The sequence below is a fragment of the Bemisia tabaci genome, chromosome 1 (assembly GCF_918797505.1).
Source record: "Bemisia tabaci chromosome 1, PGI_BMITA_v3".
Taxonomy (NCBI): Eukaryota; Metazoa; Arthropoda; class Insecta; order Hemiptera; family Aleyrodidae; genus Bemisia; species Bemisia tabaci.
In genome coordinates, this window is record NC_092793.1 from 91,401,139 (window position 1) to 91,473,227 (window position 72,089).

At 40.2% G+C, this 72,089-nt stretch overlaps 4 protein-coding genes across 4 annotated transcripts in view; 2 read left to right on the forward strand and 2 right to left on the reverse strand.

Annotated features, from left to right (window-relative positions):
* Positions 1-18,938, reverse strand: part of ca (RCC1 and BTB domain containing protein claret) — a 73,867-nt gene extending 54,929 nt beyond the window's left edge. The window contains 2 exon segments of the mRNA XM_019056386.2: positions 14,723-14,865; positions 18,583-18,938. Of these exon segments, the coding sequence (XP_018911931.2) occupies positions 14,723-14,865; positions 18,583-18,698 (259 nt within the window). The 5' untranslated portion in view covers positions 18,699-18,938.
* Positions 18,939-21,252: 2,314 nt separating this feature from the next.
* Positions 21,253-22,952, forward strand: Taf8 (TBP-associated factor 8). The gene has a single exon (XM_019056406.2). The coding sequence runs from the start codon at positions 21,654-21,656 to the stop codon at positions 22,497-22,499; it is 846 nt and encodes a 281-aa protein (XP_018911951.1). The 5' UTR covers positions 21,253-21,653; the 3' UTR covers positions 22,500-22,952.
* Positions 22,953-25,618: 2,666 nt separating this feature from the next.
* LOC109040449 (ubiquitin-like protein 4A) lies at positions 25,619-56,256 on the reverse strand. Its single transcript, XM_019056403.2, has 4 exons — positions 56,004-56,256; positions 52,475-52,580; positions 49,363-49,550; positions 25,619-26,011 (listed from the first exon to the last, which is right to left on the reverse strand). The coding sequence occupies exons 1-4, from the start codon at positions 56,049-56,051 to the stop codon at positions 25,922-25,924; spliced, it is 432 nt and encodes a 143-aa protein (XP_018911948.1). The 5' UTR covers positions 56,052-56,256; the 3' UTR covers positions 25,619-25,921.
* A 10,104-nt stretch (positions 56,257-66,360) lies between these two features.
* Positions 66,361-72,089, forward strand: part of LOC109040448 (docking protein homolog) — a 43,008-nt gene continuing 37,279 nt past the window's right edge. Inside the window, exon 1 of the mRNA XM_019056402.2 lies at positions 66,361-66,602. Within this exon, the coding sequence (XP_018911947.1) occupies positions 66,525-66,602 (78 nt within the window). The 5' untranslated portion in view covers positions 66,361-66,524. The remainder of the gene's footprint in view (positions 66,603-72,089) is intronic.

Genomic DNA, 72,089 nt, shown 5'->3' on the forward strand with positions numbered 1-72,089 from the left:
TCACGATGAGCGCATCGGCAAACTCTGAAATGCACTCATGACTTCACAATCTGCCTAAGAAATTTGCGGTTTTTGAGCTTCCCGCTTCAAAAACGATACTACGGCATAGGTGAACCTTTTGTTAGAGGAGTCGTTCCATCGTCGGCAATATTCATCATGGCCGACGCCAATGGAGATGTTGCATGTGTGAGGGATTTGCGATTTGACTGCTGTTTCATAAGTAAAAGTTCGCAAGAAACACGATGGTGCCACTGGTTTTCTCTGAAATCATCTCCCAAGCTCAAAAAAAGCTCTCAAAGTGAGGCCAAAATGGAGGGGATATCCCGCCCTACCCTGAGAGTCCACATCTATATCAAAACAAACTCTCCATGCAAAGATAGGGAGCAAATACATTAGCAGGGTTGCCATGTTTTCAGTTTTGAGGTCCCCAAATAGTGTGGCAGCCCTGTCAAGGTATTTGCTCCCTATCTTTGCATGGAGAGTTTGTTTTGATGTAGGGTGGACTCTCAGGGTAGGGCAGGATATCCCCTCCATTTTGGCCTCACTTTGAGAGCTTTTTTTGAGCTTGGGAGACGATTTCAGAGAAAACCAGTGGCACCATCGTGTTTCTCGCAAACTTTTATGTAAGAATCAATGGTCAAATCGCAAATTCCTCACACATGCAACATCTCCATTCGCCAAAACACGTGTGATGGGACGAGATAACACCTGAACAGGATTAGACTGGATAACAATCGGCGTGTTTAGGCCTTGTCTCGACGGCGCAACTGTTGAGGGAATTAGGTGCAACTGCAGCGAGTTTGTTGCACCAACCGAAATTCCCTGTCTCGACGCGCACGCATGTGTTCCTGGAACTTTTAGGCGGGAATATTCAACGAACTACACCTCTAGAATGGCTGACCAGTGTTAGAGACCCGGAACGTTTTGAAGTTGATATAGGTTAGGTTTACTTGGGCTCACACAGCAGGCTGCCATCTAAACCCATGTCAGACGCTGCCCACATTTTGCCGAATATTGTTGAATAAAGTGATAGCAATGAAAAGATTGCTGAACAATCGCACCTCAAAAGGTTTTCTTTACTCAAAAAATAGGAACTCTGAAAGAAAACCTCAAAAAAATGAAAGTTTACGAAGTTTGAAATTTTCACATGTAATCCTTATGGGCAAGACGCAGCAGAAATGGAGATTGAGGTTAGCTATACTTGGGCTCCCACCCCCCTCCTGCCTTCAAAAACCGGCCCATGCGCGTTACGCAGGTTTGCTATCTCGCGGCCATTCTAGAGGTGTAGTTCGTTGGGAATATTTGAACAATATTAATTTTTCTAGGTTAAACGATGTCAATTGAGATAACTGAACTGACAATTATGAACGGGAAGTGAATATTTTGCGTTATGTCGACCAGGTATAAAACAAAAAACAATAACATAACTCAGATATGAATAAAAAGAAAATATATTCGATAAAATTTTATTTTCCTGCTGTAGTGATATGCTACAAACGAAAATATAAAATTGAAACTGAAATGTGTACAAATATTTCTAAATAATAATCGTTCCGAATGAAATAAAACGCCCATAATAAACTCCCGCTTCACGTGCAACCAGCGTTTATCAATTCAAAACACGAAGGTAAACAACTGTTGAGGTTCCAGGTTTCTGACCTTGAAAGTTTCACTTATAAGTGAAACATTTTTGAGACACTTCCTTCCTTCAACAGTTGCGCCAATTTCCCTCAACAGTTGCGCCGTCGAAACAAGGCCTAACGTTCATATTTTCCTCGCCCGCCTTGATTGACCTTGAACTCTCCTTGAATTACGCGCGGAACTACGGAAGCGTCGGCCATGATGAATATTGCCGACGATGGAACGACTCCACTGACAAAATATTTACCTGTGCCGTAGTATCGTTTTTGAAGCGGGAAGCTCAAAAAACCGCAAATTTCTTACGCAGATTGTGAAGTTATGAGTGCATTTTAGACTTTGTCGATGCGCTCATTGTGATTTTTGAGGCATTATCTATAAGAAACAACTCTTAGTTTTGCTCTAGCAAAAGTTTGCAACAGGCCCATTTTGAAGCCGACCAAAGGATTTTTAATTTATTTCCTTATTTTTTTTTATAAATGATTATAGGTTACGCCCTCCGGTTTCGTGATAATAAGTACTTGAGTATTTAAATCATAGGTTTTTTTCCAAATCCATTGTACTAATTGAGAACAACAGAAATCGACCAGAGACCTAATTTTTTGCGCTATAATTCACATTATATACTACTTTAAGGTATGATAATTAGTTCCCCATGCCCCTAGATGTGCTGAAACCGCAATTGGATAGGGCTGTTCTATCGGTTGTCGGTAAGCTACCGAAACAGTTCCGTTAAGAAAAAGTTACGATAAGAGCGCTCATGCCGATAGCGATCAGAGTTTTCGGAGCTGACGAAAATGAGCTGTTGCCATTTGTACATCTATTTTACGCGCCGCCGCGCCAGGCAATCTGATAAACCGACACACGGGGCAACAATGCATTGAATGCGAGCTCTCAAAAATCCGATAAGGCCGGCTGTTGTCGATATCATCGCCACTGTCGGTACTGCGCCAGTTTCAATAAGAGACGATATCGAAAGTGTTCCGGCAAGAATTCGTTTGAACACACCTACAATTGGACGTATTTCTACCTAACGGGACCAGAGACAGGTGGAAAAAAAGAGGTGTGCTTCTTAGTCGAGGGCCGTGCGAGTGAGTGGGAATTATAAAGCGCCAGTGACGTCAGCAGCGACGAAGCCGCCGCTCTAGTTGTCCTTGGGCGTCTTCAACTGCTTTCTCAGAGCTGTGTAGAACGGTATTTTTTTTAGCGGTGGATAACTCCATTAGGAAGGGTTTTACGAAAAAAAGAAAGAACCGTCTTTTAAAGACTTGACGAGTACTTTACGAAACCGCAATTGTTTTTGGGTTCGGACAAGTAGGATAGCCACTGTGGCGACATAACAGAACTTGTGCGGTATTTTTTTTTTTTCAAAAATTGAGCTCCCTGTGAGTAACTCGAGAACCACGCATCTTAGAGGATATTGGAAAGGACTTTTCTGTTTGTTTTAAGAACAACCCCTTAAAGTTTGTCGCCACTTAGTTGATACACCCTGTACAGTCAAGCTGAAAGTCATCATGTAGACAACTCAAAGTATTTAAGTTTTTTTAAAGAATAATGTACATTTCTGTAAAAAGAACACATAATTTCACAAAATCAGTCAGGAGTGTTATTCAACGCAATTTACTTTTTTCGTCATTTACATTTAATTCATTTCTAATTTATTAACTGCTCATATTGTGCTGTAGTCTTGTATTCATCTTTTACAAGTAGTTTTATTTGAATTATAAACCAGCAGTCTAGCCTGTGCGCGGACAGTGTCATCTACATCTTCTCTAAGTGTTTATCTAATAAAATTTCTACACTCACTTAGAAATATTCAGTGAAGAAATTTTTCAGGGCCATAGATATATTATGAGGATCCAATTCAAAATAAATCAATGAAGGAAAAAAAAAATTAATTATGATAACAATAATTCATAAAGAACAGTCCTGGATGGAACAGTCCATCATCGATATTAGCATCCCTAATGATCATAACTTGGGGCTGAAGTATCAAGAAAAGATGGCAAAGTATCTGCCCTTAGCTACGGAAATGAAGCGATTATGGAACTTGAACATTTTTCGCATCAAGCCCCATGTCAGTAACGGGGATAGTTCCAAGAAGTTTAGTTAAGCATCTTCAAAACCTTGGAATAGAAAGTTACCTGCTTCATTCAATGCAGAAGTCCGTTGTCATAAGCACGTCAAGTATTGTCAGGTCGTTTCTTAATATCGATAATTTTGTTGATTTTTCTTTTAGTTTTTCTTTTTTAATTTTTCTTTTTCTTATTCAAGCAAATTAGTGCATATTACTGACTTTGGCCTGCGGCCTGTCAGTAATACTTATACCGAAAGTGTTCTTTCTTCCGAGGGGGGGGGGGGGGGACCCACAATAATTTTTCTAAATTTTATTTTTGATATTGCAGAATATTACATAACAAAGTAGATAGGTAATAAATATGCAAAATTTGCAAAATCATGTAACTAATTCTATTTATTACTGTATACACCTAAGTTGAAAAATTTACTGAGAGAAGCCTCCCATCTTTGCTCAATTGCCAAAAAGCATTCGAAACACTCATACATGATTAAAACTCGACCGATGTTGGGTAGAATTCATTTTCAACTTACGTTATTTTTAGGCAAGGCAGCCGAAAGTGCTGTCTTCTGCATGCTTTCGTGGTTGAGTTTTCGACTCTCAACAAACATATTTTCAGGTTAAAAATCGGCAGAAGAGGGCCGCATTTCACATGAAAGCACTGTTTTTATTGGCTCTATTTAGGGCCTTGTCTCCACGGGACGTTTTCATGGGATTTGTCCCAAGTTCGAATCGCAGGAATGAAACTCCTGGGATTTTACCGGGTTATCGTCTCCATGGGACGGGGCTCATACAGTCCTGCAACTAGTTTGCACGGGAAGATAAATTAGTTAAAGTCGAGTATCTAACTGGGATTAAAATAATAATTCCACTCAATTGACAATTAGACACATTATTTTAATTAAACAAACATGAACGATGGAGTAATCAACAAAATATCGCACAATTCGTTTACACTTCTTCTTCCTCTCTCAGTGGGTCCTTGGGGTAAAAGGACCATACTTGGTACTAGGAAAAATATTGATTAACTCAAAATTTTTCCCAACTTCGTAAGTGGGATTTTTCCCTGGGACAAATCTCGTGAAACGGCCCGTGGAGACAAGGCCTCAGAATAATGTCATTTATTGCAGTTTTGAAGGCGCTAAAGGAGAAACAGTTTAGTAATGTAGTTTTCTTGGATGTCGCCCAGGCATTTGACAAAGTCTGGCATTCTAAAGTGGCTTTTACACTTTCAAAAACCTTGCCTGGGAACCACGTGCAATTAATAATGTCTCATTTAGCAGATAGATCTTTTAGGGTTCGATTTAAAGACTCTTACTCTGAATTTAGGAAAATAAGAGCAGGGGTACCTCAAGGTTCGGTACTCTCCCCCCTAATCTTTAGTCTCTTTACCGCTGACGTACCTAAACCTAAAAAAGGAAAAATCGGGATCATTGCTGACGACACGGCCGTTGCGTCCTCTGCGCCCACCGTTGCCTGGACGACCGTTAACCTGACCTGGAGAGGCCGTAACTACGATTCTGTGACGTCACACTAGTAGATGAAACTCGGCCGCGGTTTAACACGCGTTCTTATGGGAGAACGCTTGCCGCGCGATGATTTCTCGCCGATATCTCTTTCAGGGTTGATCTGACGCAAAATTTCATAGGAACCGTTTAGAAAGAGGATGAAATTTCACTTTAGAAAACTAACTAGTTCATTTGTGACATTGTCTAAATATCGAGGAAATGAATGCGTAATACCGAAAATCGTTACTCCACTCAGATTCAAACGGGCCACTCGCGCAACTTCGGCCGATCGAGAGCCACTCTGATTGGTCCACGCAGCGACTGCCTCACTCATCGATGCACTGATGACCCGGAGATGCTTGTTGTTTTCGGTAAATATCTACTAGCTTGACGTCACAGAACTGACTAGTTACGGCCTCTCCATTCTCGTAGGCCTGGACGACATCCAGGATTGGACTGAGCGCGATCGCACGGCGCTTAACGCCACCAAATCAGTTGACGTGGTCTTTACCTTAAGACCATATGTTTATGTCCCTGTGATCCTAAATAAAATTGCTATTCCCCATGCACAAAAGGCTCCTTACCTCGGCCTTACTATGAACTGTAAGTTAAAATGGAAGGAGCATATTCTAAATAAGAAAAAGCAAATTGACTTAAAGCACAGACAGATGCTATGGCTTCTATGGGAAGCGATCTAAATTAAAGCTAAAAAATAAAGTTTTACTTTATAAATCAATGTTAAGGCCAATCTGGGTATACGGCTGCCAGATTTGGGCAAGTGCCGCCAGTTCTAATCTCAAAATGATTGAGACAATTCAAAATAAAATACTCAGACAAATGGCAGGGGCCAGGTGGTACGAGCGTAACATCGATATTAGAGATGAGCTCGGGATCGAAGAAATGGACATGTACATCTCACATATGTACAATAGCTATGAAGAGAGACTGGGCGGTCACCCCAATCCCGAAGCAATAGCGCTTTTGGATTGGGGCTCCGAGACCCGGAGGTTAAAAAGACGCAAACCACATGAGTTGAGCACGGCTCATTTCCGTCGGTGTTAGGCTCGTGCCTCTGGCCCCTACCAGTCTTACAAGGGGAGGCTACCGATTGTACACCTCAGATCGGGTTCAAATTTGGCAGAGAGGTAGAATAGGTTAATATAAGAAACCGTATTTTTTTTTAGGTGCCAATGCCCAGCCGTTTTTGAGTTATGAATTTTTGAAGTTGCCGTTTTTTCGTGTCAGGGACGCGCTCAAGTTGAGCCTACTGTGCGCGCATCTTTTAATGCGATCCGAGTGTCCCGACGTTCAAGTGAGACAGTTGCCCAAGCGGTAGCGCGCTCGCCTACGGTGCTGCAGGTTCAGGGTTCGATACTACTTCCGTGAATTACACTTTTGCAATTGATTATTTTGTTTTTTAATCGCTTCATCACAACAAATTGTAAGTCACCTTGTAGAAGTTGTGGTGCTGATTATATTTTTTTCCTTTTTTGTTACACACTCATTAAAAAAATAAAAAATACATAAAATTTAATTAGAATCATAACGTCAACAAGGTGACTTACAATTCGTTGTGATGAAGCGATTAAAAAACAAAATAATCAATTGCAAAAATGTAATTCACGGAAGTAGTATCGAACCCTGAACCTGCAGCACCGTAGGCGAGCGCGCTACCGCTTGGGCAACTGTCTCAATTGAACGTCGGGACACTCGGATCGCATTAAAAGATGCGCGCACAGTAGGCTCAACTTGAGCGCGTCGCTGACACGAAAAAACGGCAACTTCAAAAATTCATAACTCAAAAACGGCTGGGCATTGGCACCTAAAAAAAATACGGTTTCTTATATTAACCTATTCTACCTCTCTGCCAAATTTGAACCCGATCTGAGGTGGACAATCGGTAGCCTCCCCTTGTTAGTCGACTGACAGGGCGAAAGCATAGTTAGTAGGAAAATTCTCTAGAATCTAGTTCTAGGAATAATTATAGTTAATATTAGTTAGTTTTTCTCCCGCTTTTTACAGGATTTTACTTCTATCTCATTTGTTCATCCTTCATTATCATTCTCGTTAATTTAATCCATAAAGCGGTGTTTATTTCTATTTTATTATATTAGGCTTAAAAGAAAATTTGTAAAGACTCGTAAGGTCTAGTAATATAAGTTGTAATTCAATATGTGTAATTACAAAAATAATTAAATAAAAAAAATTTATTGCAGTTTTGCCTGAAATTACTTCTTCTTTTTCTTGCGCTTTTGTCTTTCTCATTAGTCTCAAAGATGGGGAGCAAATACATTGACAAGGCTGCCACTTTAACCAGGGACTCCAAAACTGTAAACATGGCAACTCTGCTAATGTATTTGCTCCCTATCTTTGCATGGAGAGTTTGCCTTGATGTAGACGTGGACTCTCAGGAATCAGGATAGCGTGGGATATCCCCTTCATTTTGGCCTCAACTTGAGAGCTTCTTTTGAGCTTGGGAGTTGATTTCAGAGAAAACCAGTAGTACCATTGTGTTTTTCGCGAACTTTTACAAAAGAATCAATGGTCAAATCGCAAATTCCTCACACATGCAACATCTCCATTTAGATTTATTCATCTTCGAGGTGCATCTACTGCAGTTCCTTATACCCCTAAAACAAGTTACTCTGAAACTATCTCATAAGTTGTGCGTAGAATTCAGGTGAGAGGAGGGAATAACGTAGTATACAACGATGTCTATACTGTAGCCTGCTGGCTTCATCTATTGCACGCAGGCTGTCACTCAACGCTGACATTAGATTACATAAGAACTTGAGGGCATGACCACCATACTCGATGATGTTTGTTGATGATATATTCCAGAAAATCTCAGTAAATAGTAACAATCAGATCATCAATGACAGTACTTATATACGTATCAATCCAGTAAAGTGCATTAACTTCAGGATGAGTGAAAGCCTGGTTTCCGATGAACGCGAAGGTAGGGCTGTTCAATCGGTTGTCGGTAAGCCACCGAAACAGTTCCGTTAAGAAAAAGTTACGATAAGAGCGCTCTTACCGATAGCGATCAGAGTTTTCGGAGCTGGCGAAAATAAGCTGTTGCCAATTGTACATCTATTTTACGCGCCGCCGCGCCAGGCAATCTGATAAACCGACACACGGGGCGACAATGTATTGAGTGCGAGCTCTCAAAACTCCGATAAGGCCGGCTGTTGTCGTAATCATGGCCACTGTCGGTACTGCCGCCAGTTTCAATAAGAGACGATGTCGATAGTGTTCCGGCAAGAATTCGTTTGAACACCCCTACGCGAAGGCTCGCGTCAGCTGCAACGCAGAGTCCTGCGTCAAGCTGCCGCATGCCGCGTCGAGCATTTCGACCCGCAACGCGTTGCTCCGTCCGCCGTTCCCAGTGACCGCGGCGAACGCAAAGCTCGACCAATCAGCGTTCAGTATCATTCCAAGATGGCAGTTTCAACATAACCTAAAAATCTGTGTGCCACGCGATAACCTCCAGCTCCGCATCGTGGCTCCCACCCAAAGACATAAAGACGGAGCGCTCGTATCTAAAAGCACGGGGAAAAAGTGAAGCTAGGTTCGGCGCTGCGCGCTTGTGTGAGTGTGTAGATGAGCGCGGGAATCCATGGCGGCAAACGGAAATTTGATTTGAACTTGTCCTCTTGATTTTTGCACATTTCTTCTTTGAAACGTATTTTAAATTCCTAAAACGAATTTACTAAGAAAGTTCGGTCTGCGTCCTAATATAATACACCTACTTTTGCTCGGTAACAGGCAATAATCTCACATAAAGTTAGTTTTTCTTCTGCTCATGGTGGTTCTGCAGGTTCAAACAGGCCGTTACAGTTCTAGATCAACGTTACTCCCAAATGAAATTAATCGGTCGACGACGGACTGAAACTAACCTAAAGTTAAAAAAATATGAGTGTGTACCTGAATTTGGGCAAAAATCAACCTAAAATACTTTGTTTCCGCAATTTTATTTATTAGTTCCCGCCCTACATTTGAATTCAAACTTGTCCCGATTTCGCCGCCAATCCTCTAGCCAATAGTAGAGGTGATTGAAAAGAAGCTCTAGAAGCTTCATTTTTTGCTTTTAGTGCTCCGTCTTCATGTCTTTGCTCCCACCGGAGCTCGTTGCCCGTGAATCCTAATACAGGGTGATCCAAAAGTCCCTTCCACCCCCTCTAACTTTTTACCTAATTGAGATAAAGATTTGAAACTTGGGGGATAGTCCTAGGTCAACGGGAGCTACTTTTTGGCCCCCCTAAAATTTTCAGGGGGGCCCCCCTTGGGGGGGGCAACGGCCCCCAACTTTTAATTTTCAAATGGGAAGACCCCCTTTGTGATAGCTCGTTCGAAAGAGCATAAAAAAGAAAACTTTTCGCGCAAACCCGAAGTCAATATCTCAAACCGTTTCAAAATGGCGGCCGGTTAAAGTTCAAAATGGCCGAAAATTCACACCGGTTATTTGTCGATGGATTTGCGCGAAAATCGGAATGTAGGGGTATTTTGACACGAGAAAAACGAATTTGACGTTAGATTTTCAAAAAAACCGAAATTTCCAAAATGGCCGCCGGTTAAAGTTCAAAATGACCAAAAATTGATTTTTTTAGAAATCTAAGTTCAAATTTGTTTATCTTATGCCAAAATACTCTCAAATTCCATTTTTTAGGCAAATCCATCAGGAAAAAAACGAGGTGACAATTTTCGGCCATTTTAAACTTCAACCGGCGGCCATTTTGGAAATTTTGATTTTTTTTGAAAATCTAACGTCAAATTCGTTTTTCTCGTGTCAAAATACCCCTACATACCGATTTTCGCGCAAATCCATCGACAAATAACCGTGTGAATTTTCGGCCATTTTGAACTTTAACCGGCCGCCATTTTGAAACGGTTTGAGATATTGACTTCGGGTTTGCGCGAAAAGTTTTCTTTTTTTATGCTCTTTCGAACGAGCTATCACAAAGGGGGTCTTCCCATTTGAAAATTAAAAGTTGGGGGCCGTTGCCCCCCCAAGGGGGGCCCCCCTGAAAATTTTAGGGGGGCCAAAAAGTAGTTCCCTTTGACCTAGGAATATTCCCCAAGTTTCAAATCTTTATCTTAATTAGGTAAAAAGTTAGAGGGGGTGGAAGGGACTTTTGGATCACCCTGTATATAATTCCGTAAGCCCGATTTCTGTTTCGAAATTGCGCCGCGACCGTCGTGCCGATCCGGGCGTCGGAGGTGCCGGCGGGACCGTCCCGGTCCCGCGGGGTCGGGAAAAATACGGGGATCGCGCGTCGGGCCCCGCGCCCCTCGCGCCCTCCGAAAGATCGCTTATCCCGTTTGTCCCGCTGGGAGATGCGCGGTTTTTCGTTTTCCCCGTGCTGTTCGTTCTCGGTCAGCTGATGACTCGGCTGCCCGAGGCGTTCGTCGTCATGGATATTCGTCGTTTATGAAGAATTCCGATTTTTTCGTACAGTGCGCGTCGTCTTTTGAATTTTGTTAATATTTGTCGTGTATGAAGAATCCCGAATTTTTAGTAAGGTGCGCGTATTCGTTTTCATATTGGGAATGGTTCGGAGTCGAAAACGTGGGCGTCCGGCGAGGCGTGGCAATGTTTCTCGCAATTTATCCGCGCGACGCAAAATGAAGAATTCCGATCTTTTCGTACAGTGCGCGTCGTCTTTTGAATTTTGTTAATATTTGTCGTGTATGAAGAATCCCGAATTTTTAGTAAAGTGCGCGTATTCGTTTTAATATTGGGAATGGATCGGAGTCGAAAACGTGGGCGTCTGGCGAAGCGTGGCAATGTTTCTCGCAATTTATCCGCGCGACGCAAAGTGCGGCATGATGGCTGTCTCAAAGGAGATGGATAATGTACGACGTACGGCTGAACAGGGAAATAACCTCAATCCATTTCGGCAGAGCACTGATAATTTTATCGGAAATGATTATCCGGAAAATAATTTCGGACTTTTAAATGTGAAGTGCCAGTATTGTGATGCCTTGATTATCCGGAAAATAATTTCGGACTTTTAAATGTGAAGTGCCAGTATTGTGATGCCTTGCATTTCAAAAAAGAGGAGATGAACGGCCATTTTAACAGATGTTGTCATAATGGTCTTCTCAGACTTGCCGAGCCTGGAATCAATGACCAACTTCGCGACCTGTTCTCCAAACCCATCTTCATGACTAACATTTTGAGGTACAACAGTTGTATGGCTTTTGCATCTCTGTCTGCTTCCAAAGCTCAAATAATTTTGAACCAAATCTTCTGCCAACCAAATATCTGTATTAAGTCCTCATTGTGATCCAATGATTTATCCTTTGCTCTATGCTCATGGCGAGCCAGGCTGGGATCCTAAAATGGAGCATAATGGACCACGCAAGCAGCCAAATCGCAAACATGTAACCATGCTACAATTCGCGTGTTACAGGCTTGCCATTAGAACAGCATTTTCCCATATTCACCAATCAAAGAAATTATTTCAACAATAAATTGTAGATTTATATGTTCGTGTCGAACGTGAGAGGCTTCATTATATTAGAGAGCATCAGTCCGAACTCAGAGTTGAACATTATGCTGGGTTGCAAGATTTTGTTCTGAATAAAGCAAGAGTCGATGATATGAATGTTGGAAGAATTGTAGTTTTACCATCTTCTTTTGAAGGCAGCCCCCGTAATCTTATTCAAAGATATCGAGATGCCATGGCAATTGTCCGCGTGTATGGCAAACCAGACATTTTTTTGACAATGACGTGTAACCCGAAATGGTCGGAAATAACCGCTGCTTTAGCGCCAAAAGAAACTGCTGCAGATCGTCCAGAATTAGTTTCACGAGTTTTTCATTGCAAATTGGATCAATTACTAAGAGATGTATTAAAAGAAAATGTTCTGGGTAGAGTTGTTGCACATGTTTATGTAATTGAATTGCTAAAGCATGGTCTCCCACATTGTCATTTGCTCTTAATTTATTAGCAGAAAATTTGGTTCAAAATTTAAAGTCGTAAATATGGATTGTTTCTCATGGAAGAGATGAATTAAGGACGGAAATTTTGAAACACCACAATGGAGATACGTGGTTTCGCTCTTCAGTCGGTGCGATACGGACATCCATCAAGTTGAAAAAAATGCATCAAGTCCCTGTCACCGCCGACCAACGCGTTTGTCGATCGAATCAACTACAGGTAGTATGAGCAGGGGGTCAAAACGCCTTCAATTTTCTGAACGCAATACGGACATCCGTCGAGGTTGTATAGTTGTATCAACGCGCCGTAGCAAACGCGTCCCATTGTTTATCGTAACATACGAATATAAGTTGAGAGGGGCCAGTAATAATGCCTTCAATTTTATCCATACATATTGTTGGGCAAAATGAGAGACGACGTTTCTCCATTTGCGACGTTGCAGACTTCCTTTGAAATTTTATTTTTCTTTCGAGAAGCTGGTCAACATAAAACTTAAATTCTCCATGATTTTTCGTATTCAATAGCGGAAGATTTGGTTCAAAATTATATGGGCTTTGGAAGCAGACAGAGATGCAAAAGCCATACAACTGATGTACCTCAAAATGTTGGTCATGAAAATGGGTTTGGAGAAGAGGTCGCGAAATTGGTCTTTGATTCCAGGCATGGCAAGTCTGAGAAGACCATTATGACAACATCTGTTAAAATGGCCGTTCATCTCCTCTTTTTTGAAATGCAAGGCATCACAATACTAGCACTTCACATTTAAAAGTCCGAAATTATTTTTCGGAATAATTTAATTTTTCCAGATTATATATTTAAATTGTTATTAAATAATGATAAATTCAAAATTCCAATTTCATTTTCCAAAATTTCAGAGCATGTTATATCTTCTTTCAAAATTTATTGTAAATTCAAGTTGCTATTCAATTATAATAAATAACTTGAACGTGGTTGTTCTATGATTTCTTACGAGCAGTTCCCTTCCAGTGTTTAGCAGCCGCGTAGTGGCCTCAGGCCCTAGTATTTTTTATAAGCCCGTATTAGCGGTCACGGAAATTATTTTTGGATACGTCTGTAATTGGCTCATAGGAAATTTTACGGTTTTTAATACAAATCCAGCGAAATTTCACTCCTAAATGAATAGATTAATAAAAAATAGGAGAAAAGGTCCGCTGTTCCAAAAATGTTTAGCCGTGGCACCTTTTACAACTAGTTTTTAATGGGTCTCAGAATTGTTTTAAAGTTATTTTTTGGACTTTTCTAGAAGGAAATTATACGTGCTTTAAAAAAGGATGATACATTCCACTAAAATGAAACGTTCAAGAGATAAATGAGAAGAAAGGCCGCTGATCCCGCGAAGTTTTTGCCGCGGCAATTTTTGAAACCCGTATTCTTGGCCTTAAAAATTGTTTTTAATCCATTTTATGTAATCAGCCGATAGGAAATGTTACGCTCTCTATAAAATGTCGAGACATTTGCATCGAAAATGAACCGTTTGATAGAAAAACGAGAAAAAAGGTCACTGGGCTATTGATTCTAGGCTGCGGTCGTTTTTTCTAAGCCTTTAATGTGTGCTGCGAATTTATTCTTGACAAAATATTTGTAATAAACAGGTAGGAAACTTTACATGCTACAAAAATGGAAACAAACATAAAAAGACCATTCTACACGCTCTTTAGAGGAAATTGTATTAGATTGCTGGTAATAGGGCTCCTTAGGAGGGCTTACTCACAATTTCTCATGAGAGAACTTCATGAAGATGGAAACAGGGTTTTGGTCGATTTACGGTCTAAATCAGTGGAAAGAGGAATGATGGACTCAGTTTGTCCCATCATCAAACAAGCAGGTTGTGGGATTGAAATAAAACTTCAAATCGAGGGCTAAGGAACAATACTGCCTAACTGACAATTTTGGCAAAAATGAGTTAGTGATTTTGCTGCATTCATCAGTATTACAAACTCAAGATGATGTTTTCAGTTATTTCCAATTCTGCACAGGAGCGCTATGAACATGCTGTGATGTATTGGAAAAAAAAAAAAAAAAAAATTAAAAATCTAACTACAATATTACAAAAATGAAGAAGTTTCTTCTTTGTCCTGCAAAAACTTTAGTTTGCAAATTGGCGGTATCGTCCCTCAACCATCGAAGTGTGTTTATACAGGATATCTCATGATATCCCGTAAAAACACCCTTCTACAGGAGAACTCTTCAACTGGCGCCACTGGAAGCCTCCGATGACATCATCAACTACTTTTACTTGGTTCAATCTTTGTAGTTACATGCAGTGTTTGCCTTGGTCTCTACTCTTTAGCCATTTAAAGCTTCAAGCCCTTCAAGTAGTTTTCATAAAGCACTTAAAATCAGCATTACTCATAGCTCCATTTCAATAGATGGTAAAGGAAAAAGTAGTAGAGAGGAAACATGAAGTCTCCGAGAATTTGCTGACCAATTAACTTTCATTCTTTCAATTACAGCCGTAGTCCAGAAAACACATTGAAAACAATCTTTACCCCATATGAATCAGAGTAAAAAATTACTTTTGTGGTACTTACAAACAACAGCCATCCATGCTCCAAATGATTGCTGAAAACAGATTGATTGAATTGTTTTATCTCTGTCTTCAAACCATGGTATCCAGCGAAGGAGTGGTTTTGGGTGAGCTTCTAAATTAGCATAGATAATTATGCCTCCAGTCCTGCAAGATAAGAAAAAATGACACATTTTAATTCGAATTTTGGTCATTTAATTTTCAATTGTGCACACTCAATCATCTTTCTCATTTGTATTTTTAGTCCAAAAGTGGATGAAATATTTTATCATACCTAGGTCCTTTTCTTAGTCAAAATAAGAGAACCTAATCAAAAAGGAAAATCAACCTAAAGTCCTCTAGTGTGTTACTTACTTACTTACTTACTTACTTACTGCACTAGATGCACTTTGGTCAAAATAGAGATAAATATACAAAAATGCAGGTATATCTCCTCAATAGTCTTCAAAAATCACGGGCGCCATTGCATTAAATGCCCCTAAGAAATCAGGCATTAGGGTGGCCCAAATTTGGCAATGTCGGAATTTTTTTGGTCTTACCCCCTAGAACTGTTCCATTTGATCAAAAAACACTCTCTGCCAAGTTTCAGCCAAATCGGATAATATTAACCCGTGCCGACAGAGCCATCTTTTTTAAATGGGATTTTACATTGAAAAAAACTTTTTTCCAGAAAAATCCATTTTTCAAAAAATGTGTAATTCCTAGAAAAAATCTGAGGTCAGATTCGGCTTCAGCAGGAAAAATTAAGTGGGAAAACATGTATTGGACACTTCAAAAAAATTGTTTTACCCCTCGTTATAGCGGCGAAACAACTGAAACATCTAGAATACGCTAAAAAAGGGTAAAATGACGGTGATAAATCCCAAATAATTACGTACGTCTGCATTCGAAAATGAAGCTCAACATATGGCAGGGGTTACCTATGTACTTTTTTACGCTGAGTCCGAAAATGCTATCCATTTTTCTCTATTCCATCAGGGTTTTCCGGAAAATCGATTTTCTTGTTTAAAAAGAGGATTTTCCGGGGAAAACTCAATTTTCAGGATATAAACCTCAACATGTGACGGATATTTTTTATGTGTTTTTCAACGCTGAGTCCGAAAATGATGTCAAAGTTGCTCCATTACATCGAGCTTTTCCGGAAAATCGATTTTCTTGTATAAAAAGAGGGTTTTCCGGGGAAAACTCCATTTTCAGGAAATAAACCTCAACACGTGACGGATGTTTTTTATGTGTTTTTCAACGCTGAGTCCGAAAATGATGTCAAAGTTGCTCCTCTATATCAGGCTTTACTGGGAAATCGATTTTCTCGTAGAAACACGGTTTTCGGGGAAAACTTAACTTTTAGGAAATGAACGATCGACTTGTAAAATATTTTTCTGGTGTGTTGTTTAACGGTGAATTCGAAAATCATAACCGTCTCACTCTATTCCACTAAGAAGTTCTGAAGAGCTAAATTCCCGTAAAAAAGGTAATTTTCCAGGGAAAACTCGGTACAATCGATTTTCCGGAAAAGCTCGATGTAATGGAGCAACTTTGACATCATTTTCGGACTCAGCGTTGAAAAACACATAAAAAATATCCGTCACATGTTGAGGTTTATATCCTGAAAATTGAGTTTTCCCCGGAAAATCCTCTTTTTAAACAAGAAAATCGATTTTCCGGAAAACCCTGATGGAATAGAGAAAAATGGATAGCATTTTCGGACTCAGCGTAAAAAAGTACATAGGTAACCCCTGCCATATGTTGAGCTTCATTTTCGAATGCAGACGTACGTAATTATTTGGGATTTATCACCGTCATTTTACCCTTTTTTAGCGTATTCTAGATGTTTCAGTTGTTTCGCCGCTATAACGAGGGGTAAAACAATTTTTTTGAAGTGTCCAATACATGTTTTCCCACTTAATTTTTCCTGCTGAAGCCGAATCTGACCTCAGATTTTTTCTAGGAATTACACATTTTTTGAAAAATGGATTTTTCTGGAAAAAAGTTTTTTTCAATGTAAAATCCCATTTAAAAAAGATGGCTCTGTCGGCACGGGTTAATATTATCCGATTTGGCTGAAACTTGGCAGAGAGTGTTTTTTGATCAAATGGAACAGTTCTAGGGGGTAAGATCAAAAAAATTCGCAAAATAAATTTTCCTGTGTATAATTGGGCCACCCTAATCAGGCATAGCCCCTGAAACATTGCTGCTATTCTAATTTTTCTCATTGGTGATGTTTTGTCAATCATATCAGCATAGAGCTGAATTTATAGAGCAAGCAGCTGCATTTGAAGCACAACAAATCTTACTACTGATCGGTGTAGAATGATTGATTGGTGATGATCAAATCGGTGTAAAATAAGGTGGCGCCAATTGGCCCTTAAAAATTGAATTTACTCTGCCAGTTGGCTCCTAAACCTCTTGCGAGCAACTTTTCAGTTGTGATATAGAGGGGGGTGAGGGGGAGGTTTTTCTCTGTTTTCTTTTTTGTTCAGAAAATTTTAAATAGATTATGAATTTCACTCCAAGTCCCCCCTTGGATGTATGGATGTTAGCCCCCCCCCCCCCCCCGGGGCTTTGGAATTGGCCCCATGATCTCTCATTAAGGTGATTCGATGGACGCCATATTTTGTGTCAGAACGGCATGCGATATATCGCATCAATTGGTTCCATATTTTCAGCTACTCGTCATTTTTCTCCTATTTTGAGATCGCAATTCTGTTGTCAGGAGTCTAAAGCACTCACTTACCAATTTTAGCAGAGAAATTCAACGTAATAAAGGCGTGGTTTTTTCAGAGAGAAAACATCGCATTCGATACTGATATCAAAACTGCACTCGAATGCGATATTTTCTCTCTGAAAAAACCACGCCTTTATTACGTTGAATTTCTCTGCTAAAATTGGTAAGTGAGTGCTTTAGACTCCTGACAACAGAATTGCGATCTCAAAATAGGAGAAAAATGACGAGTAGCTGAAAATATGGAACCAATTGATGCGATATATCGCATGCCGTTCTGACACAAAATATGGCGTCCATCGAATCACCTTAAGCAAGGCGAATTGAAAATGGTGGTTGCATTTCGGTTTTGGCTGCCATCTTGAAGTGTTGTGATGTCAGGAGGGAGGGTTTTGCCGTGCAATCCGAGATTGAACCAGTCCCTCTGGCCTTGGTCGGCCCATGTACCCGATCCCGTGTGATGTCCAGAGGGTACAAAATGCGACCACCATTCTTTATCCACCTTGCTCATTAAGACAAGACACTGATACTGGGTAAGTGCTTGTACAAACATAAATCCTGAGAGTAAATCTTTCAACTAGATTAGCTATTTGCCATCATCATCATATTGATGGCTATCTTGCAAGGCTGCAATGGCTATCATGCAAAGCTGCAATGACTGTCTCCATTGCAAGGTATCAAAATCTCTGCTCTTTAGTGTATTTTAATGAGGAAGAACAAGTCAACGTCATAGCTTGAAATTCATATAAAATATTCTACAAACAGAGCAGAAAAATCAAAGAAGTTCTCAAGAAATTACATGGACTGGTTTTCAAAAAAATTGAAGTAGTTTTTAGTTGAAAAAAAAATACTTAAAGTATGACTAGAAGTCTACAACATCCCAAACGAAGATACCTGTGTGGTCTTGCACTCTGGCCTTAGGTATCATACTGGGAAAATAGTTTTCCAAACAGGGACAGTGCTCGTAACTGAGAGAGTTACTTGCAGGTGACAGCTACGAATGCATACAAATCCTGCTGGTCAAGGGTAATGTAAGCAGTTATTACTGTTTCAGATTTCGTAGCTTGAAGAGGTAGCTACCGCTCCTCATAAAACTCTGACCTTATAGACACGCAAAAAATGTAAAAGTTACGGAGACTTACCCTGAAACGAGAGCTAGAACATGTCGTTTGGCATTGAAATAATAAGCGCTTGTTTTGATTTGGTTGACACTGAGTAGTCTCTGAAGTGCATATAAGTCACCATCTTCCGCCTGCATTTTCGTCAAGGTGCTGAGAGATGAAGGCAGAAGTTCAGTTCAGACTACAAAAAGTAAGATAAGTGCCATGATAAAATTGAAGCATCAGCAGGAAAAGTAATTTAATGAAATAAAATGAAATAAAAATAATACAGAGAGTATAAAGGGTTAGTATAAAGGTTTAGATGCCCGACTGTGTAATAATTTGTAGGGACTCTAATTTGTAGTAGTGCCTCTGATTATCGACTAACTCGCCCTATAACCTCCAATTTCTCATCGCTAGAACTGCTAGAAGTTGGTGTTGCTTGCAAAGACATAAAGACGGAGCGCTCGTATCTAAAAGCACGGGGAAAAAGTGAAGCTAGGTTCGGCGCTGCGCGCTTGTGTGAGTGTGTAAATGAGCGCGGGAATCCATGGCGGCAAACGGAAATTTGATTTGAACTTGTCCTCTTGATTTTTGCACATTTCTTCTTTGAAACCTATTTTAAATTCCTAAAACGAATATACTAAGAAAGTTCGGTCTGCGTCCTAATATAATACACCTACTTTTGCTCGGTAACAGGCAGTAATCTCAGATAAAGTTAGTTTTTCTTCTGCTCATGGTTAGAGTCCCTTTATACCCAGAGTTAAGACAACTCACTTTTGGTTGGGCTGAAAGTGGCCTAGAAAAAAATCCAATTCTGATTGGTTCTCGCTCATGGAGGCCGAAACGAGTGCACCAAGATGGCGGTACCTCGAATATGAACAAGAATGATGAAAATATTACCTAATTGTGGTTTATCAAGAGTAAATTGTTATTTCCATCGGTCCAAAATGAAAATAGATTAAGGTTAATCTTCAGCTGTAGTTCCGAAAAAATCCACCACGTCGCGCTGCTAAAATCCGACTCCGAAATCAGTGATTATTTAAATATCACAATAGGTATCTTAAATTCTAAGACTCATAAGTTCTAGCAGCATACGTCTGGAATCCTTAGAAACAAACGCGAGCTTTGAAAGTCTAATAATAAAAGCTGTAAATTGATCCCAGTTTCTCTTACGGGATATCTGTAAGTGCGAGAGAGACAGCTCACGGTGGGAGAGAGATATCTGCCAACTGCTGAGAGCGATCAAGCGCGATTGGTTGCATCAAGGTCATCATGCTTAACCCTACTTTTTTCTGGGATCAAATTGCAGAGCTTCAGAAATGACTTTTCACGTTGTTTTTAGGGTCAATAGGAAGAAGAATGTTATAGCTAGAACTTATTTATCTTCGATTTAAACAGAAATTCCTTCAACTTTTATAAAAGCTCAAGGACTCACGTGGTGCTGTACGGACTCTAAAACACAGCGGTGGCGCCCCCTGCGCGGAGAAATTTCTTACTTCACGCAGCTGTAGATACACCTTAAGAAATTATTCACAAACCAATCTCATTTTCTTTTTAATTGATCAATTTGTTGATGTTGTTGTTTTTGTGTGACAGACATCGCAGGATTCCTGATCCTTATCCCTCAATATCGTTCGTTTGGGTGCACTCGTTTCGACCTCCATGGCCAGCCAAGGCCGGCTGCCAGTCAGCTGATAATCGAGTTGTCTTAACTCTGGGTATAAAGGGACTCTACTCATGGTGGTTCTGCAGGTTCAAACTAGAGTCCCTTTATACCCAGAGTTAAGACAACTCGATTATCAGCTGACTGGCAGCCGGCCTTGGCTGGCCATGGAGGCCGAAACGAGTGCACCCGAACGAACGATATTGAGGGAAAAGGATCAGGAATCCTGCGATGTCTGTCACACTAAAACAACAACATCAGCAAATTGATCAATCAAAAAGAAAATGAGATTGGTTTGTGAATAATTTCTTAATCTATTTTCATTTTGGACCAATGGAAATAACAATTTACTCTTGATAAACCACAATTAGGTAATATTTTCATTATTCTTGTTCACATGCGAGGTACCGCCATCTTGGTGCACTCGTTTCGGCCTCCATGAGCGAGAACCAATCAGAATTGGATTTTTTTTTAGGCCACTTTCAGCCCAACCAAAAGTGAGTTGTCTTAACTCTGGGTATAAAGGGACTCTAGTTCAAACAGGCCGTTACAGTTCTAGATCAACGTTACTCTCAAATGAAATTAATCGGTCGACGATGGACTGAAACTAACCTAAAGTTAAAAAAATATGAGTGTGTACCTGAATTTGGGCAAAAATCAACCTAAAATACTTTGTTTCCGCAATTTTATTTATTAGTTCCCGCCCTACATTTGAATTCAAACTTGTCCCGATTTCGCCGCCAATCCTCTAGCCAATAGTAGAGGTGATTGAAAAGAAGCTCTAGAAGCTTCATTTTTTGCTTTTAGTGCTCCGTCTTTATGTCTTTGGTTGCTTGTTTGTAAAATGTAAAAGGAAAGTAGTGTCTACTTGCTTGCAAAAGGAAACTGCCAACACGTTCTTAAACATCAACCATAAAGTTAAGTCAACAGTCAATTGTTGAAGTCCCGAATTCCCAAAAGTCTTCCACAATTAATAGCTGAGATAGAGTGGAGGGTCTCTCTCTCTCGTGTTAGTTAGTCTTTGGATGAGATGTTTGTTTCTGATTTTTATCTTGATTTTTTGAGGTTATGTTAATATGTTTACACTTTGTCTGTTTGGTTTACACTACACAACTTTCTTTTCCGTTCTTTATCCGCCTTGTTGCGGTCCGACCGTGCGTACTGCGTACCAGGTGCGCACAGGGCCCTGTGCAATTCCTGATCCTGATCCTGTGGCCTCTGCTCGAAGTTTTCTGTCGCCAGTGTAAACAATGTGAATTTCATGATGTGAAATAAGCATCTTCAGTACATTCAACTTCTCTTATTTTTCGAAGATGTGTAGAAGTGATGTGCCTACCGGATAGTCTGACTCTAGTTTCTACTTTGAGTATGGTGATTTGAACTTGAAACTTTTTACTCCAATAGTCTAGTGTGTTAGCCTTGCGCATTTGGACACATTTCCTTAAACATGTCACAGTACACCTCCACTCAACGGTCAGTTTTGAAAACATGTATCTCCGCACTCCTGATGGAAGCTGGTTTTGAAGCATCGGATCCTTCAGCTTTGGAATCGTTGGTGGTAATTTTGCAAAGTTTTCTCCACGAACTAGGACAAAGTGCACGCTCTTACCACGAATTAGCAAGCAGGGCAAGACCTCTACTAGCTGATGTAATTATGGCATTAGTCAGCATGGGGATAAGCCTGAAAGGCATTGAAACTCATGCTAAAAGACTCAACAGGACTATCCTTGCCCCCCTTGCACCTTCTGTGCAACCAAAACAACTGAGTATTTTACAAGCTGGCATGAAGCAAGCACTGCCTTCATATATTCCATCACATTTTCCTCAATTTCCAGACCCGCATGCCTATATCAGAACACCAACTCATAAGCAACCTGTCACAGAATATGAGGCCATCCGGGAGAAAGCAGCTAGTCAAAAACGAAGCCTTGAAAAAGCCCTAACAAAGTTTGTTTCCAAAACTGGTGAAACAGACAGTTTATTTCCAAAGCAAGAAAATGATCCATTTCTTTTGATAGCATGTAAGCTGTCATTTCCACCATATCTTAGCGCATTACTGCCCAAAGATCAAGTGTTTGACTTTGATGAAGAAGAAAATGCCAAACCTCTAGCACCAAGAAAGAAAAAAGAAATGAAAGGCACAGAACAATCGGAAGAAGAAGCAGAGCAAGAGGAAGAGGAAAGAGCAAAAGCTGAAGCAGATATGATAGATAATCCATATCTGAGGCCTGTGAAGCCTCCTCCCACAAAACTGAAAATCAAAGGGAATACAGTGACCAGTATTAGTTCATAGAATTTTGCGGAGGTAATCATTTTCTTCAGGAAGCAAGTGTTACTGTCACTTTGTGTTGCATATCTTTTAAATTTGGGTATCAAAGTCCCTAACTCAAGGAAAGTTTTTTGTTTGTTGGCCAGTTTTTTTTTAATGAAAGATGAAGAAGATCCAATTTCGAAGGGATCATTATCAACATTAAAACGCCCTCAAAAGTAGGTAAAAGCTAGCTAATTCATGTAAGAATGACTTTGACCCCGCTATTAAACGCTTCTTTCAGAAAACTACAGGATAGTGTATTCAAATCAATGCATTATTACTTGCAAATAAAACGTCAACTGCTGTTTATGATTGAATGAATGGAACAATGAACCCATATAACAAATGCCAAAGCACCAATCTTAACAGTGTTATTGTTTTTGTTGTTTGTTTCTTCAATATACCAGTAAATAAAGTCTCAACTTCAAACAAAAATATATTGTTGGCACAGCAAATGGTTCTTTATTTCTCAAAGATAGATTCATGCCCAAATTACTGGTCTGCATTTGTGTGATGGACATTCATTGTAAGATTTTATTGGTAGCGTTAATGAAGACCAAAACCAATCTACACAGGTCAGTCATTGTGCATAGAGATGGTACCGTGATTGCAATCACGAAAAGTCATTGTAATTTGAGGATCACCAGTCATAGTTACTGTGACTTTCAAATGACGCCTATTTTTGCATTTTTTGTTGTTTTTCCTCCAAAAATGAAACTTGATGATTTCGTGAAATGCTGAGGGCGATTTCATGATAAAAAGGATAATCGTAATAGACTTAAGGCAAAACGATTGAAAATCAAGTCGATAAATTAATATGAATGATATCCCTGAACTTATCCATGCTAAAAAGTATGGTAAATTATGATTGACTTTAATAATATAAGACTTGAGGGCCGAAAATGGCCGGTCGGTTACACGTTACCAACCCCAATTTTGAGGCAAAAGAGCAATTTGCGTTAGTAAATAACAATAATAATATATTTTTATTTGTAAATGCACATTTTTCAACAGCTAGAACAAATATCGACGGTGTAAGTCGGCAATCACATAACTCGTTCGCGGTGTCTGAAAATCTCCGCCTCTACGTCATTTTTTTAAAGGAAAGCTAATTGACATTATTTCTTGAAGTTTTTGCAGAATTTTCTTTGCATTGCGAAGAAAAATCATGACAGTTTTAAAGAATTGCCGTTGAGTAGTTTTCCATTTAAAAAATAAAGTATGACAGGAAGTCTGTGACGTCGCAAACCGAGTTATGTGATTGCCGACTTACACCGTCGATATGTCTGGGTTAGTGAGGATAGAAGAAAGAAAAGAGAAGAAAGGAAAAGAGAATACAGATTTTTTAAAAAAGGGCTTATGCTAAATACTCTGCTTCACTATAAAAACATTTGGCAATAAACAATTTTTTTAAAAGATTAAGAAAATTCGAGTCCCTGTATTTACTTTTTAGTTCTGAGGGTAGCTTTTCTAAAAGGATTTGGCCACGCCTTAGAGAGTGACTGTTCTTGGTGGCATTTGTAAAGGCGTGGAATTTAGTGTTGATTTTACTGAGAGCCACTGGAGCTAAAGAGGTTTCAACTATAAAATTCGAAATGGACCTGTAAATTACGAGGGAGGGAACGGCAACAGAATTTTAAGATCAATGAAATGATTTTTGCAGGACTCTCTTGGCGCTAGCTTTAACATGGTTCTTAAAGCCTTCTTTTGGATGATGAAGACTTTCTTAAGGAGAGCGTTTTTACAGTTAGACCAAATAGTTACGCAATAGTTAATGTGGGACAGGAATAGGGAGTGTATGTGGTAAACCAACATAAGTATACTAATATCACAATATTTAGAGAGGACTTTAACTACAAATATGGCAGAGTGTAACTCGCTGCAGATGCTGTTTATATGCGTTATCATTTTGCTTATTGTCCAAAAGAATACCTAAGTATTTTAATATGGAGACCAGCTCAATTTCTTGGTTGTCAATCAAGATGTTGAAGGAACCTACAATATTTTTGGTACTCAAAAGCATGTATTTGGTTTTGTCTACATTAAACTGGAAGAAATTCAAATTAGCCCATTGTCAGAAAACGTTCAGAATAAAAAATCCATCCCTAATCTTGATAGATCCTTATTGCTAACTACAAAAAGCATATCATCGGCAAAAAGAAACATTATAAATAACACAGCACAATAAATTTCGGGTTTTGGTTTGTCCTTCGAACCAAACCAATGTTTTTCGATTCCTATGTGCTAAAGACGTCCAAAAATGGCCATATTAACTTCAGAAAAATTGGCTGGTCTCCGCAGGGCGCCGCCATTTTGAATTTTTCAAAATTGAGAAAACCCACGATTAGATTTTTGCAAATATCTCCTCAACAGTTCATCTCACGAAAAAAACAAAAAACCAGCGAAAAGAGCATACAATTCCCTACCGAAATCATCCTTCTTTGTTTTTTCTAACTTAATTTTTTGGTCGTAAAAGTAACGTTTTCTTCAAAAATTAGTTTAAAGGCGCATTTTTGCTGATTTTAGGAAAATCATTGCTTCATACCTCCAGCCACGATTGTCTGAGAAAAAACTGTTATAAATGCTCATTGAGAAGAGCGTAAAATTTACTTCTAGAAAACACTCACAACAGTCGACATGTCAATAGTTCCTAAACTTGATTTAATCCAATGAAACAGCAGTTTATTAGCTCCGCCCTTAAAATGTGATTTTTTCGACCATTTTCCTAAGAGTCACGAAAAAAAGAGAAAAAACCCTTTAAAACGTGACCCGAACTGTGTAAAAAGGTGGCAAAATAGTGCTGGGTCCACACTATTTAGAAAACAAACCAGAAAAATCCAAAATTTTCAATTGGAGTCAAAAATTTCGAGCACTAATGGAAAACCTAGAGTACCTACCTATATTGAGAGAGTATGGCCACTGGGGTTACCACCTCTGATTGGCTCAGCCATTTTAGGCTGAATGGAGCCCTTAGGACCCAAAAATGGCGGACGCCATAAATTAATCCAAATAAACCAAATGAGTAGTCAAATGGTCAAGATTAAATAATTTTTTGGACGTCATTTTCTGGTTGTCAGGAAAGAGCAAATTAAACAAAGAAGTAAAAATTGGGAAAAGTTTACGTTTATTTAGTAACTAAAACAAACAAATAAAACAAAGATGAGTAGCTGTCAGGCTAATCAGCCACAACCACTTCAGTACCGAAGATTTACGAACACATGAGCAAATCATATGAGCATAGAGATAGAAAGAGAAATAAAAAAAATAAGTCTATAGTGTACATGGAATATCAGATATTCTAAAATTATATATGAATAACTATTTTACAACTGTACATGATGATAATTGATAAAAAATTGTTAACATTAAGCTTATGCTTTAGGCTGTCAAAAAGTATCCTTGGATCAAGTGGTCAGCTTTTCTTCACTGCCGTAAGTTACAGCAAATCGTTCGAGGTCGTCAAGACTTAAACTAGACATGGATGTATCCATTTCCTGAAAGATTAGGAATAAAATATAAGAAACCCATCATCTCCGCAATTACCTTTGGCAAATTATATAAAATACTAGCCGTGATCAGCTCGCTGTGGCGAGCTATCACGCCTAGCCGGGGAGTGCCCCTGGACCCCAGGTTCCTCGCTTCGCGATGAACTTTCGGCTAGCTCCGCGAGCCGCCCCTCATAGCTATTATCTTTTAAATAATAATAATAATAATGAGAATAAAACATCTCCGCCACCTTGGTCACGGCCGCCATCTTGGATTTTAGAATTTTAAAAATTCTGACCAAAAATTCGAGTTTCCCATCAGAAAATACCACTTGTTACAGAGTTTCACGAAAATCGATCGAACAGGAGCCGATACAGCATTTTAGACCACGGCCGCCATGTTGGATTTTGACACTTTCAGAATCTGACCAAAAGTTCGAATTTCTTGCTGAAATGTACATCGTGATACCAATTTACACAAAAATCCGTCGAAAAATACCCCCTGATACCTGAAATTTTGTCTAAAATGCTGTGACGTCACGCGACACGATTGAGCCTGTTCGGTGTGGTGCGTGTAAATAACCGCGTATCCCCAATGCATTACTATAGGGAGGAACAACTATTCCCTCTTGCGGGCTTCCTGGGCAACGTCTTCTAATCGGAATAATTTTGATCAACTCCTCACGACAATAGCTAAGCGTGTACTAAGTTCAAAGGAAATTGCTTCGGCCAATTTTTCTCTGGGAGGTGGGGGGTGGGGGCAGAGTGAGTGGCAACAGCAGCTTTATATGGAGTAATGTGTATGTTTACGGGTCATTCGCCTCACTGGTCGTAAGTTTTCTTTGACTTCCTCTCTTTTTTCTTTCTCCTTTATTTTTGATCCGGTGCTCGTGAAACTCGGTACCGGGGGGTATTTTTTTTATGGGAAACTCGAATTTTCGGTCAGATTTTCAAACTTCCAAAATCAAAGATGGCTGCCGTGGCCAAAGTGGCGAAGATGTTATCTTATTATTATTATTATTATTATTTTTTTTTTTTTTTTTTTTTTTTTTTTTTTTTTTTTTTTTTTTTTTTTTTGTAACTCAGAAGAGGGAACACTTCCGGCACAAGTATTACTGACGGGCCACAGGCCAAAGTCAGTAACACATACTATCTTGCTTGAAAAAAAGGGTAAACGTTATTTTAAAGTAAAATTTAAAAAAAAAAAAAAAAAAAAAAATTTAAAAAAATTAAATTTTAAGCGAAATCAAAAAAATTATTCGATATTAAGAAACGACCTGACAATACTTATTATTATTATTATTATTATTATTATTATTATTATTATTATTATTATTATTTTTCATATTCACTGCTGTCACCAGCTTTGCTGGGTTGCTTTAAGCCCTCACACAGGGGCAAACAATGCTCCTAGGTATGAGGGCTGTTTGTGGTTTGGGTGGCCGGGTGGTGGTTATTTCACTCCCCCTTGGGGGGGTGGCTCGTCACGGACTAGGATACCTGTTTTAGGAACCGAGGCAGGGTAGGTGTCTGGAGGACGCCTGCCTAAAGGTTTCTTTCCTGAGGTGGTAGGCGGTAGGGGTGTTTTTGGTGTGTGGGAACGTTCTAGGTGTATTCGCGCTGCTCCACCTAGCTTAAGACCTTCCGGAGGATTCTGGCAGTGCCTAACACAGCAGACTTCTGGGCCAATACTAGCGAATGTTTCCCAGGGATTTCGTTCTTCAGTTTAGTCCAGTCTTTAGAGACTGCTCCGGTAGCTCCAATCACAAAGGGTATGACTCGGGTTTTGGTCTTCCACATCCTGTTGATTTCGATCTCTAGGTCTTTATACTTTAGTTTCTTCTCAGCTTCCTTTTTTGTGATGTTCCTGTCTGCTGGGATAGAGACGTCAATCAGCAGACACGTTTGGCCTTTCCTACGCAGGATGATGTCCGGTCTGTTTGCCTCAACAGTTCTATCGGTTCTGATAGGGAAGTTCCACAGGATCGTTGTCTCTCCATCTCTGGTTGTTGCAGTGTTTTTCGGTTTGTGTTCATACCATTTATCTGCGTCGACTTCGATTCCATATTCTTTGCAGAGGCTGTAGTGAAGTTGGGTGCATACTCTGTCGTGTCTCTCGATATAGTCCTTTTGGGCTAGAATTGGGCAACCTGATGTTATGTGCTCAATGGTTTCTTCGAACTGGTGGCAGATTCTGCATTTGCTATTCACATGTTTCTTGTGGATTTTCCTCTCTCGGTACCTTGTGTTTAAGGCTTGATCCTGTGCCGCTACAATTAGGCTCTCTGTTTCTGCTTTTAGTACACCTTTACTGAGCCAGATGGTAGAGAGATTACTCTCGATGGAGTCATTTTCTAGCATCAGTGGATACTGCCCGTGCATGATCTTTCCTTTCCATTTGGTTCTGATGTTTTCTGAGATTTTCTTTTTGATTTTTTGCTTCCTGCTGTTTATGGGGGCCACTTCAAAGTTTTCTCCGAGCTCGGCTTCAAACTTGTTTGCTTCTTTCGCAATGTGGTCTTTGTCTAGAGCAAGGTTGACGGCATATACGGCTTTGAGAAAAGGGTCTTCGTTTTTTTTTTTCCTGGAGGTAGTACTTCACATTGATGATGGAAGATTTGTATGTTGATTCAATTTGCCTAAGTCCTCGTCCTCCTAGTTTTCTGCTCACGTATAGCCTGTCAACGTCTGCGGATGGGTGGTGCATTTTATGCATTGTCAGACATTTTCTTGTTTTAATGTCTAGCGCTTTTATTTCTTTTATTTTCCAATTCAGAATTGCAAATCCGTACTGTAGAACGGGTACGGCTAGCGCTCCGATTGCAGTTATCTTGTTTTTTGCCGTTAGCTCTGTCTTTAGTACTGCTCTTACTCGACGTATGTATTCTCTCTTTACCTTTTCTTTTATTGTCTTATGTTGGATACCTATACTTTCTTCCATTCCGAGGTATTTGTATGTTTCACCTGGGTCTAACTGTCGGATGCTGGTGTCGACGTCTATATCCATGTTTTCTCCGTGGATGTATTTACCTTTCTTGAAGGTTACCTTGGCACACTTATCTAGGCCAAATTTCATACCTATGTCGTCACTGAATTCTTTCACCGTCTCGAGTTGATTTTGCAGTTTCTCGTCGCTGCTGCTGAACAGTTTCAGATCATCCATATACAGGAGGTGCGTCAGTTGTTTATGGCCTGCCTTGATGTTATATCCATTGTTCATGTTGTTTAGTCGTGTAGAGAGGGGTATTAATCCAACGCAGAACAGAAGGGGGGAGAACGCGTCCCCTTGGTAGATTCCTCGTCTTATTTTAATTTCAGAGGTGATAATTGTATCTGTTTTTCCTCTTAGTTGGATGCATGTTGACCAGTGCTCCATCATGTTCTTACAGGCGTTTACTATATTCGGGTGCACTCCCATGAGTTCCAGTGCACGGATGATCCAGCTGTGAGGCATGCTGTCGAAGGCTTTTTGGTAGTCCAGCCATGCGATCGATAGGTTCTTCTTGTTCTTCCTGCAGTCCTCAATGATGGTTTTGGATATTAAGAGTTGGTCAAGGCACCCTTTAGCTCCTTTGCGGCACCCTTTCTGCTCTATAGGGAGTAGTTTGGCACTTTCTAGGTATTTGTACGTTTTTCCGGCCAAGAGTGCCGTGAAGATCTTATACGCTATGTTGAGGCAGGTTATGGGCCTATAGTTTTTGGGATTTGCCGTTTCTCTATTCTTTGCTATCAGATATGTAGTCCCTTTGGCCAGCCATGTTGGGAATTCTTTCCCGTTCAGTAATTTATTGTACTCGGCTGTTAGGTACTTATGGATGCTAGGGATTTTTTTGAACCAGAAGCTTTGTATCTTATCTGGGCCGGGTGCTTTCCAGTTTGCAAGGTTTTTTATGGTAGTTATCAGTTCATCATCACCGAGATCTGTCCATTCCATTTTGTTGTTCGTGACCTCTGAGTCTTTGATCCACCCAGCCTCCGAGTTGTGCTGAGTAGGGACTTCGTAGATTCCTTTCCAGAACTCTTCCACCTTTTCTTTCTCTGGGGTTTGACCGATGTCGGAGGAGTCACCTTTGATGTTCCTGTAGAAGCTTTTGCAGTTGGTTTCGAAGCTTCTGTTGTGAGAGAATTGATTTGATCTTTTCTGGTATCTTCTTATTCTTTGGCTAAAGACGGCAATACGTTGCCTCAGTTGCTCCATTACATTGTCTATACTGCTTTCTTCTCCTTCCGCGGTGTATTTATCCAGGATTGACTGGACTTTGTGGGTTGTCTGTTGTCCTTTTTCCTTGCTCGTTATTTTGAAGTTAGCTAGTACTGAAAGGTTCCTCCTCAGATCTTGGATTCTGAACTCAATTCTTTTTTGCCATAGGGGCTTGCTTTCTTTCTTGTTCATTTTAGTTCCTTTTGGGCCGTTCGACTCGTCACTGATTGTGAGGGCTGCAGCGTAGAGCAAGCAGTTGATTTTCCACAGGTCGAGATTTTCTTCGCTCTCAAGCATATTTTGTACTTCATTGTTAGTTCGCATGATGATTTCTTGGTCTTTTTTCGCCCCCTTTATTTTCCTTATCGGCTCTCTTTCTTCCAGATTCATCTCGAGAACTTCTTGATACACGCTTCTTAGCTTTGATGTAGAGGTCGTTGTTTCTAGTGTGCTCGCCGTGTTCTGCTCTTGGGGAGTTGTTTCGTGTTCTGGTTCTGGAGATGGTATTCTTAGCTGCTTACTTCTTCTGGGAGTTTCGTTGGTTTGAGGTATGTTTGGCGTTGACTCTGATTCCCTGGTGTCAGTTGGATCATTCCGTCTCGACGGGCGGTTCTCGTCGTTTGTGGCATCACCTGGTGAGCTTTCAGTTGTAGGTTGGTCAGTGGATGCTTCTATGGTGGAGTGAACATCGTCTTTAATTTCTTGAAGCTGTTGTTCGGTTAGTTTTTTCTTGTTCTCGATGTATCTTCGTTGCGTGGCTAGCTTATTAGCGTTGAGATGCAGGCGGGCATTAGGGTTTCGTTGCCTCCATAGCTCGTAGGTGGCCTTTATGTTGTGGATGCCCGTGTTTTCCTTAACAAACCAATGGCACCATATGACTTCTTTGTATTCCTCTTTGCTCCATTGTACTCTCTGGGTGTGGTTGGCTGCATTATTCATTGTGGTAGGGGAGTTTTGGTTGTTATTGGTATTTTGGGTTTTTCTGGTGACACCCAGTTCATATTGTGTTGCTAGCTTTGCGGCTACATCAGCTTTGATTTCTTCAATTTGTGCCTCACTTAGTTTTTGGTTTTTCGCAATGAATCGTCTTTGTGTGGCGAGCTTGTTTGCATCGATATGCGGGCGGGTGTTCGGATTCCTTTTTCTCCAGAGGTCATAGTTGGCGTTTATATTGCAGCTTTGAGTGCTCTCTTTGATGTACCAGTAGCACCATATTATTTCTTTATACTCTTCTGTGGTCCACTTCACTCGCTCTGTTGCTTGCCTACGCTGTGCGTTTGTGTTCTTACCGGCCGGGCTAGTTGGTGGTGGGCTTTGGGCTTGTGGTGTTTGATTCGGCTGATTCTGCTGTTTCTGCGTTCTTTTCCGTGTTGTCCCAGAGACCTGAGTCAATTCTTCTGCATTATCATCGGTTCGGTCGGTTTTTCCTTTGTAGTTTTGGGTTTTTCTTGCTTTAGAGTTGCGCGTTTCCATATTTGTTCCCACGAGTAAGATGAGGATTTAAGAGGGTCCACCCGTAACCTCTTTCCGGGTAAGGCTATATTAACTCTGGGAGGGCGCCTGGTATCCCAGGGCTCCGTAGGTCGACACCAACATAAGCGCCCTGGTGCCAAGGGACCCGATGGGCACGGTTCGCATAACACCCCGGGTTGGGCTTTTCATTAAGTACTCCTTGGCACATAGAGTGTGCGTCCAGAGTAACTCGGGAAAGGAGGTGCGTCAATACCCCAGACCATAGGCAGTCCTCCCTGCAGATTTATTATTATTATTATTATTATTATTATTATTATTATTATTATTATTATTATTATTATTATTATTATTTATATGCGAAGTTATCTCCAGCTTTGCTGGGTAGTTGGGCTCTCTTCACGTGAGCAAACAATGCTCATTGGTAGAGAGAGTAGAGTGGGTTGAGGCCGGTGTTAACTTGGCTATGAATGGCCAATTTACAGCCGACGATAAGGTTTGCAGTAACCGGGGTGAGAACTGTGTCTTAAGACGCCCACCCAGAGGTTGCTTCTCGTCGATGATGGTGGGGTAGGGGTTTAGGTTGTGAGGGAACAAATGAGTATGGATTCTTTGGTTAAGGTTATTATTATTATTTTAAAAGTTAATAGCTATGAGAGGCGAGTCGCAAGTTCATCGCGAAGCGAAGAGTCGAGGGTCAATTAGCCGTACCGGCTCACTCTGCCCCCTTGAGAAAAATTTGCCGAAGCGATTTCCTTTAAACTTGGTACACGGTTAGCTATTGCCATGAGGAATTGATCAACATTATTCCGATTTGAAAACGTTGCACAGGACGCCCGCTATAGCGGAAAGTTGTTTCTGCGTATGGCAATTCATTTAAGATACGAAGTTGTTTACGCGCACCGCTCTGAACAGGTTGAATCGTACCGCGTGACGTCACAGGAGCCCCCCTCGTATGCCTCGATCTCGTTCGATCTTTCAACTGTGTGCCTGCCTTGCGAACATTTCCATCCCTTTACTCCTTTCACGTACATAGTATCAGCCTGCCTGCACGTAAGAATCTCCTCACAACTATCTTCCATTTTTAACTGTATGTTTATGTTCCATCCTATGGGCCATCCGCGTCATTGGTCGTATGTTTCTTTGACTTCCTCTCTCTTTTCTTCCTCCTTTATTTTTGATCGATTTTCGTGAAACTCGGTGTTTCGCCCCAAAGACTTCTAACCCCCCCCCCCCCTCCCAAATATTTTGGGGGTCTGAAAATTTGGAAAAAGTAGCGCTCAAGTATTCCGAGAAAAAGTTAGTGGACGGGTGCTCTGGAACACCAGTTACACCAACATAAATGTGGCAGGTTTAAGGTAGGTCATGTATTCATCTTCCAAACTGCACCTTCATGGGTTAAATGACAATCGATTATCCGTCTTATTCTCTTTTTGTTTTTGTTTTCTTTCTGGTGAATTCGTCAGTTGACTGTAACCTTAACTCAGTGTAATGTTTGTGACAAAAAGTATAAGCCACAAGAACAACGAAAACATGTTTTCCCCATGTTTGTCTCGTCTCTTGGAATCCTTACATGAATTCATTAGCTCTCTATCACTTTTACCTCGACTTTTGACCTTGTAATGTGTGTGACTACAGTTTCTAACATCCCTGATCAAAGAAATGCCCCTCTGCTAAGAAAATCACGAAATTCTACAAAAAAAATCTTAGTATCTTCTACTATCACCTCCATTTATTACTCTATACAGGGTTATCCAAAAGTCACCTACCACCCCTGTTACTTTTTTCCTAATTAAGATAGAAGTTTGAAACTTTGGGAATGTTCCTCGGTTTAAGGTAGCAACTTTTTGGTCCCCCCAAAATTTTGAAAGGCGGCCCCCTTAAGGGGGGCGGGGACTAACTTTTTTTTTTTTCGAATGGCAACCCCCCTTTTGTGATACCTCATTCAAAAGCTAATGGAAAAAGAAAATTTTTGGCGCAAACCGCAGGTCAAAATGTTGATCTTTGACAAAATGGCGGCCGGTCAAAGTTCAAAATGGCGGAAATTTGGCATATCCGTTTCTTATCGGCGGATTGGTCTGAAACTCAGAATCCTAGGGTTTTTTGGGACGAGAAAAACGATTCTGGCATTATTTTTCCAGAAATTTCAGTCCTTTTCAAAATGACGGCGGTAAAATGGCGCCTCAGAGCGGGAAGTGGATATTTAGGCTGCTTATCGTCGGATTTGTATGAGACTTGGTATCCGGCGGTATTTCGGCACGAGAAGAAGGAATCTTTCATTGGAATTTTGAAATTTTTAAAAACTTTAAAATGGCGGCAAAAATGCGAATGGCGATGGTGGATGTGGATTTTCCGTTACTTTTCCGCCACCATTTTGACGATATTCAGTGTTTCAAAAATCTAATGAAAGCCAAAAACCACCAGAGTATTGACTTTTGTGCAAATCCGTCGGTAAATAGCCGTGATATGGATTTTCCGTTATTTTTTCGCCTCCATTTTAAAGTTTTTATAAATTTCCAAAATCCAATGAAAGATTCGTTCTTCTCGTGCCAAAATACCCCCGGATACCAAGTCTCATACAAATCCGACGATGAGCAGCCTAAATATCCATTTCCCGCTCTAAGCCGCCATTTTAACCGCTGCCATTTTGAAAAGGACTGAAATTTCTGGAAAACTAATGCCAGAATCGTTTTTTTTGTCCCGAAAAACCTAGGGATTCTGAGTTTCAGACCAATCAGCCGATAAGAAACGGAGATGCCAAATTTCCGCCATTTTGAACTTTGACCGGCCGCCATTTCGTCAAAAATCAACATTTTGACCTGCGGTTTGCGCCAAAAATTTTCTTTTTTATTATTTTTCGAATGAGGTATCACAAAAGGGGGGGTTGCCATTTGAAAAAAAAGTTAGTCCCCGCCCCCCAAAATTTTGGGGGGACCAAAAAGTTGCTACCTTAAACCGAGGAACAGAGCGAATTTAGTATACGCTTAGCAATTAGGGTTAGGAGTTGATCAAAATTATTCCGATCAGAAGACGTTGCCCAGGACGCCCGCAAGTGTGAAAAGCTGTTTCTCCGTATAGTAATGCATTGAAGATACGCGGTTATTTACACGCACCGCACCGAACAGGTTGAATCGTGTCGCGTGACGTCATAGCAGCGCAACGGTGTGTCTTGCGTCATCTTCCGACTGTTCGGCTCCCTCGCGAACTTTACCATCCCTTTACTCCTTTCTCGTGTTATCCTGCCTGCACCTAAGTATCTCATTTTAACCGTCTTCTATTTCGACTATACTAGCCGTAATTAGCGCGCTTTGCGAGCTTACACGCCTAGCCGGGGAGTGCCCCTGGACCCCTAGTTCTTCGCTGCGCGATGAACTTGCGACTCGCTCCGCGAACCGCCCCTTCTTTTTCACAAAATTTCACAGAAATCGATGGTCCAGGAGCTGAGACCGCATTATAGAGCGCAGCCGCCTTCTTGGATTTTCGAATTTTAAAAATCTGACCGAAAATTCGAGTTTCCCGTCGAAAATTTAACCCCTCCCCCTCCCCGAGTTCCAACCCCCCCCTCCCAAATATTTTGGGGGTCTAAAAATTTGGGAAAAGAAGCGCTCAAGTATTCTGAGAAAAAGTTAGTGGACGGGTGCTCTGGAACACCAGTTACACTAACATAAATGTGGCACCCTGTATACAATTATCACAATTTTTTATTTGGACAAAAAAGAGTTTTTAAAATTGTTTGTTTTGTTCTGCGTCCAACGAGTGGTCTATTAAGCTGGGGAATCAAAGGGTTCGAGAGTTATGAACGACTGAAGTTTCCGCTTAACGTACGCCGATTGATTTTAGCGCGCCAAACTATGGTTCCAAAGCCGGATTTGGGTGTTAATGAATAAGGTTGAATTTTCAAACCGTTTAAAATAAATTTTTAGGGATTCTTGAGGTGCGCTGAGTTCAGAAATTACAGATAATTCCAAGAAAACAACTTTTTTAAAACGGCCAACCGGCCGCTCGTCGGGCCTCTGAAGTAGTGCTCCGAAACTGTAATTTTACAAATGTTTAAAGAATTTCAATCGTCCATAACCCTCGAATCCTTAGGTTCCCTAGCTTAATGGACACTCGTTGGATGCAGGAAAAAACGAACACTTTTAAAAAAATGACTTTGGTTCAAATAAAAAATAGAGACCTTTGTACAGGGTATCCCAAAAGTCCGTACTGCCTTGGTAACTTTTGAACGGTTGAAGATAGAAAAATGAAACTTTGGGAACGTTTCTATCTCAAAGGGGACCATCTTTTTGGAGGGTCAAAATTTTTGCCCCTCCATCAGAGGGGGGGGGGGGGGTTGGGGCAACATGTTTTTTTTTCAAATGGCTACCCCTATCTTGTGATACACCATAAGAAATAACTTTAAAAACTAAGAATTTTGGCGCAAACCGCAGATCAATATCATAATTTTTGACCGAGTCATGATATGTCAAAGGTCAAATTTGACCTATTTTCAAAACATCATAACCCATCAAATTATCGTAAAGAAAAATATAAAACGGGAAATTTTACCAAATTGTAAGCGCTTTTAAGTAAATATCACAATAAGGTTTTTAAAGTAAGTTTAAGGGGGGGGGGGGTTCGGACCCCCAAATACGTCAGTTCGAGGGTCATAGATTTTCCCACGAAATGAGAGAATTATTTCTAACTTTACCTCAACATTACGTCGATAAGTTCAAAATTAGTTCAACATTGCGTTATTAAGTCCCCAAATCTCGGGAAAAATTCAAGAAAACGAAGTCTGAGGTGATAAAATTTGACTGTTTTTTCGTTTTTTAAAATTTTGCTCGAGATTTGGGGACTTGAAAACGCAATTTTGAACAAACTCTGAACTTAACGACGTAATGTTGAGGCAAATATTAGGAAAAATTGTCACATTTCGTGGGAAAATCGTATGACCTTCGAACTAACGTTATTGGGGGTCCGAACCCCCCCTACATAAAATTAGGTTGAAGTAATTTCTGTGATTTTTACTTAAAATTGCTTACAATTTGGTAAAGTTCCCCGTTTTGTTTTTTCTTTACGATGATTTGAACCGGGGTTATGATTTTTTTGAAAATAGGTCAAAGACTTTTGACATATTATAACTGGTCAAAAATTAAGATATTGATCTGCGGTTTGCCACAAAATTCTTAGTTCTTAAAGTTCATTCCAATGGTGTATCGCAAGAAAGGGGTACCATTTGGGGAAAAAAATTGGGGGCCCCTAAAAGATGGTCCTCTATGAGATAGAAATATTCCCAAAGTTTCGTTTTTCTATGTACAACCGTTTGAAAGTTACTAAGGGGTTTACGGACTTTTTGGACACCCTGTATATTCCTAGTTTAAAAGAAATATTCTCGACTCAAAAACTGAAAAAAGCACATAACTCAACTTAAAAATATGATTTCGGGATCTTGACGTTTGGAGTCTTGAAGAATACAATTTTCAAGGTACACTCTACTACAGGTATGGACAAATGGAATTTTTGGTCGAAACGCGTAGATTTGACAGCGTCCATTGGTACGACTGCGATGCCATATTGAAAAGTTATTTACTTTCTGTTCTGAGAGTGGGTCTCGTTAATTTTGTGTTATTCCTTCGTGTTCTTGGTTAAGTTTCTTTTTTTTTTTTTTTTTTAATTCATCTGATAGCTTATTGAAGCTACCAGATCTGTCAGGACTTCATTTTGAACTGCGAGGTAAAGACGGTACGACTTTCGACGTCACTCGATGGCCTAAATTCTCAACGCTGCCACTTCGGCACCTCGTTTGTCCGTACCTGTAGTAGAGTGTACTTTGTCAATTTTAGACGATTTCTCGTCCTGACCGGGACTAGCCGAGCCTCGATGTCTTTTTATAAAAAAAAGAAAATACTCTAAAGTAATACTAAAGAAAGAAATACTATAAGAATTTATACTAAAGAATAAAGAGAATTTCTGACGATAGTCAGAAATAAGAACTTCATATTTTATGCCTTTTCTCCCCAAAGTTTCCCCCTTTTGGAGTTGCGAGGCATTTTGGGGCCTTTTTCGGGCTTTCAAATGGGCACTGAAGGCGTCCTGAAAAATTTGAAAATCACAAATTTCACGAGTCAAAATCGTGGGGTCCACGACTCCCCGAAAATAGGCTTGAAAAATGGGGCTTCGGAGGGCCATAAGTCGGAAATTTCGAACCGCAAAGGTATGTTCTGACTTCAGATATGGATTCTACGCAAAACTTTACGTAGAATTGCTAAGGCAAATGCCCTATTTGCCCCAAATTACCTTAGAATCTAATTTTACCAAAAGAAAGCGCTAATTTTTGGAGGAAAAAAGGGACAAAAAAATTTAGGGCAAATAGGCCATATACTGTATCAATTTTACGTAGCTTTTTGTGTAGAATCCAAATATGAAGTAAAAAATTACTCTTGCCATTTGAAATTTTCGACTCAAGGCCCCCGCAATTTTGTGTCAACGGGGGGGTCATGTAGCAGATCAACGAAAAAAGAAAGTAGGGACCGGAATGTGGCCGTTTCGTATGAAAAATATAAGTTTTTGAACTTGCTAAATGAGCTCGACGAGGAACAGCCTCCGAATTCTGGAATACTACGTTTTCCGTGAATTCAGGCAATAGAATATGGCAACACCGGTTTTTTTTTTTGGGGGGGGGGGGCTTTGAATCCAAAAAGGTTCTTAAAGGAAGGTTTTGACCACCTACGACCATTTCCTGCCAAAGGCTTTTAATTTTTGGGTAAGTGAAACGGTCATTTTGCCTTTGGGCCCCTAATTCTCAGCCCTTATTCGCGGCGCGGCCCGGGAGAAGCTTTGAATTTCTTCGGGATTCAGAGTTTTCCTCGGGCAGCGCCGCGAATATTTTTTCACGCTAGCGGCGGAAACTGGGAGATGGGACGTCGACAGAGCACGTCAAGCGGATGCATTGCAGCCGCTTGCCTTGCGTTTTCATGCGTTTTGAGAAAACTGCTCAAGAACCACGTTTCCATCGGTTTCCGGCAGACACGCGAAGCTGCCAAATCGGTCAGCGGCCCGCACTGCTCCGGAGAGAATCTCTGAGAATTTTGCGGGACTCTGATGAATTTGGCTGCGGCCCATGACACTGTCTGTCCGGCAATTCTTGGAAAGCGTGGTTTGGAGTCTGAATTTTTGCTGCTTCAGAATTTTCCCCAGCATTTTCCCATGGGAACCGACGCGACGCTTCCCTGGCATCTCTGGCCCAGGGTAGCGTCTAAACATCATTTCTGAAGTCAGTCGTGTTTTTCTAAGCGTAAGAGGAAGGTGTCAGAGGCAAGTGCCCAGTCCTTCCCACGTTACCGAAACTTCCGACTCGGCCGGCGTTCGTGATCGTGTTTTAGGTTGTCTTCGTTTGTGGTGTCGTCGTTTTTAAAAGGGGTTTATTTTTTGGTGTTTAATTTCCTTTTCTATTTTTTTCTTTTTGGTTCTTCGAAAATTTCGATAATGATAAACTAAATCCGGGCTAAAATCCGACGTCTTGCTCTGTTTGTGTTGAACTACCTTGGCCTTTATTATTGTCAAAAACGTGTTAGTGTCGTGTACAATTTTCTTTTGTTTGCTACGAATAAACTAGAGTGGCCCATCTGTAACTTCAAGTGTACGTCTCTCGTTCTTTTCCTTTGTTGGTTCTGGTAACCTCACTCTCTCCCTCTCCCCCCCTTCTCTACTCGATACAATCCAGTTGGCGGCCGGCACTGAATGATTATTTTAGACCCGAAACCCACAGGCAAGGTTTGGAGGCTCCATTTCCACAGCCCCCCCACAATCGAATCTTAAATAAAAAATTATATCATAATTTTGTGCTAATTTTGTGCTATTTTGTGCCGCAAATTAAAAATTCGGTGCTGCAAAATTAAGGGGGAAACGCTCCTCAAAATTGGGGGGGCTGTAGAAACGGTAGCCCCCCCACTTTCGAATTTTCGAAAAAAAAAGAATGCCATAATTTTGTGCTAATTTTGTGCTATTTTGTGCCGCAAGAAAAAAATGTTGTGCCGCAAAATTAAGGGGGGTAGCAGCATTTCAAATTGGGGGGGGGGGGCTGTAGAAATGTTTGCCCCCTGTTTTGATTTCTCGGAAAAGGAGTATGCCATAATTTTGTGCTATTTTGTGCCGCAGCGAAACATTCAATTTTTTCAAATTTAAGGGGGGTAATGGGCACATCAAATTTTGGGGGGGCTGTAGAAATGTTAGCCCCCCTTTTTTATTTCTTTGAAATGGAGTATGCCGTAAGTGTTTGCGAATTTTGTGCTATTTTGTGCCGTAGCGAAACATTCAATTTTTTCAAATTTAAGGGGGGTAACGGGCACATCTAATTTGGGGGGGGGCTGTGGAAATGTTTGCCCCCCTTTTTGATTTCTTGAAAAAGAAAGTATGCCGTAATACTCTCATAATTTTGTGCTATTTTGTGCCGCAAAAAGAAAATTTTGTGCTCCAAAATTAGGGGGCTTAAATACCACCCCAAATTAAGGGGGAGGGTCGCAGGTACGGCAGCCCCCCACTTTCGAACTTCGAGAAAAAAGCACGTCATAATTTTGTGCTAATTTTGTGCTATTTTGTGCCGCAAAAAGAAAATTTTGTGCTCCAAAATTAGGGGGGTTAAATACCATTTCAAATTGGGGGGCTGTAGAAACGATAGCCCCCCACTTTCGAATTTCGAGAAAAAAAAGCACGTCATAATTTTGTGCTAATTTTGTGCTATTTTGTGCCGCAAAAAGAAAATTTTGTGCTCCAAAATTAGGGGGTTAAATACCACTTGAAATTGAAGGGGCGGGGACTGTAAAACAAGTTAGCGCTCCGTCGGAACCCGAATCTTCCGCTCCGGAGACGCAGGCTCGCAGGTAGCCGGAACCTTTGGCAGCGCATTGTGGTCACATCTCTCTCCGCTTTGACTTCTGCTCTTGGAAGCGGACGGGAAGGGCCAAGCACCGTGGCAACTCAAGAAAGATCCGGGCGGGAGATCCGGCGCTCTTTGCACGGGATATTTAAACAGAGAAATTTACCCTAATCATTAAGGAGCCTTTTCGGGGGTTATATACCGTTGAGTGTCAGCGAGTTTCAAACCGAATGTTGTTCTACTGTTATTATTTTGCACGCTACCGATTATTATTTACTTTATCGAACAGTTTTGGGAAATAAATTATTGGCTTTCATTTCATAGCAACAACAATTTTGGCACGTATCCAGGGAAACATATCATAAAAGAACCATTTTTAAGAAATGTTTCAGAAAATGTGTTATAGTTGATTTCAGGACCTCCAAAATCTAGTTTACATTACCTCACTAGAATGCGCCCTGTGCTCTTTTCCAATTTTTAATAACAAAATAAATTTTTCCACCATTTTTCTTCAGGTGCCGATGTTTGGTTTAAAATAAAGTGCCCACACAATGTACATGTATATTTTTTAATAATGCTTTATTTATTTCAAAAAGCACTCAAGTCTCCGAAATTTCCTTTTTTGGTAACGCTTAGCTCTAGCGTTCTACTGGGCTGATTTTCATGATTTTTGCAGATATCAACAGGATATCAACTGAGCCTGCTTACAGAGCCTCATTTATGAGCTGGTTTATGGTGTTATGCCATCGGGCGGCTAATTGCGGATTTTTCGAGGGTTTTTTTTTTAGTGGAAGGGGAGTTTATGTTTCAAATTTGCCTTTTTCGTATTACAAATCCTCGTTCCTTGAAAAATCATTTCCCCTTCCCTTAAATAATCGTTTGCAACACTTTCCTGCACAAATGCGCAACCTTCTCACTATCGCAGAATCGGATCGCGCTTTTGCTATGTTTTCGAAACTTTTATCTCGTGCGCATCGGCATCGCGTGAATAAATTAGATATTAAATTGATCAAGATTAAGATATTATATTATTGACCCGAAAAAAAGCCCTCGCCGGGAAGAAAAAAAATCCCTAGATTTCGCTAAAAATCCTTAAATCTCCAGATTTGCTCAGATATCCCCCAAAAAAGCCGTCGATTTTACAAAAATCGCCATTTTCAACGTCGAAATATGACATCGTTCGATGTATCAGTTTAATTTTTTGTCACAGTTCGTTTGAGCGTTTCACTGGGTTGATTTCCATGACTTTCCGGCTATCGACAGGCGATAGTCCCCAGATGAGCCCGTTCCATCCAGAGTTTGGCAATATGACCCAGGGTTCTAATAGTTGGGTTGACTGGTGAGCTGGGCAAGGGTAGGGGCATTAAGTATTTGAAGTTCCCTCCGATGAAAAAAGACGGGAATTTCAAATTAGGCGGAAAATCGACCAAATTAGAGATATTGATTTTGGTTTTTTTAGTCTCAGTTCGTTTGGATGATCAACCGGGGTGATTCTCATGGCTTTCGCGGCTACTAATGGAAGAGAATCCCTGGATAGTCCCGCTCTATACTGAGGGCGCGATACGATGATGTCTGGACCTGAGGTTTTTCCAGCACACGCTGACACCAGCGCAACCACATCTCGGCCGATGCCGGTCTCCTTTAAACATAACAATAGACCGCTCGGCATTAATGGATCTCAATCCGATGGCCTTCCCTATGGCCTATTGGAGCTCCAAAGAAATTTGATGATATTTTTAAGATTTGCCTTGACTTTAACTCTCTTAGTAAACTTACATTCTGCGGAAAAAGCAGATTACAATGAACTAAATTTTTTTATGATTTGTTTCTATACAACGGAGATGCCGGTCAGCAAGTTGCAAATTCAGCAGAAGAAATATTGGACCGCATTTAGCAAAAAGGAGCCAGCGTGATTACAGTATTTTCATAATGGCGCAACTACTTTTTTTTCTTTTAAAAGTACGAAATATATGTACTGTATGAAAATATACAGAATTATTTCCCTTCAAAATTAACAAAAATTATTTAGTAGGAAGCCAGAACTATTTGCTATTTTGGGAGATTTTTTTTTAGATAATTATGAAAAAAGCAATATTTTAACAACGCTGTAATTGCGCAAGTTCCTGTTTGCTAAATGCGATCCTATTGATCTTGCTATGCCGCAGAGTCACGTATTTTCTTTGGTTTGACCACCAATTTGCTCGAAATTTTACCGCGAATTTGAAAATATAGATTAAAAAAACTTCTTTTGAAAAAAATAAAAAATTGCACTCGCGAGCTGCCTAATCCTCGGTTGAAATTTCGAGGGTCAGATTCAGGTAAGCGCGAAACAATGGGGCAGCGATGTCGAGCGTGCCGAGTAGCGGTCTAGAGGATTGCTGTGTTGCCAATGAAGAGATTATGGTATTTATTACTTATCCGATTTTCTAGACATCATAGCGCGCCCCCGGTATACTTAAATAATTGAGCAACAAAGACCTGCGGCCTTGTCTCCACGAGCCGTTTCACGAGATTTGTCCCAGGGAAAAATCCCACTTACGAAGTTGGGAAAAATATTGAGTTAATCAATATTAACTCAATATTTTTCCCAGTACCAAGTATGGTACTTGTACTCCTAGGACCCACTGAGAGAAGAAGAAGAAGTGAAAACGAATTATGCGATATTTTATTCATTACTACATTTTTCATGTTTGTTTAGTTAAAATAATGTGTCTAATTGTCAATTGAGTGCAATTATTATTTTAATCCCGGTCAAATAGTCGACTTTAACTAATTTATCTTCCCGCACAAACGAGTCGCAGGACTGCAAAGAGCCCCGTCCCGTGGAGACGGTAACTGGGAAAAATCCCAGAAGTTTCATTCCTGCGATTCGAACTTGGGACAAATCCCATGAAAACGTCCCGTGGAGACAAGGCCTGCGAAGCACGCCCTTTGGGGGTTGGACTGCATAGCGGCCAGTAATTAAAAATGACCCATCATGAAGAACAAAAGCAATAGCACTTCTGGTTCCGTGGTCGACAAGCAGGGGTATATAGGGTGTTGCAAAAGACGATGCAAAAATTTTCAGGTTGCCAGGGTCGCTCCTAAATGGAACAGAATACATTGATAGCAATCAAGCGGAGTGATGTGAGTCAAGGGACCGGTTTTATCATATCGATGGCTATAGTTGCCCAATCACACATGGCGAAATTTCTTTTGCGAATTTTTTTGGTCCTACTCCCTGAAAAATAATTCATTTGATCAAAAACACTCTGCCAAGTTTCAGCCAAATTGAAGGATATTGACCCATGCCGACTGAGCCGTCTTTTTAATATGGGATTTTACATTGAAGAATACTTTTTTTTCAAAAAATTTAATTTTCCGGAAAATCGGTAATTTCTAGAAAACATCTAAGACCGTATTCGGATTAAGCCGAAAAAATTGAGAGGAAAGAGTCCCATCAGACACTTCAAAAACAATATGTTCACCTTTCGTTTCAGCGGTGAAACATGGGACAGTCCTTTATGAAGGGTAAATGACGGTATATAAAAATCTCAAATAATTACGTAGGTCTGCGTCCGAAAACAAAGCTTAACATACGATGGATGTTATTGATGTGTTTTTTTACGCTGTGTCCGATACTACTATCCCTATTTCTTCATCTCATCAGCATTTCCTGGAATATATTCATATTTTCTCGTAAAAAGGGAGGTTTACCATCGATCAACGTAAAAAGATATAGTCCATTAATTCATACCTTGTCCAGAGGCCCAATGTGCAGTAATTTTCCTCAGAACCATGAATACAACACCAAGTTTTAGAAAGTATTTATGTGGGTACTTAACTGTTCGATTAAGTAAATAATAATCGGTAGCGTGCAAAATAATAACAGTAGAACAACATTCGGTTTGAAACTCGCTGACACTCAACGGTATATAACCCCCGAAAAGGCTCCTTAATGATTAGGGTAAATTTCTCTGTTTAAATATCCCGTGCAAAGAGCGCCGGATCTCCCGCCCGGATCTTTCTTGAGTTGCCACGGTGCTTGGCCCTTCCCGTCCGCTTCCAAGAGCAGAAGTCAAAGCGGAGAGAGATGTGACCACAATGCGCTGCCAAAGGTTCCGGCTACCTGCGAGCCTGCGTCTCCGGAGCGGAAGATTCGGGTTCCGACGGAGCGCTAACTTGTTTTACAGTCCCCGCCCCTTCAATTTCAAGTGGTATTTAACCCCCTAATTTTGGAGCACAAAATTTTCTTTTTGCGGCACAAAATAGCACAAAATTAGCACAAAATTATGACGTGCTTTTTTTTCTCGAAATTCGAAAGTGGGGGGCTATCGTTTCTACAGCCCCCCAATTTGAAATGGTATTTAACCCCCCTAATTTTGGAGCACAAAATTTTCTTTTTGCGGCACAAAATAGCACAAAATTAGCACAAAATTATGACGTGCTTTTTTCTCGAAGTTCGAAAGTGGGGGGCTGCCGTACCTGCGACCCTCCCCCTTAATTTGGGGTGGTATTTAAGCCCCCTAATTTTGGAGCACAAAATTTTCTTTTTGCGGCACAAAATAGCACAAAATTATGAGAGTATTACGGCATACTTTCTTTTTCAAGAAATCAAAAAGGGGGGCAAACATTTCCACAGCCCCCCCCCCAAATTAGATGTGCCCGTTACCCCCCTTAAATTTGAAAAAATTGAATGTTTCGCTACGGCACAAAATAGCACAAAATTCGCAAACACTTACGGCATACTCCATTTCAAAGAAATAAAAAAGGGGGGCTAACATTTCTACAGCCCCCCCAAAATTTGATGTGCCCATTACCCCCCTTAAATTTGAAAAAATTGAATGTTTCGCTGCGGCACAAAATAGCACAAAATTATGGCATACTCCTTTTCCGAGAAATCAAAACAGGGGGCAAACATTTCTACAGCCCCCCCCCCCCAATTTGAAATGCTGCTACCCCCCTTAATTTTGCGGCACAACATTTTTTTCTTGCGGCACAAAATAGCACAAAATTAGCACAAAATTATGGCATTCTTTTTTTTTCGAAAATTCGAAAGTGGGGGGGCTACCGTTTCTACAGCCCCCCCAATTTTGAGGAGCGTTTCCCCCCTTAATTTTGCAGCACAGAATTTTTAATTTGCGGCACAAAATAATGATATAATTTTTTATTTAAGATTCGATTGTGGGGGGGCTGTGGAAATGGACCCAGGTTTGGAATTTTAAGTGTCTGTTCCCGTGTACAATTCAGCTCTTGAGTCTGGCAACTATAAAATCTTCGCTAATTCACAGAGGACTTGAGGCCTCTTTATTCCTACCTCAAGTGGTGGAAAAATCCCCCCCCCCCCCATGTTTCTCCTGACAACTGAGAAACGTGAATTTTTGGCTAAATTTTAGGGCATCCCATCTGGTCCCTAGAGTTGAAGCCGTTTCATAAGATGAGTCACCTTTGGTGAGCCATTTTAAATAATGATTAAAACCATGAAAATTCTAAAACGTTTTTCTTAACTATGAGCGGAAGGTTTGACATCCACGAGAATTGGACAAAGTGACTCTCTTCCATCTCCAATGAATATACTTGAAGGACTTTTTGCTCCTCTGATGAGATCGTTGTGGAATGGCTCGTCAAATGCCGAAAAACCCCCACTTTTCGCCGAAATCGGCTCTCAGGCCCATGTTTAGGCAAGTATTAGACCCAGATATAGATGGAAAATAACCACATTATGATGCATTCTATAAAATATAGACCTGCAATGAGCAAAAAGTCGTGGAGTCAAGGAATTTCAGGGTAGGCCCAAAAACGGCCCTCATCGATACCCCTCCTTTTCGGGAGAAAGTAAATCCGCAATCACTCTTGATTTCTTGGTTAGTTTTTGTGGAGAAAAAAACTCTTTCCAGCCAGAGTGGAAACGAAAGGTAGATTTCGACTAATCGGTTCTATGAAAACAGTTGCGCCTAATGAGCCTGACAGGTCGGAAAAATTTCCCCCTTGAACTTGAGATTTTCTGGATAAGGGGTGGTTTTAGAGGGTATGTGAATATAGATTGTTTTGAAGGCCACGACAAGACGAGGTTTTTGAGGTATCACCGACTTAGATGGGACGAGTTCGAAAAATCATCCCCTTTGGTTTTGAGATTTTCTGGATAAGGGGTGGTTTTAGAGGGTAGGTGAATATGGGTTGTTTTGAAGGCCACGACGAGACGAGTTTTTTGAGTTTTCACCGACTAGGATCGGAAGAGTTCGAAAAATCATCCAATATTGACCTTGACATTACTGATTTAAGGGATGGGCCGATTTTCACCAATAAAGAAACTTGATGTAGACCTCATAGCAGTGAATAATCATGCTTAGTTTCGTTTTGATCGTATATATAGTTTCGGAAAAAAACGGTCGCAAAGTTTTGTTAGGTCTCAGATATATATATATATATATATATATATATATAAATATATATATCGTACTTTTTTCTGACCTACATTTTTTAACTCAGGGCTTCAGGATCGATGCTCTTTGAGCGAAAATTCTCGAAAATTAAGAGGTCGTACCGTCTGCAATAGGTAGATATTTCTTCGAAATCTACCTAAAAAGACATACAATTAAAGAAAACTGAACCATGAGCTGAATCTCCATGGTTTCGTTTTTGATCTTAACTACCTATGGCTATCTTTATGAGTAGTCTAGGGGCCACGAAGTCACTTTCGCGTGCCACCTTGGGACACCTTTATCCAGCAATCAAAATATCTGTATCCCGGGACAACATATTCAACATGACCGCCATGTCCAAAATCAAAGGATCCGGAAGTGCTCCCTAAACTCCACGATTTACTCGAAAATTTTCAAAGATATGCAAAATTGTCACAGGACCAAAAATGTTCAATACAAAATTTTACGTGAGATGAAATAAAATATGGACCTCTAAGCCCTTTAATAATGAGAAAAAAATTTCTTTTCCCCCAAATTTCGTAAATTTTGACAAATTCTAAATAATTTACAAGAGCATTGCTATAACCTCAGTGACTCAACTGCTTCAACTGAGAGTCAAAAAACTTCTTCATATTTCTACTTACATGCTCAGTTAAGTTCAAACCTGCAAAGCCCCGCCAATCCCGTAAATTTTGCAACAAATTTCACTTTTTGCAATTTCCAGTTCAGTGATATTTTCAAAAAACTTACTTTCCAAGTTCCAGTTCGTATAGAAACTGTAATAACTGACTCAATACCATCAATATATTGCCTGTCGATAATTGATGATGACTCAAATTTCATGCAACTCTCCCCAAAAATTCAAGATGGCGGCCAAAATGACCCTTTCGTGATAAAATAAATTAATGTCCCAAATTTGCCATGTTAAGTGTCGATTATTACGTATTGTTAGTCGTGGAATCCGAATCTGACGTCAAAAGCCACTCCAGGTATCAAGATAAGGCCTAAATTTAATACGGCGGCCAAAATGGCCCTTTCAGAATAAAAAAAAAATGTGTCGGAAATATGCCGTGAAAAATGTCGATTATCAAGTAATTCTGGTCGTAAAATCCAAATCTGAAGTCAGAAGCCATCCCAAGTACTAGGAAAAGGCCTAAATTCAATATGGCGGCCAAAATGACCTTTTCAAATTAGACAAAAAAATTTCTGTCGGAAATACGCCGTATAAGATGTCGATTGTCGTGTATTTATGGTCGTACAATCCAAATCTGCGGTCAGAAATCAATTTCAACATCAGGGTTACCTAACCTGAATCCAATATGACCCCAAAATTGACCCTTTCAGAATGAAAAAAAAAAAAAAATTCTGTTGGAAACATGCCGTGTAAGGTGTCAGTTAATGTAAATTTCTAGTTGTAAAACCTGATTCAGCGGTCCGAAATTATCCTCAACATCAGGGTATGGCTGAAATTCAATATAGCGGCTGAAATTACTGTTTAGGGTCAATGTGAATCAATGTATTATGCATCATTAGGTACTCAGTGAGGTGTCAACGGTCAGGTTTTCAGGGTCGCAGAATTCGAAAACGCGATCAATGTTCGGATCTCATCAATAAATAATCTTAAATCAAATATGTCCGCTTAAAAATGCTGCTTTCAGGAATGGCTGTTTGCATTTGTGTGATTTCAGTTGTAGAATCCCAACCTGATGTCTAAAATCTAGTATTTCATGCACTGAAATTCTGGCCAGTGGTTCAGAAGGCCCCTAGACTAGAGTATATTTCACAGTCCACAAATTCTTTACAGTCATATCTCACTTCCATTTTTCTCTCAAGAACTGAGATAAGAGACCTTTGAAAATGATATGATATTCGTAGTCATAACCAGACAGCTTGTCTGGTTTGGTCGAGTTAACAAAACGACGGAAGAGAGGCTGCTGAAACAGATGCTTGATTGGGTTCCTCCAGGGAAGAGACAAAGGGGACGTCCAATGAAGGGGTGGCGACAGGGAGTTTTAGAAGAAATGAGGGAGTGCCATCTCTCTGAAAGGCTTTGGGGAGATAGGGGACTTTGGCGGCTGGGTGTTGCAGAGAGCTATAAAAGTGGCTTCTATGTTTGTGTGAACCTTAATCATCAGAAATCAATACTGATCCGGATTATCTCCTAACAGTATTCCGTACCTTGGATGCATTTGTTGCAGTGTTGTTGAACCAGCCCTCGTGCTTTGTTAAATTGTCAGCATGTATTTTGAAGATAGGATGGAAAGAAATTTAAATTTTTTATCTTGGGAACTGAAGGCTTGCAAAAGTATTGATCTTTTGATGGTACAATACAGATTTTTAAATTTCTTCATTTGAATGCCTACTGCATAGAGTAAAATCAGCCTGTGGTTCTTTCTATATTACTGTGCTGCAATGGTTGAAGCAAACTTACTTTCATGAACGGTGTGAGGATTTTCAAGGCATCTGCTGCGCTATAATAATTTGTCAGGAATTTGTACATTGCATTTTTAAGAACATTCTGGTCGTCCGGCTGCTTCTGAGTGACTGTTGATGGTAGAACAGTGCAAATCAATTTTGATCCATCCTTAATTTGTGGATAATCCCTCACACGTTTTTCATCTGATTAGGAAATAGAGAGAGAGAACGGAAGAACCATTTACTTTTTGGTATAAAAATGACTTCAGAGATTTTTTATTATTGATCAGTAGAGACAGCTCTGAGACTTGAACTTATAATAAACAAGGTAAGAATCAAAGTATCACAAAACATGTATCCTCGTTACGTGCAGGACAAACTGAACTCAACATGCGTAAAGGCATCTGATGAAAACAAATTAATTCGTTTGTTATAGAGTTGGAGTTCAGTTTCAGAAAAAAACTTTCTTTCCTCCAATATAGGAAACTTGTAGGATTGTCCCTATAAATTAGCATACTGGAAAAATTTTTGCTTTGAGGAACACCTCAATTGTAGTTTTGCTATTGATTAACTACAACAGGCCTTGCAAAGCCTGGTCCCTTAGAACTGAAGGAAGAAAAGAATGAACAGATGTCACATCGGCAAATGGCACCATTCAACGCTTTATGTGGTAACCAATGCCAACTGATGATTGATGCATTCAGGTTGATGGGACATTTGAGGAGCTTGGAGGACAATGTGCATAAATGCAGTTTTTGAAAAATTTATATACTAATGATTTTGAGTAAAATGACTCTTAAAATATATTTTGTGAAAGATACACTCTCATTTATAAAAAAAAGAGTTTGAGCATTCTCTACGCCATAAGGCTCCATGTACTTTTAGTGTATTATCCGAAGAAAATACACTATTGCACTCTCCCATGATGTCGGGCTCAGACCCGAAACCTTGTGGAGAGCACCGATCACGGGCCGTAGATCACGAAAATATATGCCATTCAAATTCATGTGTATATTTACATGTATGTATATATGTATGTATTTCCACCTTTTTAAGATTTTTCGAATTTTGAGTAGTTATATCTTTCGTTCGTTGAAAGATATTTAAACCAATTTTTCTGCAATTAGTAGAGACTCATTAGAACTACTATTCTGCAAAAAAAAATTGAAATTTGAGGCAATAGATTTTGAGGGGTGGGGCTCGAAAGGGGGGGAGGTCAAATCTTGTCCACTCGATAACTCGAGCGAAAGCCTAGATATAGCAAGGTTGGTAGCAAGTGCGGTTGGTGATAACCGTCAAAAGTTGGCAATGACCCCCCTCCCATCCACAAAAACCAAAACAAAGCACCGCCATTTTTGGGTCCTAAGCCTCTCCATGGGGCCCAGTGGCCATACTCAGAGTACCTTTATAGACAGAGTATGGCCATTTCTGTTCCGGTTTTTCATTGGTCGCGTGAAAAAAATAAGCTGACACAATGTTCTTACGGCCGTAAATAAACAAACAAGATGGCCGTTTTCAGCAAGCAAATTTGAGGTTATGCACATCTTACATCCTCCTGTGATAAAGGTGAAAGGCGATTTAACAATGATTTCATGTGTTTCTCGTGTGTTATTCGTAGATATGCTAGTTTAAATTGTTACTGCGGTATAGTTGAAATTTTTGTCAAATTTATCTTCTTATCGATGTTACGGTGAGCCGCCATCTTGTTTGTTTATTTACGGTCGTAAGAGCATCATGAAGCCTAAAAACTCGTTGACCAATCAAAAAGCGGAACAGTTTTCCTGTAGTAAAAAGATGCGAATGGCCATACTCTGTCTATAAAGGTGCTCTAGCCATACTCTCTTTATATAGGTACTCTATCGGTCTCCAGCTCTCCCGACCTCGAGAGGTCGGAGAGCTGGAGAGCAGCAGTTTGGAGACTGACGTGGCATGACGTAGCAAGTCTCCGGGTAATTCCTCCGGAGTCAGAACAACGGTTGTTTACGTCTCCGGGTAACTCCGGGGAGCTCTCTGGAGACTTTAGCAACGCAGCTTAAATCGGCTGAGCCGTTTAAAAATGGCGAGCTTTGAAAGTTTTAGGCGGGGGGTGCGCGGCATGAGGAGAGCTGGCCGGAGCAGGGCCGCACAGTGGGTCAGGGGGAGGAAGTTTTCTGATAAAATTTTCGTCGCACAGTGGGTCAGGGGGAGGAAGTTTTTGAGCAAAATTTTCGTCGCACAGTGGGTCAGGGGAAGGAAGTTTTTGGACAAAATTTTCGTCGCACAGTGGGTCAGGGGGAGGAAGTTATTGGACAAAATTTTCGTCGCACAGTGGGTCAGGTGAAGAAAGTTTTTAGACGAACTGTTCGTCGCACAGCGGCCAAAGGAAAGGAAATATCTGGAAAAAAACTATCCATTACACAATGCATGGCTTACAGACGTACGATTTAATGACTACAAAAATCCCACTTCGGAAAAAAAACTTCCTTCCCGTGGTGGGTGCGCGGGACACTTAAAAGAAGAAGAGCTAAATGCGCAGATAACCCTGGAAAGACGCGCGCGAAGCGTGCGTTCCGGGGGGGCTGGGGGGGGGGGACGAAGCCCCCCAAAAACCGGCGCGGGGCGAGGCGGAGCGCAGGTTTTTTTGAAACTTGAAACACATACATACATCTCAAAAAGGCAAAAACTGCACTTGTGCAATGTGCACCTTGTCCTCCAAGCCCCTACTCATTTCTGACAAATACATTGAATGCATAATTTTCAACTGTGTCCAGCGTGTTCGGCACAAAAAGTTGGTAAGGAGAGACATATTTCGGTGCTTAATTTTTCACCCTCTCCAGTGATTAATTATTTATTTTACTGTAATCTCATGCGTTAATGGGTCAACAGTTGATCGTAAAATTAAGATAAATTAAACCATAAATAGAATCTCATATTTTTTCAAAAATTGTTAGTGATTTTTAGAATCTACATGGTGCCTCATCAAGACAAGTTTGACCGTTCAAAATGTTTGAATCCTAACAATTACTATGTTGTTCATAAAAAAGGTAGGTGCCTTGGAAATTACTCTGTCGAATTGGAATGTTTATAGCTCATCTACAATATTATTAGTGTTAATTCTGAATGCTCATGCATTTGTTAAAGTTACTCACTACTCAATGGTTTCCCAAGGTAAACTAGTTTTTGACTGGCCACAGGGATTTGAAGATTGTTGGAAACGATCTGTTTCATTTCTGCAATACTCATGTCTTCTTGTACCTAAAACAGGGGGAGTAGAAGATAGAAATTTATGCTAACGAAATTTTTGGAACTAAGACGCTTGGAGGGGGAAAGGGGGGTACCTGTGAAGCTTAATTGGAAAATGATAAAGTATTAATAATAATTTACAGTTTCAATTCCTAGTTTGGCAAATTCAGCTATTTCGACTTCTACCACAAATTCACAGAAGACATTGAGAGCTCACTAACAGCAATCGGTGGGGGAGAGGATGCCCTAAACTTGAGTACCTATACAGAGAGAATGGACAGGTATACAAAAGAGCACAAAGGGGCAGGCAACCAATGAATTTAAATAATTCAGAACAATTTATTATTACTTTCCTTGCGATCCATCGTTTGTAAAGTACGTACTTGACTTAGTTTCTGTATAAGGTCACTCAGTTTTGCAGAAAACTGGTCATTTCTAAACATTCTTGGCCAACGAAGTTGGTTATTAGAATCTGAAGATTGGCAGTGAAATTTTTTATATTGGAAAAGTGACTGCCCTTTCAGGATCTAAGCCTTCCATGAAGCAAGCCAAGGTACACTCTTCTCCAGATATAAACAAACAGGGTACCGAAGTGGCAGCGCTGAGAATATAGGCCATCGAGGGACGTCACAAGTCGTACCGCCTTTGCCGCGCAGTTCAAAATGAGGTCCTGGCAGATCTGGTAGCTTCAATAAGCTATCAGATGAATTTAAAAAATTGATACGACTCAAAATAACGAAAAATTTAACTAAGAACATGAAAAAATAACACAAAATTGATGAGACCCACTCTCAGAACAGAAAGTAAACAAGTTTTCAATATAGCATCGCAGTCACCATTGGACACTGTCAAATCTTTGTGTTTCGACAACATTCTAAAACTCCATTTGTCCATTTCTGTAGTAGAGAGTGCATTGGAAGCAAGCTGTCCATGCTCTCACTATACAGGTACTCTACCCTGCATGTCACATCAATCAACTTGTGAGCCACCTAAGAGGTCATGAACAACTGTTTCCAGTGATAGAACCTTCAGTCGTTTGGAACTTTCACTCTGCTTGTGAACATTTGAACAACTAACAAAAATCTGTGATGAAAAAACAAGTAGTTGAAGTTGAAATGTTAGTCCAAATGCATGTGGTTTTGACAATAAATTGATGTACCTATTCTTAAAATTTTAAAATAGTATTTAAGGTGATTCGATGGACGCCATATTTTGTGTCAGAACGGCATGCGATATATCGCATCAATTGGTTCCATATTTTCAGCTACTCGTCATTTTTCTCCTATTTTGAGATCGCACTTCTGTTGTCAGGAGTGTAAAGCACTCACTTACCAATTTTAACAAAGAAATTCAACGTAATAAAGGCGTGGTTTTTTCAGAGAGAAAACATCGCATTCGATACTGATATCGAAACTGCACTCAAATGCGATATTTTCTCTCTGAAAAAACCACGCCTTTATTAAGTTGAATTTCTTTGTTAAAATTGGTAAGTGAGTGCTTTAGACTCCTGACAACAGAAGTGCGATCTCAAAATAGGAGAAAAATGACGAGTAGCCGAAAATATGGAACCAATTGATGCGATATATTGCATGCCGTTCTGACACAAAATATGGCGTCCATCGAATCACCTTAAGGGCAAACTGTCCTTGTTTGTTTCTTCATTGATCAAAACGATGACCAAAATTTTAAAGCTTTCAGGTACTAGACTCTGAAGAAAGCCATAGGTGAAGATATAAAGACAGTTTCAACAGAGAAAAACTTTACAATCTCAGAAAAATCACTGTAATTATAATCATTCTTTTCAGACACACAGAAGACCAGAAATTCTAGAGAAAATTCTTGAGCACTAGTTGAGACATTTTCCTGGAGTGATTTATGAAACATAATTATTTCTGGCAAGAATTACACCTAAAATGAGTGAAACCTTTCAATCAACTTTAGTCACTTTCTGTAGATGTGCGAGAGAGATTTAAAAAATGCCTTTCGAGCGAGAGTAGCCAAAGTAGCTGACAAATTTTTGATGGCTAGCCAATGTACTCACCACAGGACAATCTTCAACAAAATTGCAATGGTCATGAATTATGGTTAGTTATGGGAGAGAAAGGTTTGGAGATCTGGCTTACAGTTTTCGTCTACTTTCAAAAGTCAGGCCCCTTCAGGATAGTCTTGGGGGCTCCAAGACGGTTAATTACAGATTCTTTGGAGCTCCAAATTATATGAGAAAATGCATTATCCCAAGCCTCTACGTCAATTAAAGAACCTGATGTTTTGTGTAGGGGGGTCTGTCTCTTACTTATCAGCATTGAGAAAAAAAAGGAGGTGTTTGCATCTTGAGGTTTGTTTACCCTGTGACGTAGGTCGGTACAACCTGGCCAGCGAAATCCGGAATTCGAAGTATGAAAAACGGACTATAATGTCCCATTTTTTGGCTTTTTTTTGCTACAATTTCAAGCACATTTTCAGGAATGACTTTTTTCCATAAATTACACCATTTCCAAGAAAATCGATGATAAAAGTCGCTGTACCACCGTACGTCATCAAAAAAATTCCAAGCTGCCCGAAATGCAAACACCTCCTTTTTTTTCTCTATGACTTATCAGGATTAGTACTTTAAACGGGGGTGGGCCAAAGGACCCCGCACACCTCTTATGGGAAGCGGCACCACGACCGATTGCCTTCTGACTTATGTTTTTCGATTCTCCTCAAGATGCTGGTCAGAAGTTATAATTGCGCCAACTTTCTACGATGCACCGTTTTCGCAAAAAACCTAAGAGAAGATTCAATTACTCGGCGATAAAAAGCCAGAAAGATTCCTCATTTCAGTGCTCGAGTGAACAAATCAGGGGAACTTCCGCACTGAGCGGCAGTCTTATCTCGGATTCCGCTCGCCGTTTTGCTCGACCATCCAAATCAGATTCTTGAGGAGCATATGAACAGGAAAGTCTGAACGTCTACCAGGCGAGTGCGGGAGAGAGATAGCCTCTGAGTCGGCAGGTACAGATAAGAAGACGGACACGCGCTACGTTTTTTCCTTATTTACATCGGGCCTGTCCTTAAATGCTTTGTTCTTTTGTATTCATAGTCGCCGAATAATTGAATCCTCTCTTAGGTTTTTTGCGAAAACGGTGCATCGTAGAAAGTTGGCGCAATTATAACTTTTGATCAGCATCTTGTGGAGAATCGAAAAACATAAGTCAGAAGGCAATCGGTCGTCGTGCAGCTTCCCATAAGAGGTGTGCGGGGTCCTTTGAAATTAGACAGAATATGAGTTGTCCCTCATTTGGCCAAAAACACAAAATCTGCCAGTTCGTGCACGCCAAGATAGAGGGGCAAATCACCTTAAAAAAGTGGTGGACTAAATTTCCTATGGATTTGCCTCTTCAAAAGTTGAAAGGATATATTAATGCCATTCAAGAAACAAAAAAGGTAACTTACTTCTATCGTACATTCACTGCCTTTGATAATTTTGACACTGATTTTCATTTTTATCGATTGATAGGACGTACTTCTTTGATCGTTTTGAAATTTTAGTTCGAAAGTTAGTGCTAGTCAGTGCTTCAGGACGCTGAATGACCCTGACTTGTACAATACCTGATCAACTACAACAACCGACTATGCAACGGAGTTGGAGTTTCCTATGCAACCCACGAGTGAGGAGCACGTAAACAAAAGAAAACCCCTAACCTCAATTTCGATGGAATGATGGAATAGACCTGGAATAGACCCAAGGCGGATAAAGAATGGTGGTCGCATTTCTAGAGTCCCTTTATACTGAGAGTCAAGACAATTTGAATCCATTTCTGATTGGTTCCCGTATTTTAGGCCTCCACAGTGTCACAAACGGGAGTAAAGATTACATTTTCACCGATTGCAAAGATTATAATCTGGAATGGACCAGGGAATTACGGGTTCGGCAAGGAACAAACGGAATGAGAGGAGGAACGGAGAAAGGCATTTGAGAATGGGCCGATCAAAGATTACAAAAACGAACGTAATACGGGACATTGAGAATGCGATCAGTAAAAAACTTCCTAATCTTATTCCCGTTTGTGACATCCATGAGCCGAATTGTCTTGACTCTCAGTATAACAAGGTAGATTTACACAGGTATGGAAAAGTTGAAAATTTCCCATGAGCCTCAGTACGTGTCACATGACCTCGTGACGTAGGTTAAGGGGCCCGTTTTTTAATTAAATTACAATCAAATTAACATTCAAACGTTTGTGCGTTTAAACGCTAAAATTAATATCGCATAACCAAAATTGTGCAAAAAATCCCACAAAAGTTTGACAAACGATAAACCGAACATAATAAATCAAAATAATCAAAACATCCAAAATGGCTGACGTTAAGGGGCCGCTGGAGAGCCAATCAGAGGCCAGTTGTTTAGTTCTGTCCATACCTGTGTAAATCTACCTTGTCAGTATAAAGGAGGGACTCTACCTACGACTGCGCTGTACCCACCTACGTCACCAAGTCATCAAAAAATTCCAAGATGCCCGAAATGCAAACACCTCCTTTTTTTTCTCTAAGCACTGATCAGGATCAGACCATAGAATAATAACTAGCTGACGCTATAAGAAGGGCCACGGCAACCTTTTCAATAGAACAGCGTTTTCAATGACCTTGAACGATCTCAGTTAACCATGTCATTGTTGTTAGTTATGAATCTCAGTAGCTATGTTTATGCGAGCCTCTTAACCTAACTTCAATCGAAACCTGAGTTTGAAACCAAGGTTCAAATCACGGCATAAACGTTACGGAACTAACGAAATGTAGGTTTCCGAAATTTGTGTTTGAAACCTCATTTTACACTAAAGACTAGGTTTTCGCACTCCGCATAAACGAACCGGAGGTTGAAATTAGTTGAAATTCGACTTCAAATGCGATTTTCCGGTGCGCGATCGGCAATATGGCGGATTTATTATCATACCGTTCGTAAACAACAGGTCCTTCTCCCACGATTTAGCTTTAATTTTGCCATTATTCAACATTTTTTACAATCATAATTTTACTATAATTGTTGCTTAAGCACTTTCACGTGATTCCTTCAGTTATATGTGGCTTACTTATCCTTATTTAGCTAAACGTAGGACGTTATTTTCTGGTGAAGGTGTTTAGTGTCAGATGGAATCCAGGCTTATTACTGCTTTTTCAGATTATTCTTGCAACTCTAATCAACATTTTATGACTACAGAAGCAAAGCAAGCAAAGAGCTTTACAGGCTACAATTGAGTAATAGCCTTACCCACCAGTTCATCATCTGCGGAGAACTTTTTTACTGCATCCGCACGATTTGCCTAAGATTTCAAGATAAGGCACCCTGCTTCCCTTTAAGTAGTGCACCGAATTTTTTCATTTCAATCTACCGATTAAATCTAAAATCTGATCCAATCAGAGCTGCATAGCTCTTATATTTGTGTGTTATCCGTGTATCTATTTCCTGGTTGTCCTACTGGAAGTGTGACTCCAGCCACAACCGTGACCTGCTGACTTATTTCTTTGATCCAATCTCTAGTAAATGATGACTCAAATTCTGAAGCCATCATTTATTGAAACTAGTTCAAAGTTATTGCTCCAAAGTATCGTCACTCTTCTCATACTGATGCAGAAGGAAGGAGATTCTTCGGTGAGTGCTCTGTGATCCAAGATTTTCAATTTGAGATAAGAATAAGGTTTTTATTGAGGCGTGTAACAATTTTTGGTCGTTGAACCACTTGTCATAATTGAGCTTTGGCGTTAGAGATGCATCAACTGTGGAAAGTGGCTCTGCCTGTGCAAAAATATCGTGTGACAGCAGTGAATGTTAGTAAATGCGCTTTACAGATAGACTGAGAGCTCCAGATTCCAATCTACCTGAATAATTAAATTCAGAAGGATTTTTGAATTGAGTTCATATCGAATCTCAGTGGGAGAATAATATACAGTGTAAGCGAAAGAATATCAATGGTAAGGTTGGGTTTGTGTCTTAGGTTAGTGAAATGCAATGGCCGGTTCTGAAATCTTGTTTGTCAGTTGCTCTTTACATGAGTCACCTTTGAAAATCAAGTTTAAGAAAAACACACATACCTAGGTAGGCAAACAGTGGTAGGTAGCTTGCCTATTTTCTCCTGTCTTGCTCGTGGACTCGGAGAGCAGTCGGAAAGAGGGGTGAGAAACAAGATTTCAGTGCGTGTCTCTGGGAATGTGGAAATTCAAAATTTGTGAAGCGTCACCAGTTTGTTGAGATTGTCACCGTCCGTTGCCTCAAGAGGATTTAGACGCTTCTGCTTCAGCGATACATTGTTGACCTATCAATATCTGCTTATTTTGATCATATCTTGAAGGAGGAATTCCCATAAGTATATCCCGATTCTTTATTTGTTTCACTACAATAATGGCAGACATACAATCTTTGCGACAGCATGGAGTGAAGGTGCGGTGCTTTACTGGATTAGCACTCCTACACTTTCAATGCCTATATCTACCTATTGTAAGATCATTAGAAGCTCAATCAACAACATGATGAATTTCTGCGCCTGCCATAATTATTTTTAACATCACTAAAAATTACCTATGGCAACTTTTCTGAACTCAGAATATAAGCTCGAGCATGATTTGGAGGGTTGTTGAGATTAGGTATTCATTCCAATTTTAAAGATGAACGTAAAATGATTGAACATCTACTGTCATTTTTCCAACTGTTGCTCAGAAAGTCAGTAAAGGCTTTTCTAGTGAAGATGAAGCCTCCGCTTATATATTGTGGAAAAATTGAACATACACAGGATAAAAGAGTAATACCTAATAATTTATTGAATCAATTTATAGTGGAAAAATGAAGTATAGCTTGTGAAAATGGCGCCAACATGAAATTCAAGTTCAATCGAAAATATGCGCATAAACAGCGCCAAAATCGGAAAGTTTGATTTCCCGCGGAAGTCGGGTTACAGCGCCCGCATAAACCCGACGGAGGAAACTTGCATTACAAACTCGGGTTTCGTGAAACGGGGGCAGATAAATTGTATACAAGATAAATCGTATACTCCCATCGAAATCAGATAAATCATATACAGATGGATGGTGAGAGGATAATTCATATAATTTGCCAGTTTGTCAAACTGTTGGGCGATCGCGAAACTCACTCTGATTTCTGATCATTCATAATTCCATAGCCCTTCTTTCTCACAAATAATGTAAGGATTTTTTTTTACCTAATACCACCAATAATTCTCATTTGGATTATTAATTATTTCTGCACTAATATTTCCAAAGACATATATTTCACATCTAGATAAGGTGGATTGCCAATTATCGATACTATCCACAGACTGTCCAGCTTTTTGGGGTAACGTAACCAGTTTGTTGGCTTAAATTTTAAGCGTCTTTGAGAAGAACTTAGTTCATTCTGACATTGTTGAGTCCATATAAAATTTAAAAAATTCTAGTGAAGAACTGTGTGCAGCCCGTTTAGGAGTCCCCAATATTTTGTGTCAATCTGTGCGGTAGTGACCGTTCGTCTGTCCTGATTAGGACGGAGGCCAATTTTTAATAATTTCAAATAAGTTAAAGATACAGTCCTACAATTTCAGTAGTGTCTTGCCAGTGGGTCAGCTCTTTTAGTATTTGTGTCTCCAGATATCCGTCGAAGTTCATCCATGTGGAGCTCCTGTACCGAAGTGTCTTGCGTCCCCGTCCTTGACTTCATTCGTATCTGTTTTTTCCGAGTCACTTGAACAGCTTACTCTTATTTTCATTTAAAATCTTCCAAAAGGTCTGATGTTTGATCTCAACAGTTTACTTATCATAATTTAGTCAGGCCAATTTGTTCATCCTGCATGAATCATCTTGTTACGTCTCATTCCTCTCAATACGTCTGTAGTCCTGGCAGCTTGATTTGGCTTGACGCTACTTTGTTCAACGGGAGTATAAGGAGGAAGCTTAGCCACTGAAAGTTTCTTGATAACCTAGCATTTGGATAAATGATAGAAGCAGGTCTAACCGCAGGTTTGCTTGGTTTCAAGAAACCTTATTGGCAGCCTCTAAAACAAGCCACTAATTAGTGGCAATTGCTCCAAATCCTTGGTAACTAACATCATCACTCTATCTTTGAGCAGAGGTAAGTGAAATTGTCGTAACATCTTATGTCGTTAATAACTCTTGTAACTTATGTCGCAGCTGACAATGGAAGTACCTAGAGAAAAATAGTCTCATATTTGAGGTTTTACATTTTCTGCTATCGCTGTCCAAATTACCAGAGACCTGAGTTGTTGGTGAGACCCACAGCTCAGCAAAACTTCGGCCTCTGCCTCCTAAAATTTTTCCTTTTCATCATTGGGCCTTATTTGTACACTTTAGTACCTACCCTGAAAAGCCGCTTTCTGCTGACTTCAACTGGCCAAGGGCATGGAGAAAGGCAACAAAATACGTGATAGAAAGATAACTTCAGCGGCCTCGTCATATCGTTGGGTTTGTTCTAATTATCTTTTGTGAACATTAAAAAAAGTCGCTTGGTACCAAACGTCAAAATAATCAACGACTCTCGGGCCATCCTAATCACCTTATTGGCTACTAATCCCTAATTAATGATCACCATCTCTTCTTCCTTGAGGGTCCGAGGGTGAGATGTGTTTCAGATATTCTCAAGAATATCGACATTTCAAATAATAAATGTCAAATTCTGCTAGGTATCTATATTGCCCTTTTGCCTTTTCCGAAATGAGGATCAATGAGGTTAGTTTAAATTGTTGGTAGATTGCTAACAAATCATAACAAGAGTACAGTTTGATGTTCGGTACCCACCAACCAACAATTTGATGCTAGTATGCAATTTACCCATCGGACACCCAGTATATAAATTACCGTGTATGCGATTTATACTAACTCTCGTGAAACCCCGGTTTCGAGCCTCGCATAAACGTAGCTAGTTAACCTATGGAACGCCGTTAGTGTCAAAACTATGGAACGCCGGCAGTGTCAAAACCCTTTTCTCGCGCGCGCGGAATTTTTTCTGGCGCGCGGAAGTTTTTTTCGACGCGCGGAAAGAAAAAACCCGTTTTCGATGAAAATCTCTGAATTTCCGGATTCCGCGCCGGTTTTCGATATATTTGCGCCGTTTGTGTCAAAACTATTTTTTCCGGCGCGGCGCTCCAAATCTGTTCCGCGCGCGGAATTTTCGATGTATCGATTCCTGCTCGCCGCCGGCGCGGCGCTCCGAAATCTGTTCCGCGCGCAGAATTTTCGATATATCGATTCCTGCTCGCCGACTGTTTTTTCCGGCGCTGCACCAGAAAATAATTCCGCGCGCCACTTTTTCGATATATCGATTTTTCTGCGCGCGGAGAATATTATCTCTCTTTTGAACGATTTCCATTATCGATCCTCTGCGTGCCCCTGCCGTATGTGGGTCGTGTAAACAAACGCAGATTGATAACACAAATGATCCAAACAACTCGAAATCTCTTAATTTTAATTAATTTAAATCCATTTTCGACTTCAACCAAGCATTTGGCAATAATATTCATCGTATTTTACAACCTGGAGCCACGGCCTATCGGCTCATTTTAAGGTGCATTCTGAAAATCAGTTTTACAAGTCCAATGTCCAAACCCAGACTTTCTTCTTTCCCTTTTTTTTAACCATTCTCTTTTCACTTTCGCCTCAAATCAAATGTTTTGCAGTTTTTTTATCTTAAGTAAGTGGTCCTGAATTCATTCAAGAGTTAGAAGTTCACGATTTATTTAGTATTATAGCCTTTTGACCTCTTAAGCTTTATCGATATGATCTCATGTAGTTCGAGGTTTCTTTGGCCCAAACCAAGTGATTACTTACACATCTGATGTGAGTCTCATGGCTCTTCAAATTCGCAGTGTAGAATTAAATCAGAGACTACAGTTACTTAATCCAGTTCTGCTCTCTTGTTCAATGTTTGTCATAAGTGTTTGTTCGTGTCTGTTCTTTATAAGTGACCACTGTAGTGCATATACACAGTTATGCTATCGGTACAGGTATTATTCCTTGTTTTTTACAGTCAGGACTTTCTCTTAAGCGCAATAATTTACCAAAGAAATTCACCTAGTTGCGTAAATAATTTGGTGTATAGATATTCTGTTAATGTCTCCTTGCGGTGATGCAAAGTTTCTGAGATCTGTTATAAGTGGATTTTGCATTTAGACGGTCACTCTTGCCTGATAAAATTACTGCTCTAGCAGCTTCAAATTTATACTTTGATCTCTGATTCATCACTAAATGACACTCGTGCGGTGTCATTTATCTTTAATCAGTTCAAAGCTATTTCGACAATGAATCATCAAAGGTCCGATCGAAGAAGGAATTTTCTGGTGAGTGCTGCGGCTGAACCGACATCACAACTCTACTATCGAAAGCATCAACCAAGACATGATCATTCGTCTGGAAGTGGAAATATTTTGCAACTCATCAGCAGGCCGATTATTGAAGGCTTAGAGCAACCCGACAAGACAACAAATTCCGATATATTACATGGAGAAGATAGGGCTATGTCTTTTCATATCGGGCTGACATAGTTTCAATAATCAGGTAGATGGTAGTTTAACAGGTAAGATTTGTAAAGTCACTTAGGTATCACAAGTTACATTCGTATCTCTTGTGGAACAGTGTTTGTAGGTATGCTTACCTTTGTGGAGATTAATTGATAACAAAACTAGCATATCGATGTCATAGCCTAACTAGAAAACCATGTACGTAGATTTACAAAGTTTCAGACTTTCTGTTTCTCTTCGATTATAAAATCATGCAACGAAATGTTACAAATGTCATCCCCAGATAACCTTAACCATGTTCCTGACTTATTCTTATGGGAGGATGTAATTCTATGTCTTTTCAAAATCCTTCCATCCGTCTGTACCTGAGAAATTCAGTAAATCAGCCGACTTTCGGACTTTTAACCAGAATCGTCGGCATCTTTACAATTGAAATGATTCTTAGGTGTTTTTGAACAAAGGCATTTTATTAAAATTTTTGTTGGACAGGTTTGATTCACCCTGAATTCTTAAATAGAGAGAAAAAAAATATTTTCTTCACTCTAGAAAGACATGAAACTGACCAAGCTGTAGGTGAGTAAGTAGTTTTTGATTACTTCATTCCATGAAATGTGATGAGCCTTGTTGCTGCAGGAAACACAACATACTAGCAGGAATCCTCAAATAAATTTTCTATCTTGTACAATATCTGTTGATACTTAAGTATTTGATGATACCTACGAAGTACAAAATTTCTGAAAAGACACTGGGAATACCAGCAGAGTCATCTCAAAATTTTCTCTCAGGAACAAAACTAAAAATTGTGGAAGTTTCCTAAGAATGCTCTGAAGACAAATTTACGTATTATTAATAGATGAAGTGTAGCCTGCTACATATCATGTCGTATTCCTCTTCAAATATACATGCAGGTGAGTAGATTTTGAAATTTTGAGCGCACAATTTGCTTAAGAAAGAAGCGAGCACTACCATGATTTCCACTTACGATTACCACTTCCTCATAAATTTTTATAAGTTGATGCTTTTGAAAGTTGAGTTGTGATGTCGGTTCAGCCGCAGCACTCACCAGAAAATTCCTTCTTCGATCGGACCTTTGATGATTCATTGTCGAAATAGCTTTGAACTGATTAAAGATAAATGACACCGCACGAGTGTCATTTAGTGATGAATCAGAGATCAAAGTATAAATTTGAAGCTGCTAGAGCAGTAATTTTATCAGGCAAGAGTGACCGTCTAAATGCAAAATCCACTTATAACAGATCTCAGAAACTTTGCATCACCGCAAGGAGACATTAACAGAATATCTATACACCAAATTATTTACGCAACTAGGTGAATTTCTTTGGTAAATTATTGCGCTTAAGAGAAAGTCCTGACTGTAAAAAACAAGGAATAATACCTGTACCGATAGCATAACTGTGTATATGCACTACAGTGGTCACTTATAAAGAACAGACACGAACAAACACTTATGACAAACATTGAACAAGAGAGCAGAACTGGATTAAGTAACTGTAGTCTCTGATTTAATTCTACACTGCGAATTTGAAGAGCCATAAGACTCACATCAGATGTGTAAGTAATCACTTGGTTTGGGCCAAAGAAACCTCGAACTACATGAGATCATATCGATAAAGCTTAAGAGGTCAAAAGGCTATAATACTAAATAAATCGTGAACTTCTAACTCTTGAATGAATTCAGGACCACTTACTTAAGATAAAAAAACTGCAAAACATTTGATTTGAGGCGAAAGTGAAAAGAGAATGGTTAAAAAAAAGGGAAAGAAGAAAGTCTGGGTTTGGACATTGGACTTGTAAAACTGATTTTCAGAATGCACCTTAAAATGAGCCGATAGGCCGTGGCTCCAGGTTGTAAAATACGATGAATATTATTGCCAAATGCTTGGTTGAAGTCGAAAATGGATTTAAATTAATTAAAATTAAGAGATTTCGAGTTGTTTGGATCATTTGTGTTATCAATCTGCGTTTGTTTACACGACCCACATACGGCAGGGGCACGCAGAGGATCGATAATGGAAATCGTTCAAAAGAGAGATAATATTCTCCGCGCGCAGAAAAATCGATATATCGAAAAAGTGGCGCGCGGAATTATTTTCTGGTGCAGCGCCGGAAAAAACAGTCGGCGAGCAGGAATCGATATATCGAAAATTCTGCGCGCGGAACAGATTTCGGAGCGCCGCGCCGGCGGCGAGCAGGAATCGATACATCGAAAATTCCGCGCGCGGAACAGATTTGGAGCGCCGCGCCGGAAAAAATAGTTTTGACACAAACGGCGCAAATATATCGAAAACCGGCGCGGAATCCGGAAATTCAGAGATTTTCATCGAAAACGGGTTTTTTCTTTCCGCGCGCCAGAAAAAATTCCGCGCGCGCAAGAAAAGGGTTTTGACACTAACGGCGTTCCATACAAAACTCTTTTCTTGCGCGCGCGGAATTTTTTTGTGGCGCGCGGAAAGAAAAAACCCGTTTTCGATGAAAATCTCTGAATTTCCGGATTCCGCGCCGGTTTTCGATATATTTGCGCCGTTTGTGTCAAAACTATTTTTGTCGGCGCGCCGCTTCAAATCTGTTCCGCGCGCGGAATTTTCGATATATCGATTCCTGCTCGCCGTTTGTGTCAAAACTATTTTTTCCGGCGCGGCGCTCCAAATCTGTTCCGCGCGCAGAATTCTCGATATATCGATTCCTGCTCGCCGATCGTGTCAAAACTGTTTTTTCCGGCGCTGCACCAGAAAATAATTCCGCGCGCCACTTTTTCGAATTATTTTCTGGTGCAGCGCCGTAAAAAAACAGTTTTGACACGATCGGCGAGCAGGAATCGATGTACCGAAAATTCTGCGCGCGGAACAGATTTGGAGCGCCGCGCCGGAAAAAATAGTTTTGACACAAACGGCGAGCAGGAATCGATATATCGAAAATTCCGCGCGCGGAACAGATTTGAAGCGGCGCGCCGACAAAAATAGTTTTGACACAAACGGCGCAAATATATCGAAAACCGGCGCGGAATCCGGAAATTCAGAGATTTTCATCGAAAACGGGTTTTTTCTTTCCGCGCGCCGAAAAAAAATTCCGCGCGCCAGAAAAAATTCCGCGCGCGCAAGAAAAGGGTTTTGACACTAACGGCGTTCCATAGTTAACCATCCTCGGCGCAGCTCGTATTCTCTCGGCTCAGCTCGGTTCACCCGGTCTGTTGACCATTCCAAGGTCATTCGAAGGCCCGTTGTGGATTCATCCCCGTGGCGCTTCTTATAGCGAAGCTATTTGTTATTCTATGATCAGACTGATCACTGATTTGGCTGATTAATATGTAGATGTAGTGAGTGCTGAGTGATCAGGCATTCGGGCAATTACTTGATCATTTCCGCTGGCGACTGCGGCAGAAGTAAATTAATTTTGAATTCTATTATTACTTGATGAATTTATCAATTGTAAATTTCCGGGAATGTCAATGGGTAATGAAAGTCCTTTTAAGGAAGGGTATTTGCTTTTACCCCCTCACGGTGTTTTAAGTCAACTGAAGGTAAGTATGATCAATGCGTTCTTACTTTTAGTGTTAGGGTACGCAATGTATAGACATTAACTTGTCATGTTGGGATTATTGAGTGCATGAGAGTCACTGCGTTGAAGCGCTGTTGTTATCAGTCTTTGAACGTTGGTTTTCTAGCCTTCTGTCTGCCGAGTGTATCAATCTTGCAGTTTTTACATAGTCGCTTATGGAGAAATTGCGGGCTGCGAGTGTTCTTGCGCATTCATTAATTTAACCAATAGACATTATTGCAAATTTTAGAATATAATTTTGACTTACATCTTTGCCAATGAGAAAAGGTTTTGATCTCTGGGTTTTTATTTATACATTTGTCATGTAACACCTTGCGGAAAGCAACAACCCGGGAATCTCTGTACAAGTCATTTGCCAGTAGCAGCACATTAATTTCAGGAGTACTAGACAAAACAGCCCTCCAAAGCTGGACTTCATTAGCGCTGTAGTATACAGCACTCCTGCACTCTGTGGTCGGAATCTCCAGCAATAGAGATGAAGTCTGTTTCAGCCAACTTTTCCTTTTTCATATTAGGGGACCTCTGTTGCTACGTTCAATTTTTGGCAAACTGGAACAACTAGACGAAATGCGGCTATCATTGATTAGTCTGCATTCATTCATCATCTGCATTTTGACGGTGTAAGTCGGCAATCACATAACTCGGTTTCTGACATCGCAGACTTCCTGTCATATTTTATTTATGAAACGGAACACTATTCAATGACAATTCTTTGAAACTGCCATGATTTTTCTCACCTGTGCCAAGAAAATTCCGTATAAACTTCAAGAAATGATGTCAACGTGTTCTCCTATAAAAAATAACGTAGAGGCAGAAATTTTCAGACACCACAAACGAGTTATGTGATTGCCGACTTACACTGTTGATTTGCTTAATATGAGTCATAGGACTATGATGAATTGCTGCATGAAATTTAACAAACAATCAATTAAAACTTAGTCCATTGATTTCACAGTTGAGTAATAAACCTAGATGCCCAAGTAGCACAGATTGCAATAAGTAGCAATTGCATAGTCAAAATATTGCAATTCCACTGAGTGTTGTGTATGTTGCCTATCTCCTATTTGAAGAAGCCCCCATTTATTGAAATTTGTTGCAGTAAAAAAATAAGTTGCGATTTTTCATTGCATTGCATGTTGCCTATCTTTCTGACACATGAAGCTCATTTTATTGATCGTTTAAAATCAGCAAAAATCGAAAATCTTGCAATTTAATGGTTAATCAATTACAATTTTATTGAAATCAAATTGCAATTTAATTTCAATATTTTCGTTGTACTGTGTTACTTGAGATGGGATTCTATCAAATCAGAAAACTGACTTTTTTTGACCAATTGTTGGAATTTCCAAAACGGAAATAGGTACGACAACTTCACATGATTACCTTGAGGATGACTAAACTATTCTCAACAGTTTACAACTGAACATTACATTTGGATCACATTTAGCAAAAAAGAACCTGGTTACAGTGTTATTTTCAAACTGGTGCGATGCCCCTTTTACTTTTAAAGAGACTTATTATGCGTACAGTATCAAAATTGACCCCATTATTTTCCTTTTCCTTTAAAATTACTTAACAATTTTTTTGGTGGGAAGCAATGGCTGTTCACTATTCAAGGAGATTTTTCACATAATTATGAAGAAGGAACATTTTTACAACACTGCAATTGCACTGGTTCCTTTTTGCTAAAGCGTCCAGCCAGAGTTAAGAAATTTCATGAAAGATTATAAAAAGAAATTTCATTTAACACGCAGAATTCAGGATTAAACCCTTGAAACTTATGAATCTCCTCAAGTTCATTTATATTCACGTGGTAAACTGTGAAAGGGAACTATAGAAATGCCCAGAAAGTTGAGTAAAACAGCAAAAACATAATTTTGAATTTTTTATCTTAAATTTTGGTTGAACACACAGCCGTACCGGTTGAACACCAAAATAAATTTTACGGATAAAATAAGATGTTAGCTTTCATATTTGGAGCACAACAAATGTCTTGACTATAAAGAATCCTAGTACCCCCTAATAGTATATCCTTCTTTTTTGGTACAAAAGGGAGGGATCTTGAACTATCTTTGAAACGATTTAAATGATTTTTTCATTTGTCTCTGATTTTTTCAGAAATTAACAGTTTGAAATTTGAGGTTCCCGGGTTCGAATCCCGGTGGTGGCGACAAATTTTCATGGAACTGACGAGTGGATCTGTAAGCAGAATTCGCTCGGCCTTAATCCGTGAAAATTTGTAAGCCCGAGCATGGATGTCTACCAAACTCCCTGATGTCTTCGGACAATAAATAGTGCCTATAGATGGCTGTAGATTCCTAAAGGAATAGAAGCCACTAAACTCTCAATAAAAAAAAAAAAAAAAAAAAAAAAAAAAAAAAAAAAAAAAATTTGAGGTTAGGGTCCCCGGTCCCCCTCCCCATGATGAGCCAGAACTGCCAGCAGAAGAGAAAGAGTAAGAGAAGACCAGAAGAGAAGAGCTGAGAGAAGACCGCGCTCCAACTGGTCTAATTGACGAATATTATTCTCTTTGAAAATAAAAACAAATTCTTTTAGAAAAAATAAGCATTTTTGACATTTTGTTGGTCGAAAGAAATTTCATTGGGAAAAAAGAAAGAACCCCGCACAGAGCATGGGCTCAGCGGCTCTCGGTGAAAGTTGATGAAACTTTAATAGATTGTTTTAAAGTTCATAATTAAGGGAAAGCCAAAAAATTAGCTCACTTTTACGAGTAGAAGCTGAGATATTCGCGATTGAACCCGGACTTATTCTGTGCGGCGGAGGTAAATGGGCGCTCCGCGTCGCCGTCGCCTTACCTTGCTCGAGCACTTCGGCCAGGAAACCCCCTCTCCCCACCAGGTAGCTACGATGTCGCATTGTTTACACTCACAAGGGGAACTTACGGACCTGCCGCCTCCGATTGGGCTGAATTTTTTTTACAGACTCTATGGACCAATTCTAGAGGTTAAGTTGAGCCGTTTTCCCGAATGCGCAATAGGAAGGGCGTGAAAAATTCCCAAAAGTTGCGTTTTCGGCGTGTGATTTGGTCGTGCGGCGCGTGGCAACACTGAAGCAGCCTCTTGTACCGCTTTATCGGCCTGAAGGTTTCATCGGAGTCCGGAACCCTACTGCACACGTACTGGCTCCATGATAGTGATGTCCCGGGTTCGATCCTCGACTTTTTATTTTCCGCATGATCACGTAACATTTTATTTTTAATTCTTCATCCGCATTTATAAATCAAGCAGTTCCGATCACTATCCCCCCCCCCCCCTCATTTTACGTACATTTTCCCCCGATATTTATTCACATTGACCACATATAATCGTATGAAACTTCATTGATATAAATTAATGAATTAAAAAGCAAAGGGCTAAAATAATGTGTTTCTTGCTGACCCTTGCCTGCACATGGGTTTGGCGTTGCTCTTCGATTTATTTACACATTACATATTTTTCCAGGAAAACATTGGGAGATAATGTAGTAACAAATAAGGTTTTCTTTTGCTTTTTAATTCATTAATTTATATCAATGAAGTTTCATACGATTATATGTGGTCAATGTGAATAAATATCGGGGGAAAATGTACGTAAAATGAGGGGGGGGGGGATAGTGATCGGAACTGCTTGATTTATAAATGCGGATGAAGAATTAAAAATAAAATGTTACGTGATCATGCGGAAAATAAAAAGTCGAGGATCGAACCCGGGACATCACTATCATGGAGCCAGTACGTGTGCAGTAGGGCTCCGGACTCCGCTGAAACCTTCAGGCCGATAAAGCGGTACAAGAGGCTGCTTCAGTGTTGCCACGCGCCGCACGACCAAATCACACGCCGAAAACGCAACTTTTGGGAATTTTTCACGCCCTTCCTAATGCGCATTCGGGAAAACGGCTCAACTTAACCTCTAGAATTGGTCCATAGAGTCTGTAAAAAAAAATTCAGCCCAATCGGAGGCGGCAGGTCCGTAAGTTCCCCTTGTGAGTGTAAACAATGCGACATTGTAGCTACCTGGTGGGGAGAGGGGGTTTCCTGGCCGAAGTGCTCGAGCAAGGTAAGGCGACGGCGACGCGGAGCGCCCATTTACCTCCGCCGCACAGAAAATAGTCCGAGTTCAATCGCGAATATCTCAGCTTCTACTCGTAAAAGTGAGCTAATTTTTTGGCTTTCCCTTAATTATGAACTTTAAAACAATCTATTAAAGTTTCATCAACTTTCACCGAGAGCCGCTGAGCCCATGCTCTGTGCGGGGTTCTTTCATGAAATTTCATTCGATGAAATTTCTTTTAGCAACTCTGCGTCCAGCCCACCTACAAACTAGGGGCCTCAAAGAGCCTCATCGATGGAACTGTTGACTGTTGCCTTTCAAAGATCATCGGGCCGACGATCTTTGAGGGTAACCGATGTGTTCGGGATACATCACAGATCAGATCTTGAAATTTTCAAGGCATTCCGTGCAGAAATGGCTGAGAAATAGAAGAATTAGTGCCAGTTTGAGAGCCCCAGTTTGTACGTGGGCTGGACGCTTAAGTAGGGTCCATTTGTCCATAGAGAAGAAGAAGGAGGTGTTTGCATTTAGGGCATCTTGGAATTTTTTTGATGAAGTAGGTCGGTAGTTCGGTATGGCGACTTTTATCATCGATTTTCTTGGAAATGGCGTAGTTCATGGAAAAAATGCATACCACATAAAGTGTTGGAAATTATATCATGAGTTGATAAAGCAAACAAATCGGACGTTATGGTCCGGTTTTCATGTTTCGAATTCCGGATTTTGCTGACCAGGTTGTACCGACCTCTGTCACAGGGTACACAATCCTCAAGATGCAAACACCTCCTTTTTATGCCATGCACCAGTCAGTTGCGCATCGTTTCAGGGTCGGTACGTGATGTGGGACCATAGTGTAAGGAGGTGATGTACAATAGATTATTCTGTAAAATATAAACAAATTTTTAATATACTGTGAACTTAACATTTTCTTCACAGAAAATTGTAAAATCATGCAAGGCGGATGAACAATGGTGGTCGCATTTCGTACCCTCTGGACTATGGACGTCACACGGTATTGGGTACATGGGGCGGCCGAGGCCGGGGGGGACTAGAGTCCCTTTATTAGTCCAGGCGAACAAGGAAAAGAGCCTGCAAAAATCCCGGGTAGCAATGTTTTCATCGATTCTTATGTAATTTTTGACGCTGAATCCGAATTTCAACTTATTATCAGGCATTACATTCGGACCGGAAAGTTGCCAAATTTGGCAAAAATGGCCTAAAATCGGACTTTTTCCCGGATTATGGCCTGTAACTTGCCAAAAATTGATCTGACGATAAAATTAGTTATTTTCAGAAATAAAGCTCGTTAAATTTCCTATAAAGAAGTTCCTATAAACTTTTTTGCTCATGGCAAAATCAAGTGCGCTGGCGGGCTCCGAACTTTGTAAAATGTGCGAAAA

What these genes read in the sequence shown, in the direction of transcription:
- LOC109040449 (XM_019056403.2), bottom strand. Translation starts at nt 56,051, where the DNA reads ATGAAAATCAGTGTCAAAATTATCAAAGGCAGTGAATGTACGATAGAA. An exon ending in GCAGTGAATGTACGATAGAA is followed by an intron (nt 52,581 to 56,003) that starts GTAAGTTACCTT and finishes CCCCTGTTTTAG; the next exon opens with GTACAAGAAGACATGAGTAT. An exon ending in TCCTCACACCGTTCATGAAA is followed by an intron (nt 26,012 to 49,362) that starts GTAAGTTTGCTT and finishes CTAATCTTTCAG; the next exon opens with GAAATGGATACATCCATGTC.
- Taf8 (XM_019056406.2), top strand. Translation starts at nt 21,654, where the DNA reads ATGTCACAGTACACCTCCACTCAACGGTCAGTTTTGAAAACATGTATC.